The sequence below is a fragment of the Lepidochelys kempii genome, chromosome 1 (assembly GCF_965140285.1).
Source record: "Lepidochelys kempii isolate rLepKem1 chromosome 1, rLepKem1.hap1, whole genome shotgun sequence".
Lineage (NCBI taxonomy): Eukaryota > Metazoa > Chordata > Testudines > Cheloniidae > Lepidochelys > Lepidochelys kempii.
The window spans coordinates 116,069,637-116,141,725 of record NC_136380.1 but is presented as its reverse complement, the minus strand read 5'-3'; the positions used below and the strand labels follow the sequence as shown (position 1 = coordinate 116,141,725).

Here is a 72,089-nt window from a genome sequence, read left to right as displayed (position 1 = left end):
TAAAAATTCATGCACAGCTTCTACATATAACAGAGAAAGATTTTATTTGAAGCTTCTTGCATATAAAAGTTCATGGCAATATACAAAAACCTGTGGGAGAACACTTCAATCTCCCTGGACACACAATAGCAGATTTAAAGGTAGCCATCCTGCAGCAAAAAAACTTCAGGACCAGACTTCAAAGAGAAACTGCTGAGCTTCAGTTCATTTGCAAATTTGACACCATCAGTTCAGGATTAAACAAAGACTGTGAATGGCTAGCCAACTACAAAAGCAGTTTCTCCTCCCTTGGTGTTCACACTTCAGCTGCTAGAGGAGGGCCTCATCCTCCCTGATTGAACTAACCTCGTTATCCCTAGCCTGATTCTTGCTTGCATATTTATACCTGCCTCTGGGAATTTCCACTACATGCATCTGACGAAGTGGGTATTCACCCACGAAAGCTCATGCTCCAATACGTCTGTTAGTCTATCAGGTGCCACAGGACTCTTTGCCGCTTTTACAGATCCAGACTAACACGGCTACCCCTCTGATATGTAAAAGTTCATGTGCAGTTGCACTTACCTTCACCCCCTAGGTCCCCTACCTTCATTTAAAATCAAGCCCCCACTTAAGAATTAAAAAAACCTAGGAAATTGATCTACAAAAACTTGGTTGTAAAGGTGTTAGGCCTGCTAAACATACCTAACTCAAACCCACAATTTGCAAGGAAATAAAAAATTAAGGCAACTAACAGTATCTATCCTCTTCTACTTCACCCACAGCACACACTTTACCATTTCCACAGCTACCCTACACTACACACCACAACAAACCTTTGTGTGCCTCAGCTTCCCTGGCTGTAAAATGGAGATAACACTGATTCTGTGTATGATGGTGATAACAATTATTATTATTAAGCCTGTTTTATTTTAGTAACAATTAAAATCTATGACTATTTCTCTTGGTAGGATGGAGAAAGTTTAAGGAAATATAAATCAATTGTAATGGTCTTGAGACAAGAGTTTTTGATGTGGATAAATCAGTATGTTTTCTTCAAGGAAAAATAGTGAAATATAAGATTGCATCTCCACAGGTTCAGTCATCTAATATCATTCATGTTGATGCTGCATTTTCTACATGTGTAGAAAACTGAGGGGGATTTAAGATATTTAAAACTTCATTATCTACATCTCTCAATATTCCTTTGGGGCAAATTAAGTCATACATTGTTTCTTGAAATGTTTAAAGCCAAATTCTGAAACTGTCTTGCACTGAGTAGCATCTTACTTCACAAGTAGTTCCACTGAAGTCAATGGGACTGTGCACCAAGTAAGGTGTTATTTAATTTGAGAAATGGTATCAGAATATAGCCCTTAGTATACATCTAAAAGAAAGTTCAGAAATAGAAAAAAAATCTCCACATTTTGCAATATACATATATAACATAATTATTCTCTGCCTGTATTAGTTTCTCTCACAGGAGGTAACTGTGCTTCTGTTTCTGTTCACAGTTCAGATCTTCCTGTTCAAAAACACATTTTGTTGATTACAGTCAGTTTTGTTCTACTCTCCCATTGGACATTCAAGTTATCTAATTTGTCTTATCAACATCAGGTTCTCTTTTAAAGGGAGATAAAATGCATGTTTTTCTAGATATCACATAGACGAGTGGTTCTCAACCAGGGGTATGAGGCCCCCTGGGGGGCAACGAGCAGGTTTCAGGGGGTCTGCCAAAATAAACCAGAAAGCAGGGTGGGGGTTAGACGCACTGGGGCCCAGGGAAGAAAGTCGAAGCCTAAGCCCCACTGCCTAGGGCCAAAGCTGAAGCCTGAACCTGCAGCATGGGGATGAAGCCATCTTAGCTTTGTGGAGCCCCCTGTGGCATGGGGCCTTGGACAATTGCCCTGCTTGCTATCCCATAATGTGAGCCCTGGCTTTTAATCTACTGGATGTGCAGAAAAACATTTTTTGTGGCTCAGGTGGACCATGGAGTTTTTATAGCATGCTGGGTGGGGCCTCAGAAAGAAAAAGGCTGAGAACCCCTGACATAGACTACATTTAATTACAATACACTTATTCAATGCTCATTACAATCTCTCCTACCCATGCTGATGCTTAGTTTCATATAATAATAATTCGTATATTTTATGACTTTGATCAGTTGATATATTTTACTGAAGATTGCAAAGAAAAAATAGTGAAATTGGTGATGTTACTTCTAATATTTGAAAATGGACTGATTAATCTATCAGTTGTGTTGATTAGTTTTGTCTGGACCGGCGCAGTTCATGTGTTATGTTTCTGTTCCTAGACTAGATGATCAGGTTTCTAGCATGAACGCTCATATTTACAAATTAAAAATATGCTTGCTACAAGTATTTTCCAATGGCTCAAATTTTGAACATCAAATATTTGCAGCAAACTTCTCACAAAAAATCTAAAGATTAAGATATACTTGCAAAAAATGTTAAGGAACAAATACAAGGTACTACAGTGATGGATGTATACATATCTAGGGTTCCCAGGTGTCTGGTTTTCTACTGGAACGTCCACTCGAAAGGGGATCTGGCAGTGTCCAGTCTGCACATCCGACTGGATGCTAAACGTCTGGTTGGCCACACTAACTGGACTTCACCTCTGGGGGGCGAGAAGGGCAGCAGCTGGAGCCGCATGGAGGAGCTGTGCTCTGCTCAGCTCTTTACGCCTGACAGAGCAGTGGCTGGCTTTTGGACTAGGCTCCAAGACATAGGTGCTGCTGCCTGCAGGGTGGGGAATCCTGTCCGTCCCCCTTTTTGCCACGCCTTGCCCCGACGGCCCCCTTGCCGTGGGGACTGACTCCTGCTGTACCCCAATTGAGCAGGCAGGCAGGCTCTGTGTCAGCTCCTCCTAGCCTGGCTCTGCAGACCGTAGGTGAGTCCCAGGGGAGGGGGAAGTGAGTGGGAGTGGTGTGGAGAGTGAGCAACGGAGGGAGGGAGGAGAGGAGTGAGCAGGCGTGGGGCCTCAGGGGAAGAGACAGCGCAGAGGCTGAGCAAGAGTGTTCGGTTTCAGCAATTAAAAAGTTGGCAACCCTGTATCTAGAGAGCCAATAATTTCAAATAACAGATAAACTATAGAAAATGGTGATCTTTTTGTAGACAAATTTCAAACAGAAAAAGGCATAATTAATCTCCCTTCCATAACTCTAGTTTCCATAATGCCCACTATTTTCAGAGTCAGAACTTATAAAAATGTGTCCATGAGCAGTGTCCACACTTCAAAAACATTTGGCTAAATTAATCATCAGTTTAACTTCATTCACGTCAGTGTCTAGCCCCAATGGATGAAATGGCACTGGGACAAAGTGCTACTATAGACCAGTTTCTGATTTATGAGTAAAGTACACATCTGTATTTCTTAAACGTAAACACTATATCAGCTTGAGCAAGAGATATCATCAGGTAAAGATGAAGGAATAGCCCTGCCAAGATAGGAGGGAAAATGCCCATATCAAGACAAGAGTAATAGCCCTATCAAGAAATGTGGTGAGAATAGGATAGGTGGGGACGTGTAGGGAATATCCATACTGAGTACACAGCTCAGTCCTTACTCAAATGTCAAGCAAAAGCACTTCTAATGTGGGAGAAACACCTAAGGGCCCAGTCCTGCAAACACTTTTCAGTGGAACTACTCACAGGAATAAAGTTACATGCTTGACTGTGTGACATACCCAGGGTACAAATCTAGACTGATGAAGGGCTGTGTCATCCCAGCCCTCTTATGTGGGGTGCCCTTTGCACTGCTTTGCTGCTGTAGCCTGCAGTCTGGATGGCTCACAAGCAGCCTCCAGCATGTAAATCAATCCCAGCTATGTCTGTATATGAGCTGCAGCTTGCCACTAGCCTGAATTACACTACAGGGTGACTCCAGCACACTCCTAGTCCCAGACTTTTCCTCAGAAATATATGGCTTGTACTGCCCAGTCCTGTCCTGGACAATACAAGCTCATAGAAAGTCTGTCATTTTATTAATAGAAAACGATATGCACAAATCCTGTTATCCAAATGGAGTTTCCCAAACACTTCAACCCAAGCACGCTGGTTTAGATAAAACAATGAAACAAGTTTATTCACTCCAAAGAGAGGGATTTGAAGTGAATACAACTAATGAGGCATAAAAGTCAGAGGTGGTTACAAGAGAAATAAAGATAAAACACAGCTAATGCCTAATTTAACAAAGTGTGTTAAATTCAAAGCAAAGTTTCAAAGCAGCTTCTCCCCTTTGCAGGCCGTGGCGGCAGTTTTTTTCACCGCTTGGGGTGGCAAAAACCATAGAGCTGGCCCTGCAATCAATAGATGGACAGAGAGAGAGAGAGGATGAGGAAGGGTTCCATGGGGTGTTTGTCTCTGATTTTTATAGTGTCAGTCCCTCTCTTGGAAAACGTTTCCAGCTGAATTCAGGAGATAAAAAGTTTACATGGGAGGATATCTCCTGCTCGTTTTCCCACATGTTGGAACTCCCTGTGTGCTTGATAACTCTGCTTACTGCTTCAATGCAAATTAAGCGGGGCACACATTCTTTTGTTTGAGACAGAGCTGTTTGCCAACTTCTGTTTGGGCAGGGCTGTGGTTTGGAACATGTGTTAATAACACCATGTAGTGGAATCTTATAACTTCACATACAGTCTTGCCACACACATTTTATCAGGACAATATTGACCAGCATATTATGATTTTTCAAGTGATACCTCACAAGGCATACTTTGCACAAAAATTATTACAATAGTGTGCAAGAGGTGAACACAAGGTATACAGACCATCACCGAGTGTTTGCAGGATCAGGCTGTACATGAGGAACATTTCAAAATCAATAACTCAAATCACTCCCAGTACAAATCAGTACCTGGATATACAGTACACACACAAGGTTCCACAACATTTGTTAAAGTGCAGGGGAGAAGTTGTCTTCACATTCTTGAAACTCATTTATTTAGTTAGTTTTAATAAAACCACGGTGGAAGCTAAAACTTACTATTTTTCCTGCACCAAATTTGACTTCCTCCTTGAGTCTTGTCTTAAGTGGTATCTATCCCTCTTGCAGCATCAGCCACCTATGAGCGCAGCATTGTGCCTGAGGTCAGTCAGTGATCCTGCTTCTACTGAACCAATTTCTAGCTGTGGAACTTAATCCCCTCAGACACCTGCTTCAGGTCATCCCTCCCCACATTAAAAAAAAAAAGCTAAAAATACTACTTCTACAGGGTTTTTTCCTGTTGTAATGTTAGGGTCCCTATAAAGAACCCTACACATATTTTAACTGTCCTATCATATGTGGCTACTGGTAGCCACCTATTTTTATATGTTTTTAATTGTATTTTATTTTAAATGGTTGTGAAGCAACCTCAGCATCTTGGCAGGAAAGCACTTTTTAAATAAAAATAACCATCCTTAATAATTCTATTGTTTAGTTCGTATGTACGGAGTGATATTTGCCAGCAGCTGTGAGTGTGGAATCCTGCCCTTTGGGCAGTGATCCAGTAAAGGCTAAACATCTCAAGACCACATCTTCTTTTCTGTTCTCTGATTCTGACAGGGCAAAAGTCTAAGAAAAGTGAACATATGAAAGTCTTTCCACATAGGACCTGATCCAATGCCCATTGAAATCAAGGGGAGGTGTTCCATTAATTTCAATAGGAGTTTGATCAAGCCCACAGGGAAGTTGTTCTTGGACTATGTGAAGGGTAAGATGTCTCTGACCTATAGAGTGGGATGGAGGAGAGTTGAGCACTGGCTCATGGTTAGGGGATATGGGGATATGGAGTGTGGGTGGGAACAAAGGGATATGTGATTCATGTTCAAAACATAGAGGGTGGCAAAAAGTAAATGTTCTCTACCCAGTAAGCTGGGATGTGGAGAAAAATTACAGTTAGCTGGCTCTTATCTTGCTTTTTAGTATTTAGAATGTTTAAATCTATAAAATTGTATTAAACAATGTATTGTCCAGAATTTTCTTTTGTGAAACAAAAGTTTCTTCACATGTATTATTTTACACAGTTGAGAACCCATGGTCCCCTGTTGGAACCACTAGAGACACCTTTTTGACTCTGCTCTGTCGAATGGTTTGAGAAGAGTGGAAGCTGAGAAAGTGAGTTGACAACTTGGCCATCACATCTCGCTTACTGAGGCCTTGTGAAATGCTCTCCTAGGAAATGCTTTATAGTTCTGTATTTAAATAAACTAAAATGGTTTATTGTGATTTATTTTAACTGTATTTTAAATCTAAGTATAGATGACCTTTCCAAATGATAAATGATATGGGAAGCTTGGCCAAAGAGACAAACTGTCTGGCATTCCTTACAGAAAGATGGCGCCTAGCTATCTCTGCTGGGCTCTAGATAATGTACTTTCATCTCTCCACATTCAATTGTATGCTTAGTAGTACATTACAAATCACTCAAGCCTTGTGTCATCAGGTCAGTCAGTTGCCAGTGCTTGCAGAAATTACAAATTCTTTCTTTTTTTTTCTTTTTCCCCAAACTCTGTTCTGTTTTTTTTAAATTTTCTTTTGTGTGTGTGTGTTATTTTTTTACCCCATCAAGTTTGAAAAGCTTCTGTCGCAATGTAGGGAGATGCAGATGCCTGCTACGACTGTGTGTGCGCATTCACGCTTGGTGTGCATGTTCTGGTTGTCATGCATCACCAGCTTCCCACCTCTAGAGGGAGTGATGTTTCAGACAATTTCTATTGAGACATCTAATTTACATAGTTTATGTCAGGTGTTAGAATCAAATTCAGTCATTTACCCTCTGAACTGCTCTGGTTGGTGGTGAGAGGAATAAAATCTGTAGAAGCCACGCAGAGGTTTTCAGACTTTTTCTGCATATGCGGCCTGAGGAGAATGCACTCAACAGCAGACCTAAATGCTGCTGGAGAAAAGTGCTGCATACTGTCCACAAGGACCAGCTCCTGGAGGCAGGTGAGGCTGGGACCTGGCCACACACTCCACCTGGCTGACTGTGCCTTCCCAGGGATGTTAGTTGCCACCAGGTACATTAGACAACTCCTAGCTAATGTGGAGCACTAGATCAGCATTTGACCTAGCACCTGCACAGATGCATCAATGCAGAGGAAAGAGGGTTCCTGTGCTTACTTCACCCCTTTGCACATCCTCATAGAACAAACCACAGTTTAGCCCTAGGTTTTAAGTAGTAGAGCCATGGGAAGGGATCACTTCCATGTGTCATGTGGATCATTTCTTCAGATGTTGGCACTGGCAGCTGTCGGGTAGATTGCAAGTAGTGCTGTGTTGATATAATATTGTAGAAGGCAAACAGCATCACCTTCTATCAGACCAGCTGGGGAAAAAATCTCTCTTCATGTTAAGTACAGTTGTTGCTGGGTGCTTTAAAGCTTTTACATTCAAAGATTCAGTAGCTAAAATATAATAAGGAAGCAGATATAACAAAATAATTGTCTCCCTTATTTAACTGTGATATCAAAAAGGAAAATTAATACTCCCAAAATATTTTACCCAGATTCAATAAAATCACAGTATCTGGCTGCATTGCATAGGCTTCTGCAGTGGAAAATTGGACAGATTTTTTTTAATTTTGAGTTTAGTTCTTAATGGCAAAGTATTTGTTGCTGCCTTACTCACAAGCTTTTTTGGCACACATCTCATGTTAATATTTGTTGTTCACCTTCACTTGCCGTATCCCTGGAAGATGTGTTACACTTTAATATTTTTATAAAAAATGTTACTTTGGAATTGCTGAGAGCTCAAGCAATGCTGCTGCTGTTGTTTTATACTCCCAAATCTTTCAAGTCACACCTTCTTCTGCCTTATTGTTTTAGGAACTAATCCAAAGCCTATTAAAATCAAAGAGAAGACTCTTCTTGATTTCAGTGAACCTTGATCTGTGTCCCTATTTTGTCATAATTCTAATTTCAAGAACAAAAGGGGCCTAACTCTCCTTGCACAATTATTTAAACCTGGGCAGAGTGAAACAAAAAAGGATGCAAAATGTTACAATTCTCCACTCACATTCACAAGATAGAGCATTTTTCACCCATTTTACACAGACTATTATTATTGCTATTTGCAAACTATTGTAAACTACTTCTTACAGAATTATAAATTACTTCACAATGTGCAAGCCAGTGGGTAATTAGGGCCAAGTACTCATCTTAACTTCCTTTACTAACAGTCCTCATGAAAATACAACGGCCAGCAAAACAGTCAATATACCTCATCACTCGTATGTCTGTTGATCATATTTTAGCTTCACAATTTATTACGGATATCTAAGGAGAAATCTACATAGTTTACATTTACATTCACTGGGGAAAAAACTGCTTGAGTTGATTAGTGGCAGGTTACAGCAGAGTGAGCCCTAAAAGGATGTAAAATGTTACGAAGCAAAAATCCTCCACTTACTGAATAAATATGTGAATTTCTGAGTACCAGTAGCACTCCATTTCCTCTGAGCTGTCATTGTCCAGCAGCACCACTCCTTTCTCTCCCATCACTCCTGGCTTTTTTTCCCCCATGTGCATCAGCAACATGATTTATAGAGAATGGTCTTAGGGGCCCATGCATTTTATCAATCTAGGCCATGCATAGCCTTAATCTATTCTGAAGGGAATATAAAAAGTATTCAAAATTATGAATGGGTTTGCTATGCAGAGGGCAGGGCACACTGTGAACTGTCTTTTATGGTTAAGTGAATTTGTTGTTTACAGTGCTTACAATGACTACTCCATATCAATAAACAATTATCTGGAAGTGAACACAGTATGTGAAAAAGTACTGTTTCCTTCCTTTTTACACTGAATGTATGCATGTCTCCAATACTTTTAAATCAATAAGGAAAAGTTTATAAATCTGAATAGATTCAATAAAGGAATAGCGATAAACTGCTTTCTGTGTGATAAAGAGATAAACCTACTACTGGTCTGAGTATCAAAGTGAGAGGTTATTTTTCCCCCAGTAAGGTCTAAGGCCTTTTTGCAGTAAAAACAGCAGCCATGAGCTAAGTTGCAGAGAGTCACATCCTTGCTTCCATCTAAATTGCACCGAAATAGTGTAATATCTGGCTATTAAGAAGACACTCCTGTCCTAATAATACCCACCATCACCAGATAAAGAAACAGATCTCAAGATGTTTGAAGAAAACTTTGTATGATAACATTCTGTCTGGCAACAAACCACCTATCAACAGTTGTGATTGTAAAATCTATCCTTCTTTGTTGTTTTGCCTTTATGGTTCTTCTTCTCTATTGTTTATCTGTATGGCCTCTCTCTGATTCTTTAATTGTTTCTGTCTGTTGCATAACTAATTTTGCAAGATTTGAATCAATTACGGTGGTGGGGCATGATTGGTTAAAGAATTGTTGCATAATGTTCTAGGATTGGTTAAAGAATTGTTTCATAATGTGCTAAGATTGGTTAAAAATACTGTTTCGTAATACTTTAGTTTAAAATGATTGGTTAATGAAGGTATAGCTAAGTAGGACCCAAGTTTTAACTATATAAACTGGGGTCCAAAAGAAAGATCTTTGAAACCTAACTCCGGGACACAGCCCAAGATCAAAGCTGCCAGACCTCAACACCCTGCCAACCATAACGTGCAGAAGCCAGAGTCCCCAGATGATCTAATCTCGATGGGTCATCAAGAGAAGTTTATTTTCTTTATTGGGAGTGCTGAGCATTGTATGCTTAGCATGTGTTTTCTGTTGATTAATTGTTCATAAATATAGGTTAAGGATATTACTGTGTAAGGGTATGTCTGCACTACCAAATTAGGTCGAATGTATAGAAGTCGGTTTTTTAGAAATCGTTTTTATATATTCGAGTGTGTGTGTCCCCACAGAAAATGCTCTAAGTGCATTAAGTGCATTAACTGGGCGGAGTGCTTCCACAGTACCGAGGCAAGCATCAACTTCCGGAGTGTTGCACTGTGGGTAGCTATCCCACAGTTCCCGCAGTCTCCGGAAATGAGATTCAAAAGTTCACGGTTCTTTTCCTGTCTACCTGGCCAGTGCATCTGAGTTGAGAGTGCTGTCCAGAGCGGTCTCAATGGAGCACTCTGGGATAGCTCCCGGAGGCCAATACTGTCGAATTGTGTCCACAGTACCCCAAATTCGACCTGTCAAGGTTGATTTAAGCGCTAATCCACTTGTCGGGGTGGAGTAAGGAAATCAATTTTAAGAGCCCTTTAAGTCGAAAAAAAGGGCTTCATTGTGTGGACGGGTGCAGGTTTACATCGATTTAACGCTGCTAAATTCGACCTAAAGTCCTAGTGTAGACCAGGGCTTAGGCTCTTTCATTGGGAAAGGGTCCCGCAGACCCATAGAGCCCTGAGTCCACCAGGAATGGGTATTAGCCCTGAGCCCATGGAGGGGGTCGTGTTGGATCCCTCACTTCCTGAACCAAAGAGAGAGAGTAGGGGAGTGAGAGCCCTAAATTGTGCAGGTAACATCCGAAGTTATAGAACCAAATCTAAATGAGAAAAACCAACAACAAGAAGGAAATGGGAAATTCAGTGACCTTAATAATGCTCTTGATTTATTTGGCATCTTTCTTCCTAGGATCTCAAAGCACTCTATAATCATTAATTAATTTTATATGTCCTAAATAGTAAGGTAAGTATTATTACTTCCTTTTTACAGTGATGGTAATTAAGAGGCACAGATAGATTAACTGACATGCTCAACAGTACACAGCAAGCTAATTCCAGAGCCAAAAGCAGAATTTGGAGCTGCTAAGTCTTGGTCTTCTGCTCTCACCACTAAGCAGTGCTTCCTCTCTGACTTGGTTAACTAGGCAGGTTTGCATGACAGAATCAGTGCACATTAGGGCTTAGCTGGAGTTGGGACAGAGCAGTGATGCAGCCAAGTCTGACACAGCATTCCCCAAATGGCAATACTTCCAAATCCAAAACTTAAAATATCAGAAGACAAAACAAAATACCCCCATGCTTCAGCAGCACCTTTTTAAAATATGTAAATGATATTGTATTCAAACTTATTGTACAATTTAAACAAATGAATGTTTTACCCCAATGCTTTGAAGTGGACAAGTCAAAATTTCATAGAAATTAAAATCAGGATACCAAAACACTTCATTTAAAATATAATTTATGTGTGTACTCAAAGGAAACCTCCACTATGTCAGATGCACTTTGCTAGCAAAAAGGGATTCCATGTTTTAATTAGGAGCTGATGAAGAAAAGTGAATAGCAAACAAATGGAACAGGTTTTAAAATAAGAGAGAATCAAATACTTGTTGAGAGCTGTGTGTGCATGCACACATCTAACTACTCTGTCATCTGGGGCTTTCACTGTCTTCTTGATCAAGTTACTCCCCACTTTCTTTCTTACAGCCTTCTAGCTGCTGTTGGTCCAGATTCATGGTTGCTCCACACGTTGTGCCATCATTTACACCAGTGCAAGTGGATGTAAAACATTGCCATTCTGATTTGGTGTTCTTACCAACAGGTCATCTAGACCTGTTCCAAGCAAGGTCGCAGAACAGGATTTTAATTATTGTCTTATATAATCCATTTCAGAACAGGTCTAGTAATAATACCAGCCATCACTCGCACCTTAGGCTTGTCTCAGTGGGGATTTTTGCACTCGTGTGACTATACTAATGAACCTCCTCCAGTGCCGCACAGTTGGAAACCCCTACCACACATGCACTCCACTGGGTTAAAAACAGGGTAAGTTCCATTGGTGCAAATCCCTTTTACACCACTGCAGCATATCTACACAAGGAGTTGGCACCGGTGCTGCTATGACAGTCTAGCTACACCCTTGCGAAACTCTGGTGCAAACCTTTTGCCTATGCTAGAGCTCCAACTGTTGCTACCACTGGTAGATCTGCACCAGCGATAGCAATTGTCATAAATGTATGGGGGGAGAAGTTTAGGACAGACAACGGAAGAAGAGCCAAATTCCATAATCCCAAAGTGCTCACTTTCTAAAATAAGGCCCAGATACTGCATCTGGATCTGTGTGAAGCACAGCAAATGACTTCAAATAACAGCAGATTTTCCCTGTATATCTGCAAATTCTCATTTTTATGGACTTCATGGGTTCAGACAGGACTACCCATGTGTACAAAAGTGTGCAGTCCTGGGGACCTAGTCCTGAAAAAATAATTACTATCCCCAAGTGATTTACAGCATTAAAAAGTATTGGAAAATATAGACAGGGGGAAAGATATTTTGAAAAAAATGAGATTGAGATTATGGGCCTGATCTGAAGATTTGCATTGATTTCAATGGGCTTTGGGTCACAAACTTGATGAGGAGGAAAAGCTGTGTGAGAGAACACACAAAAGAGAGCACTCTTTCTAGTAAGATGTTTCTACAGACCTCTGGGCCTGTTTGATTCGCCTTTATAGTTTATGTGCTCATATCAAAACACCTTCACAATAAAATAAAATGATGCGATCAGTCTGCCTATGGTGTTTTTATGTAAATTTGTTTTATTTTTGTATTTGATAAGTACTGTTGGAGTAATGATTCTTGAAATCTCACTCACAACAGACTTGATTGACAACCCCCCAAGTGCTGAGCCTTTTATAGCAGACATAACTGACAACCCTAGCATGTGCAGCCTGCAAATAGTATTGTATGGTCCACATTTGAAGACAGTGAGACCCAATGGAGGAAGATAGTTGTTCTAATTATTTGTTACAAAGCAGATTAATATACTGTGTGTTGTATGAGCATTGTTGGGATGATATAACTTGTGGGCTATAATAAATACATTCCTTTTAATAATCATGAGAAAATAATCAGTACAAAACAGTTTGTATGACAAAAGGTACACATATGTTGGAAAATGTTTGGAAAATGCCTCAGTGAAACAGAGTTTGTTACTGCTAAATTCCCTACATTCCTCTCCATTTAACATGTATTCTTTTTCTCACATGCACACCTACCAACTTCTGAAAACACAAAGGTTTCTATCATGCCCTAAAGAAATGTCCTGTGTTAAGGTGCATGGAGATGCACTTCCTAGTGGGCACGGTGCTTTACAGAGTTTCAGGGAGCATAGGAGTAATAAGGCCTTGAAGAAGTTGTAGGGTCTATTCCTTTCTATGGAGGTAAGTCAGTGGGGCTATGACCTCCACCCCTTAGCTTCCCCTTTGGAGAATCAGCACTGGACAAGCACAGGTGCTAGCCAAATGTAGTCCTTGAACACTGTGAATGCAAGGGCTATCACAATGCCCCGTCCTTGGTCAGGTGTGCAATAAGAGGAACCATTGGGGCTCTCTTCCCCCTTTCCTCACTGCAATAAATGTGTAGAACCTATAAATTTGGCTTAATCTACTCATATCTCCATATCAACTTAACTCCTGGCGATCTGGGGAAGTCCCGGACGACTGGAAAAAGGCTAATGTAGTGCCCATCTTTAAAAAAGGGAAGAAGGAGGATCCTGGGAACTACAGGCCAGTCAGCCTCACCTCAGTCCCTGGAAAAATCATGGAGCAGGTCCTCAAGGAATCAATTCTGAAGCACTTAGAGGAGAGGAAAGTGATCAGGAACAGTCAGCATGGATTCACCAAGGGCAAGTCATGCCTGACTAATCTAACTGCCTTCTATGACGAGATAACTGGCTCTGTGGATGAGGGGAAAGCAGTGGACGTGTTGTTCCTTGACTTTAGCAAAGCTTTTGACACAGTCTCCCACAGTATTCTTGCCAGCAAGTTAAAGAAGTGTGGGCTGGATGAATGGACTATAAGGTGGATAGAAAATTGGCTAGATTTTCGGGCTCAACGGGTAGTGATCAATGGCTCTATGTCTAGTTGGCAGCCGGTATCAAGTGGAGTGCCCCAAGGGTTGGTCCTCGGACCGGTTTTGTTCAATATCTTCATTAATGATCTGGAGGATGGTGTGGATTGCACCCTCAGCAAGTTTGCAGATGACACTAAACTGGGAGGAGAGGTAGATATGCTAGAGGGTAGGGCTAGGATACGATACAGAGGGCCCTAGACAAATTAGAGGATTGGGCCAAAAGAAATCTGATGAGGTTCAACAAGGACAAGTGCAGAGTCCTGCACTTAGGACGGAAGAATCCCATGCACCGCTACAGACTAGGGACCGAATGGCTCGGCAGCAGTTCTGCAGAAAAGGACCTAGGGGTTACAGTGGACGAGAAGCTGGATATGAGTCAACAGTGTGCCCTTGTTGCCAAGAAGGCCAATGGCATTTTGGGATGTATATGTAGGGGCATTGCCAGGAGATCGAGGGACATGATCGTTCCCCTCTATTTGACATTGGTGAGGCCTCATCTGGAGTATTGTGTCCAGTTTTGGGCCCCACACTACAAGAAGTATGTGGAAAAATTGGAAAGAGTCCAGCAGCAGGCAACAAAAATGATTAGGGGACTGGAATACATGAGTTATGAGGAGAGGCTGAGGGAACTGGGATTGTTTAGTCTGCCAAAGAGAAGAATGAGGGGGGATTTGATAGCTGCTTTCAACTACCTGAAAGGGGGTTCCAAAGAGGATGGCTCTAGACTGTTCTCAGTGGTAGCAGATGACAGGACAAGGAGTAATGGTCTCAAGTTGCAGTGGGGGAGGTTTAGATTGGATATTAGGAAAAACTTTTTCACTAGGAGGATGGTGAAGCACTGGAATGCGTTACCTAGGGAGGTGGTGGAATCTCCTTCCTTAGATATTTTTAAGGTCAGGCTTGAAAAAGCCCTGGCTGGGATGATTTAGTTGGGGATTGGTCCTGCTTTGAGCAAAGGGTTGGACTAGATGACCTCCTGAGGTCCCTTCCAACCCTGAGATTCTATGATTCTATGATCACGAAAACAATACTGAATGTGCAACTTTTTCACACATCACCAGTTTGTCAGCTCTTACTATAATAATAAATGTGTCTTTCCAGAGGGCTTTCACTAACCCCTTCCCCTGCTTGGCTGCCTCCTTTCCCTTGTCCCTCACCAGTTCTTTCTTCCATCTTCTTAGCTGCTTGTATGTCCTGTGAAGGGGACCACATATGCAGCTATGACTGGGTAGGAGGAGACTGTAGCCAGCTACCATCTGATGGGCAGCAAATGGGTGCAAGAGAGGAAGGCTGAAGAGCACCGGAGTGACAGTTTTGATTCTCGTTGTCTTGGTCAGCTGTAAATGTCAGAACAAGATCAGAAATTCGGATATTTAAAGCTTAATCCATCAACTGCCTCCATCAGCACTGCTTCAGCTTTGGTGCCTTTCTTGATACAGGCATATTATTAGGTTGGAAGACCAGCAAACTCTGAAGTGTGTTTACCAAGGAATGCTGGTATATGACCAGCGGTCACTTGGTCACCAAAAGCTTTGGTGGAGTGATAAGATTTCTAGTACAGTAATGGAAATAAACTGAATATCCAGCCAGACCACCTTAAGGACCTTGCTAGAAATTGATCTGGGTGGTGCTCAATCTGCAAGGAGGCTACCTTAGGGTGGCCACTTGTCTGGTTTTAAACCAGACAGTCCTCTTTTTGGGTGGTTTGTCCCCCGCCCAGTACTGAGACCAAACTGGATGTCATTTTGTCCAGTATGGGATGGGGAACGCCATTTTGAAAAGTGCACTGCTCCAACCCCACTGGCATGATCTCACACATAGAGTTTGTGCAAGGTCACACCAGTGGGACCACGGCACCACACTCTTCAAACTGGCGCCTCCTTGTGGCAAGGCCATCTCAGCATGGGTGGGCCCACGCTGTTCCCAAAAGTACAAGAATGTCTGGTATCCCGGGAACATGTGAGTGGCCATCCTAGGCTACGTTCCTTTTGGATTTGTCATGATGATGATGGAATGGGAGCATAAACATGATGGGGAGTGGAGGTGCACTTTCAATAATCCATCTCAAGCAGAGAGTGCTCCTAAAAACAAGGCCTTGAGAGGTCTGTTTAAGAGCTGGTTGGAAAATGATAAAAGTTTTTGAAAAATGCTGAAAATGTCATTTCCCCCTCTTTTGTTTTGGCAAAATGTTATTGTCAAAATTCTCTGACCAGCTCTAGCTTTATATATATGTGTATGTATGTGATGAGCTCCTCTTAGCTCTGAAGACTTCCCACCTATATACAGAGGTGGTGACAATATTAATCATGAAACCCTGTTCAGCAGAAGACTATAACAACTCTAAATACAGAAGAACTTCTGCATGCCAAAAATGTTCATGTTTAAACTTTTGGTGCAAAACTGTATATTCTTGTGGTCGCTCCATCTCAAAAAAAGATATATTGGATTGGAAAAGGTTCAGAAAAGGACAACAAAAATGATTAGGTTTATGGAAGAGTTTCCATAAGAGGAAAGATTAAAAAGACTGGGAATTTTCAGCTTGGAAAAGAGACGACTAAGGGGGGATATGATAGAAGTCTATAAAATCATGACTAGTTTGGAGAAAGTAAATAAGGAAGTGTTATTTGTCCTTGTCCTTCTCATAACACAAGAACTAGGGGTCACCAAATGAAATTAATAGGTTTAAAACAAACAAAAGGAAGTATTTTTTCACACAACGTACAGTCATCCTGTGGAACTCCTTTCCAGAGGGTGTTGTGAAGGCCAAGGGCCAACACCTTCTGAACAAGGGTTCAAAAAAGAACTAGATAAGTTCATGGAGGATAGGTCCATCAATGGCTATTAGCCACGAATGGTTTCCCTAGCCTCTGTTTGCCAGAAAGATGGATCACTTGATGATTGCCTGTTCTGTTCATTCCCTCTGAAGCGCCTGGCATTGGCCACTGTCGGAGGACAGGATACTGAGCTAGATGGACCTTTAGTCTAACCCACTATGGCCGTTCTTATGGTCATGACAGCAGGTTATAATTGTTTGTGAAGCACTTACAGCATGCTCCATACCATGCAAGGCAAAGATGAAGAGAATCCTTGCCATAGGGCCTTTGCAGTGTGAGACCACAATCCTGAGCAGATTTATGCACAGGAGTAACTTTATGCCCAAATCCCCTTGCGTCAAGAGTAGTTATATGCTACCTGTTTGCAGGATTGGGGGCCTAATCACTGGAACTGGGAAAGCCTAGAGGAATGAGTAAGTAAGGTGAATGTTATTGTGTATGACTCATGGGACCCTCCACATGATGCCTGTTAAGGTAGGACATCAAGCACCAGATTTAGGGCTGGAGATAAAATAAAGGGCAAGCAACAATCCACCAGGTGGTAGCCTCTCTCCCACTCCGGCACCCCAGCCAGGCCTGTTACTTCAAGGAGAGCGAGATGAATGAACTGTGCAGCAGAAGCTCCGCAGGGAGCATTAACCTTGACCCTGCCCTTTTAAAGCCCAGCCCACATTACACGCGCGCGCACATTCCATTTCGAATGAACAAGGCGGCTTGGGAGCGGCACAGCGCCCGACAAGGGGAAACTCGAGCACAGGCGCGCGCCCCCTCGCCTGCTGCCCCGCCAGGGTCACGTGAGACTAACAAATCCCGCCTTTCGCCAACAATCCTCAGCGCGAGGGCGGCCGTTTCTTGGCCAAGCTCCTCCCCTTACAAGCGTCAAGTGGCCCAGTGCGCTTGCGCCAATCCTAGCTGTTTTCTCTCCGCTTCCCGCGGCTCCTCCCCACCCCCTCCAATCAGCCTGGCTCAGCGACGCTGACAGTCTCGGGCCGCAAACATGGCGGCTGCCGTTAGGCGCGTGCTGCGAGCGAGCCGCGGCTGGAGCGCGGCGCTGAGAGCCCCGGAGGCGCCGCGCGCACAGGTGAGAGCGCGGGAGGGGAGGGAGGAACCGAGCGGCCCCGCCCAGCGGGCCGTTGAAACGCGAGCGCAGGGGCCCGTGTTTGGCTCGCCTTCGCCAGACCCAGCCTTGCAGGGGGAGCCGGGCCGGGCCGCGCCGGCCTGCTCTGCGCGGGGGGCGGGTGCAGGAGCCGTCGGACCCCGCCGCTGCCCGGCCCCCCTCCGAGCGGCATCGCTGCTCCCGGGTGCCGGGGGGGGACGCTGGGCTCTGGCCGGAGGGCAGCCGGCCTGGCCGCTGTTTTGGGCCCTTGGGCGGGGATCGCGTGTGCCCGGCGGGCGGTCCCCGCATCAGGTTCGCTGGGGCGGGGGCTCTCCGGCTTCAGGCCGGCCCAGCTCCGGGCTACACGGAGCAGTTGGATCCGCCCGGCTGGGGCGTGTGTGAACAGTTCGCATCGCTGAGCGCCGTGGTTAGGTCACCCTAACCCCCTGGTGTAGCCCCGGCCCCTAGGGATTCCTCTGTCGACCTAGCAACTGCCGTGTGGACGGGTGAATTGAGTCTAGCCATGGCAGAACCGCTCCTGTCGCTGTAGGAGGTATCCGTCATAGGGAGCTGGACCATGCTGCCGCTGTAGTGTCCATAGGGGCCTTGGCTTGGGTCTGGACATTTAAACCCGTTGCTTTAAACCAATAGGGGTGTGCAGAACAGTTGTGCCGGTTTGAGTAATTCAGTATAAACTGGTCCATTGCTCAGCAGTGCAAAAAAAAAAAAAAAAATCCACCCTGAATGACAAAACTTTCAATGATGAAAAGCACGGTGTGAACAGTGCTTTGTGGGAGATGCTCTTCCGGCAACGAAGCTACCACGGCTCGGTGGTTATTTTGTTGTCAGAAGAGCTCATTCCTCGCGACAAAGAGCGGCTGCACTGCTTACCTTACAATGGTGTGGCTGTAGCTTCAAAGCCTCACCTTGTAAGGTGCACAGTGTAGACATAGTGCAGACAAAGCCTTAGGCTACCACTTTTATTGGTAAAAAACACACCCCACAACTGTGCTGGTGTGGACAGCACTATGTCAGCAGGAGAGTCTCTCCTGCCAACATGACTAATGCCTCTTATGGGGGATGGTTTAATTATGCTAGTAGGAGAGCTCTTTTCTGCTGGCAAAGAGCGGCTCCATGGAAGACCTTATTGTGGTACAGCTGCTGTAAGGTCCCTAGTGTAGACATAGCCTAAGACTGTTGATTTTAAGTCTGGAAAGACTAATGTGATGATCTGGTTTGGCTTCCTGCAAAGTGTGGGCGAAAGCGCTTCACCCAAGGTTTCATGCAGTGGAGACAGAGTTATTCTTCTCTATTATGTAAGCAACTGCTGACCAGGCCAAGAAGTTGGGGCAAACTAGAACATCTCTTTAAAGACTCCAGAATCTTTGATTGAAAGACTTCAGGGATGAGTTGAGAATCTTTTCATTGTTAAAAAGTTGACTTATTTCTAATTTGCATTTCCAGTTTGAAAAGCAAGTATAAATCAACCTTGAGATCTGTTTTAGGAGTAATGTTGAATACTGTATTATAAATATATTAAAACACATAATGTGTTCACTAATGATCTAGAAAGAGGGTGGAAGTGACAATTTTTAAATGACAAAATAATTTAGGATGGTGAAAACTGAGGAACTCCTGAGTGACCTAACAAAGCCAAGCAATTAGATGACAGATGGCGGATGATTCAGAGTAGGCAAATCCAAGATAATGTACATTGGAAAAGAGCAGTTGGGTCTATTTACACACATTGCTGGTTTCTAAATTAGCCGTATCCATTCAGGAAAAAGACTTGGTGTCCTTGTGGACACTTCAGTGTGCAGCAGTAGTTAGAAACATAAACAAAATATTAAGGTGTACAGTACAGAGAATGGAATAAAAATAATACTCAGAATATTGTAACATTATTATAATGATTGTAGACTCTTAGTTTGAAAATAGTGTCTGGTGCTGGTCAGCCCGTCTCAAAAATGTAGAGGGGCCAAGTGACAGGTACTGAGAATAATCAGAGGACTGGATAGATTTATGTATGAGGAGAGATTGAAAAGATTAGGACTGTTTAGTTAGAGTGGGGCTCGAAGAGGGTATCTGATATCAGCACAGAAATAATGGGTCAGATCCCTATGTAAGTTGACATAACACAACTGATTTTGGTGGAGCGAAGGGAGCTAAGGATGCAGCCCAGTCAGTAATATAAAAAATGTAAGTGGTGCTCCTATTTACTCTTTCTCTTAATACGAGAATGAGAAGACCACGTGTGAAAATGGGAAGCAGTGCATTTAAATTGATTAACACCACCACCACCACCACACGCAGTACATAATTATTTTAAAGTAACCTGACACAAGATGGTGAGTCCAAAAGCTTATCAGGATAAAAAAAAGACTGATATTTATGTGATCCCAATCTTCCATTACCTTTGATAAGTTAAAAAGGTATAAGGAATATAAGCCCTTCTGCCTTATTGCTGAAGCCAACCATTAACTAATTGTCCGTTACAGACATACATATATGTACATGGACTAACTGTATATAGGACATGGGGAGTAGGATTCACAACCACTAATTACAAAACCCAGGTGTCAATTGTTGTTGTCTAGGTAGCCCTCTAACTGGAACTTAGTTAACAGTTCTGTTTGGAGAAAAAAAACAATTCACTTCAGTGGTGTGTTGTTTCCAAAGGGCTGACAGTAATGAAAAGTAATATTTTTTTTCTTTTCTCACTGACTTAAGCAGATGTGACAAAATACACACAAGGAGCAGATAGACTGGGTACCATTTTTAGTCACCTTTCAGAGAAGCACTTCACTTAAGTAAATACTGCTTCCTGTGAAGTGGCTTGGAACAGCCAATGTGAAAATAAATATAAAATTATTTGTTGTTGATTCATTGTGAAGGATCCTAAAGTGCTTTACAAAATACATATCAGAAACAAAGCTTTGGTATTGATACCCCCACAGACACCCTGGTAAAATGGGCAGAATTGACTTCTGAAGTATGGTGGAGTAAGTCAACCCTGACCGTGTTCCAGGGAGTTCAGAGGGACTGATTCTCTACTCAGTATTAATCACTAGTTTTATGCCCATTTATCTTCACTGACTTGAGTAGAGTATGATAGGTGAAAATTGATGTAACAGTAAATAAACAGGCCATAGGTATTTCAAACCTGATACTTAGACCTCTATGCTATTACTTTTGAAAGGAAAATAATTTAAAAGCAATTAGTTTCTGAGTGTTAAGGAATTGTGGTAGGCTGGAGGAAAGGCTGTTTCTTTTCTGGTGGAATATTCTGTTGTTTCAGGAGTTTCTTAACGAGTTCTTTTTAAAAATGGTAATAATACTATCTGCAAGAACACTTTATGAAGTATATAATAAATACAAGCCTCTAATTTCCTTTATATTTTAGAGTAGTATTTTCTAGTTTGGCTTAAATACGAGAAGCATTCAACTTCACTTTGTAGTTCTTACCCATATGACCCTTGAAATTGTACTCTTATCCCAGAAGAGGTACTCTATACAATAGATATTAATTTGCATAAGAGGCTGTTTTCTAATTATGAACAGTTTTGTGTCCAGGGACTTTTGATTAGTGATGAACTTAAACAAGAAGAATATGAATAGCTTGAGGGGAAAAGGAAAAAAATGGGAAAATTACAATAAAAAATGACAGGCGTAATACAAAAGTATCCTGTTTAACGTATGGCAGAGAGAAAGGAATCTTGGGCCTAGTAATGAGGATTCTTATGTTCATTAAAAAGAATTACAAATAACTCGTTGTATGCATGGAAAGTAAGACTGAGTGAATAGCATTTTCTCCTGAAGTAAGTGTCTAGGAGACAATGTCTAGAGATACTTCAGCGTTTCTCTCTCCCAGACATTCACTAGAGCTTGAAACATACAGCAGAAACTGGGAATAAGCAGGATTTCCAGTACTAAAATTCAAAGCTTGTCTCAAACTCCTGTTTTATCATCTTATTGTTGGCAGAGATTTTATTAGAGACCATGTTCATATACCTCAGTTTAAAAAACAACCAAATACTTACTCATATCATCCTTTTCATCTCATGCAGTATATACAAAGATTAATTCACCTACTTCAGGGGTTCTCAAGCTTCATTGCACCACAACCCCCTTCTGACAACAAAAATTACTACATGATCCCAGGAGGTGGGACTAAAGTTTGAGCCCGCCCGATCCCTGCCACCCTGGGTCAGGGTGCCAAAGCCAAAGAGCTTCAGCCCCAGGCAGGGGGCCTGTAATCTCAGTCCCACTGCCCAAGGCTGAAGCCCTCAAGCTTCGGCCCCAAACAGTGGGGCTTTGGCTTTGGCCCCTGGCCCTAGCAAGTCTAAGCCAGCCCTGGCAACCCTATTAAAACAGCGTCGCAACCCACAGTTTGAGAACCACTGACCTATTTTATTGGACCTGGGCTGAATTGCAGTAGCTATTTTGAATCGCACAGTAACAGTACGCAAAGGTTTAGCTCAGGAAATAAAGAATACTATATCCAATTAAAATTGCAGGTAGATTTTGGGTAGGCAGACTGTAATTACCCTAGTTAGAATTTGGCTTGGGTTAACAGTGCTACAAAAAATGTAACAGAAGGACAGATTCTTCTATCTGGTGCAGCATTTTGTACCACACTGCTAGCACCATATGATCCTGTGAGCACTACTCCAATGCAAAGTGGTATTGAGCTGGTATAGATGCTCCTATTCCAATCCCACTTCCTGCTGTCAGCATGGCAGGGAAAAGTGGTATGGCCAGCAGAAAAGGAACATGACTAGTAGATCCCTGCTTCATGCCAATAACCATTTGTAGTTTCAGCCTGTTGCTGCCATTAGCAGCCAGTGAAAGCTAGAATAGGCTTTAGGTTCCAATTTTGCGAATGTATGTATGTAGTCTTATTACTTCAGTGGGACTACGGACATATGTTTGTGTTGGGTGTATAGTTTGTAGTTGCCAGTTATATCTGAAATGTTTAAGCTGTATCTAGTCATATATTTTCTAGTTCATTTATGTTTTTAACTCAAAATGCTGAATTTAAATATAGATTTTTTTTTTAAACCCTGACCTGGAGAGAACACTCCTAGAAGCAAGAGGACAAATCCGTTTAGTCTTTGGTTTCTCTTCTACAGCTGGCAATAAGGCTGCTAATTAGTTACCTTTAAATTTTTGTTAGTTTGCTTATTTTTTTAATGTGGTCACATAGACACCAGAAGGTACAGTGAGACCACAAGTTCACACAGTAGGCAATTGACCAGCCGTCAGATAATAACTGCTTCAGGTCACTGTTGAGCATGGCCTGTTGAATAGAGCTCTGATATTTTCTCCATTCCAAAATGTTCCTTTCTCTGCTCTTTTATTCTTGTGACTTCTTTCTTTCCCCATAGACAACTCCAGTCATCAATTCTCAGTTTGGTTTATGGAACATTTTGACTGCAGTGAGGCTTTGTTAATACTGACATAAGACACGTAAAGTAGTACATAAAAACTGGCATTAAGCCAAAATTGGGACATTACTGCTCTGTCAATGATGCTTCTGTTTCTCTGGCAGAGTGCTTGATTGAAATTACAGTTGTCTTACCCACTGATTATCTTGGTGAAAGAAAAACAAATCAGTCTAGCCATATCTTATAGTCTTCCACAAAAGCCAAAGACAAGTGTTCCTTGGATTATGAGTTCTGAGCTGGAACCATGTTAGCTAGTATTTGTTGATAGGAATTCCCCTAGAGGGTTGTAAGAGGCAAAGGGATGAATTGCTCAGTCAAAATATGGTCAGTGTTCAAACCTAAATATCCAAAAAATCCTAATAAGATTTCTTAGAAAGTGCAGATAATATCTTACAATGGGAAGCAATGTCCTCTACAGCAGTGCTTCTCAAGCTATCTGGTGTGGGGACTGGCTTTTTTTTTTTTTTCCCCCAATGTGCATACAGACTGGCAGCCGATGGCTCGCAGACCAGCACCGGTCCACAGACCATCACTTTGGGTAGCACTGCTCTACAGACTTTGAATATTCATTTTTATTTTATTTTAATCAAAACAGCAACCTTGTGTAAATTAATGAATTTAGTAGCTTTTTGCCTCTAGAATGATGGCTGACTATACCTAAAAATTCATTTTCGTGTTCTTAGCATAATTCTTGTCCTATATGGTGCATTAGGACGTACATTGTGTGCCTGAGTACTGATTCAGCTCCATGGATGTACTCTTTTGTGATAGCATTCTGTAGATGGTGAACTGTTAGACTGATCTGCTGTTAAACTCCATCTAGGTCTATGGACACTAGGTTTAAGGATAAGGATTGCAGTAACAGTCACCTCATGCCATGTTTTTTGTGTTCAGGGGGGAGATATGGGATGGGTATAATGAAGAGACTGAATGGTTCCAAAGTAACCGGTTTATATGGAGTGATACTGTACCAATTGCAGTAGCTATTTTGCATCACACAGCAACACTGCACAAAGGTTTAGCACAGAAGATAACAGGATATCCAGTTGAAACTGCAGCTAGATTTTTTGGTAGGTAGACTGCAGTTACCCTTTAGGATAGTGTAAAGGTTTTCTCTTCTAGATGTTATAAAGATTTTTGTCTGCAAGTGAGGGGAGAAACCGAAGACTTTAGTAACTTTCTAGTCTCCAGTATAAAGCCCATTGCATCAAACAGTTCTAATATGTGCTTGAAATATTGCTTCATCTGCCTTCATATCTGCATATCCCTGTTGTAAGGAAGGGACAAGACCAAGTATGTTTGACATTTGTAATATTAATATCAACATTTAACATTTGTATTACAGTAGCGCACAGAAGCTCCAGTTTGGGTTGGGATCCAGTTGTGCTGGGTGTTGTAGAGAAACACAATAAAGATGTGGTCTTGAAGAGTTCATAGTCTGTACAATTCTGTTATCAACACTAGGGCAAGAAAGAGTTCTGTAGGACACAGACTTTAACTCCACTCCAACATTGAAAAACACATGAGTGCACCCCTAAGCCTATGTGTGTAAAAATAGAGTAACTGGTGGGCTCCGGGGTGCCACTGTATGGTTCTCAGTGCAAGAAAGGGTCCTAGGCTATTTCACTGTCCCAAAAATGCATTGTGCCTAATTTCCTTTTCTTTGTTTCTTTGACAGGGCAACATGGAAACTTGATACCTTAGTAGTTTCATTACGCTGTTGTATTGCACTTGGGATAGCAGAATTAAGTTTGCAGTTCTATTCATGCTTCATTTAGAAGTTCTCTCTTTGTGAACATATATATAAATATATATATAAACCCTTTGAGATTATTTGTGTGCAGAGAGATAAAAGAATACAGTCACTGTTTACTTACAATGCCTAAGCGGTTTATTTGCCTAAAATTTGTTGTTTTGTTTTCATCAGAGATTTCGTCACATGTAAAATTACATTTCATTCTATTAGTAAAATCTGAGTGTATGTCACAGAAAACAAACTGTTTGAAATTGATTTAACATTTTTAAACATAGGTACATACATTTGATAAAAAGACAATCCATTGTTCACAATTTATTTTCTCATATAAAAAGATTAAACTGTTTGAACACATCTGTAAAAGGGTCTTTGGCAACTAGAAGAAATCAACTTTCTGAATAAGAGTGCCTTTTCTTAGTTTCTACACTACTGTGCACAAAGCATGTTTCCCTTTTTATGCCAATAATTTTGCTTAGAGTTTGCTGTACCAATTCTTTAATATTCTCTTCTTTTTTTTTGTTAGACATTAAGACTAATCTGTACCACTACAGCAGTGCAGAAGAGAAACATTGCAGCCTCAGGACCTGAAAAGTATACAGAGGCTTTTATTAAAAACCAGATTGAAGAGTTCAACCTAGGAAAAAGACATTTAGCCAACATGATGGGGGAAGATCCAGAAACTTTTACCCAAGAGGATGTTGATGTAAGTACAGTTGCTCTGTTGGAGAAGTCATTTACGATAGAGTTTCAGATATTGAAAGCACTTTACTTCAGCATGAGCCCCTCAGCTCTCCGTGAATATTAATCAAACTGTCAGAATAAGAAAGAATACTACTATACATTGTAAACATTGCAATTGTGGCTGTGAATAGAGATTCTGCCCCTGCTATGTGTGTGAGGTCAGACATGGCAGTATAGAACTGTATACCCATATTTTGCTAAAGCACAGTAGGTTCTCTTTAAAGCTACTAATGGATAATCCCCTTGATCTGAGGCCATAAGAACCACTATAAAGGTTTATATAGCACTTGAAAACATTTACTCCTCATTTGACCTGCTTTGTATATTTAGGTCAGGTTTTCCTGCATGATACCACAGCAGCTGATGATGCAAATTTAAATTTTACAGGATATTTCACAACCAACACTTGGTTCAATTTTACTTAGTAATTTACACACAAACACACACACACCCATTCTCCCATGAAGTCTCATGACTGAGCAGCGTGTCATGGAACCAAAGAAGAGAAAATTGAGCTCACTGCATTATGGCCACTGTGGGAACAGGGAAATACGATGGTTTTTGAGGAAATGCCTGCTGCTTTACATGTAACGACTTGCAGTTGGGAATCAGGTAGACTTAAGGTTAAGCAGCTTTTTCTGTCCTTCAGGTTGAGATGGTTAAAATATTTGGTTGGATATTTTCTTACCTCTTCTCTGCTAATATAAACTGTTTAGGCTGCTATGGGTGCTAAGTGTATTGTAAAAGATTGGGAACTGTTTTTGACTTCTTAATCATAAAAAAAAGTTTTCTGTGTAAACAAATGTCTGGATTTACAAGTAGTTGCAACCAACAAAGAATAGTCAAACCTTTTAATCTTCCAAGAAGTTAAAATCCAATACTAGACAAATTTTATGTTCAAAAAGATATTAATTAGAACATCTTGCCAAATAAATTCTAGTCTCATTTATTTTAAACTTGATTTTGCTCACTCATTGCATGCCTGGTAAAATAAGCTGCTGTTTATGCAATAGGTGATTTTCACACAAGACATACAATAGCTTTCACTTATTTTAATTTATATTTATAAAAAAATATGCACCCAGTGCTTGATTCTCTGTATGAATTTTCCTCAGTAAAAACAATTAATATAAAAATGAACTGCATGCTGCCAACAGTTGGTTCTCTTAACAAATGACAATCCTTTCTTTCTGACTTCTATTATAAAGATCACAAACTCATAAAGCAATGTTCCCAGCTAATCTCGTGGACAGCACACTCTTCACATCCAGTTCACCTCAGGCAAAGGCCTGAGCAAACAAAGGGAACTTACTCCTTGTCAGTAAGGTTAAAAGTCTTGAGCTCTGAGCAGTCATATGCCTACATCCCTTTTTATTTTTTTAAGGACAGTAGTACTCTGAATCCATTTTGAGGCTTAGATTTGAGACAGTGAGAATTTAACATTTGTATTTATTTTTATAGTTTACATTTTATTTGCATTTGAAGCAGTGGTAGGCATGTTTCGATATTGATGTCCTGATAGTACCACTGGAAATAGAAACACCATTGCAGACCCTTACACTTGTCACCTGTATGTAGTCTCATTGACTTCGGTAGGACTCTGTCGAGGTAAAGATGTGCACTGGTGAATCAGTATGCAGGACTGAGGCCTTAATGATTAACAAATTACTTACTTTACTTTGCTTGTTCTGGCTTTTATTAAATGATAAAATTTCCTTTCCCTAAATATTTTATCTCAATTTGGTAAATGTTCTCTTCACCCGTAACGGAGCTTGTCTTTGTTTATTTGCATGACGTGCTTGCACAAACTAGTAAAAAAAACTGTTGGTACAGCTCACAGAGTGTGGAGATTGTATTAACTTCTGTGTTGATTTCCTGCAAGGGTTGGTAGTAGGAGGCTGTGTGTTCACCCACAATTCAGCTCCCTCCCTGCAGTCCAGGTTTTCTTTCCACACATGGGCCTGTTTCTCGAGGACAAGCCTCTATAGGAGCTCAGGAAGTGGGCAGCAGGACTGTTTGGGGCATGGGTTCTCTTCCCATGCATGCATATATGCCATAAATACGCATGTAGAAGATGGAAGATCCTCTGCACACAGATCCCCAAGGGATATTCTGGCCATTTGTACAAAATGACTGAGCTCCCCACTAGAAAGAAAAGTGGGCTCATTCTGGAAATGAGCTTTTGTAACCCACACACCTTCTGGGTGTGGTGTTCTGTCCCATCTAGTTGCACTGCGACCACTTAGAGGGAGAGTTAAAATGAGTTTGCTCTACAGCCTTAGCTAAGAGCCAGTTGGCTTTTAGCTCGTGCAGTAGAGGCTTGTGCACTAAGCTCTAGAGGTCCCCGGTTCAATGCTGCCTGCTGACAACCGGGGTCTGTCGGCATTACACTTTTCCTTACTGAAGTGCACGTGACAAGTATGGGACCAGTTCACAAATTTTATTTCTGAAAAGGTGAAAAAACAAAAGCGCAGCATTTTATTTAGTATTACAGAGTATCTACCGTTCATGTTTAACTTGCTCACATACCATCAGGTGTTGAAAATACTTTGAATGCATAATGTCTGCTATGCATAATTAAATTTCTGTTATAAAAGCCGCTTAGCACTGGCAGCAGAATTATAAGGCTTTGCACTTCGAATAGTAATAATTCCTTTTGATGAGTGCTTACGTACCTCCATGTCTTCTACTGTTAATCAGTCTGTATAGTGCATTTCAAAAGTAGACATGAGATTGTCTTTCATTGGCATTGTATGTGTATTTTATTAAAAGTTAAACCTTGTGAATTTTAGAACAGGTGCTACAGGGAAATAAGTTTACCATGTTTTAATCCTCTTGCTGGATTTTTGGATGCAGAATTGCCTCTTACTCATGCTTTTATTTAGGAATGGAAAGTTAAGCTGTATATTACAACTAAATTACTGGGGGGGAAAAGTCCAGCAAATTGATATATAACTGCAGAAGTCTACCAATTGCTTTTTAATTGGTATTATAGACCTTGCTCTGGAACCAGGATATTTTATTCTCCTATGTGTGAATATGTGGTATGAAGTTTCTCTAATTGATTTGCTTTGCCCATTCCATTTGATGTATCATTTTTCACAATATTTCATAATTTGTGCTCATTTCTAATGAACAGAGTCGTTAGGACAAGCATGTCTAAGTACAACTGACAGCTAACATTAGGTGCCAGATGCAGTTTATAAAGCTATGTAGAACTGCAGAGAACAGTTTAAATAAATTAGCACCTGTACATTAGTCTCACTTGCTGGTAATTTATAAGCGAATCAGTAGAGATGACATTTAGGTAAGTCATTGATCAAGTTAACAGCTGCATACCCACTGCCCAGCTGGGATACCTGATTAATAGAGATTGCAGTCCTGACCCAGTGCTTTTTCTCTGGTCGAGTCTGTAATCCTTTTATTTTGTGATTTACCTTTAACTTACAGACATAGTAAACAGTCTGCCTTCATTTCAAACTTTCAGATCACTAATATTCTAGTTTAAAGCCAAAAATCTAAGCAAGATTAATACAAGAAAAGCACCTTAAACCCTGTGATCTATTTATATTCTAGTATTCTTATTTTTCCTTTTATGGACTTACTAAATGCTGTTCCAGATATCTGAGCACAATATAAAGCTGCTGTCTTTCAGTAGAGTTAGTTTAAAAAAAAAATGTAGAGCAGTTCTTGTATTTGATCTCTAGATAAATGTTAAGCATCTTTTGGTGAGTAGGGCATAGGTCTTAAATGATAATTGACATACAGACTGACTTATGTTTAAATGTAAAACAAATGTTTTAAGGAAACTAGTTTCACTTGCAAATGTCTTTGTACAAGGGTATTAGGAGAGTTGTTCCCCACAAAGAATTTTGTGGCCTAAAGCATCTTGATTAAATGAGAAACCCCTGGCTCACAATAATATGCTATTTGTGTGCCACATAAGTTCTCCTCTGGGTAAGCAGTAAGACCTTTTTAGTCCTATAATAGTGAAAAATGTATGTTGCAGTTGGATTGGTTTTTAAAAACAACCCAGCACATTTCACTTTTAAAGGATATTCAGATTTTACCTAAAGAAACTCTTAAAAACTGTGAGTGCTATTCTGTGTAAAATGCTAGTCCCAAGGGAGTCAGATTTTCCTTACTTAAGCAAAATCCCCACTTGGATAGAGAAGTCCACTTGGATTTGACCAAACGGCTGGGATATTTTTGTTTTTTTGAAGGGATTGGTAACTTTTTAAAATGGATTTTATTTAACACTTCAAACTTTCACTTCACATAAATCTCCACTAAAAAAACTTGTGTGGAAGTTCTTTTTTTAAAAGATATTGGAAACCACCAGCATTATTAACGTTCTTAGTCATTGCTGACTCAGTGAGAGCAACAATTCCATTAAACATTGTAGCTCAAAGAATGTAGTATTGAAAACTGTCTGAGCTGGAGTTGGTATTGGAGTCTAGTTCAAGAACTAGAGATTTCCCAGCATAACAGAGTTGGAAAGGGAAGTTGGAATCAGGCTGAGGAAGCTGGAGAGCAAAGGGAGCTGATTCAGTAACATCATCTAGGGAGCCAGGGGTCCTACTGAAGTGTTTCAAATGTTATGCCCTGAAGTATAGTCTCAGAGCTGAACTGGTTTAGTACTCAGTGCTTTAGGCTTTATGTATATAAAAGTAAAGTATAAGCATCATTATGTCCAGTTCTTCAATGTGCTTAGGGACCTTTTGTGCCAATGGTGCTGTAGCAAAGAAGCCATAGGGAAGATTTAAGACTCCCCTAGAAAATACCCCCATTGCTGGGGGCTTCTCCGCTAGCCCTGTGCCACCTCCATAAATGGTTTAAGCACAGGAAGCCTTCCAGTGTAGGCCATGGCTGTAATGGAGGCGAAGTGTGGGTGAATCGGAGCAGGAGGAAGCATGGCCAGGGTGGACTTGCACCGTAACAAATCTCCATAGGACCATTGAAGCAGGAGGACAGCGTAAGAGCTTCCTGGCCTGTGCTGGGAAGCTCCACTGGCTTTATAAAAGGTCCTGAAGACAGCAGACGCAAAATGCCTCCCCTCTCTCCCCTTGCTGACTTATGAGTCTGACCTAATATTTTTTTGCCAATCCAGTTTGAATTAAGGTAATGGATTTCTAAATGCCTGAAGATACAATTAAATGTGCATCAGATGGCAATAAACTGGGCCATCTGAGGTTAAAATTGAGGCCAGATTTTCTCTGGCCTTTGGGAAAATGAAGGGCCAAGAATCTTTGTGCAGCTCCATGTCTGAGTTATTCTGCATTTTTGCAGGTAATTGGTTTGAGGGGCCACCAAACATCTACTGGATATGATGAGAACAAGTTTCAGTCCCTTTTGAGCTAGGGTGGATTCAAACTGACAACCTACTTGTGAAAAGCCCACTAGCAATGTTCAAACATATCCAGTACCTCCCCAAGTGATAACTTTAAAAGTGGGTCCCATATATAAGTATGCTGAAGCAACAATAGGGTTACCAACTCAAGCACTCTTTTTAAGAAATGCTAGAATTAAATGCAACTCTTGAGTATATGCATTATGATTTATTCTTTAATTATGTGATCACATATTTTTTCCCACATGGGCCATCAGCAGTTTGAACCCAGGACACTCAGATCCACAAGAGAGACCTCTCTGCAACTTGAGCTAAAGGAGTAACTCATACCAAAAGAAGGCTGTTATCCTCTATATGGAGTTCTCTCTAGAGTCTCTTTGGCAGTGGGTTACAGAATTATTGTGAGACAGAAGTGGGATGTTGTGTTTCAGGATTCTTGGGGTGCAGTTATTTTGAAAAGTAATGTGGTTGAGGGGGATGAAACTTCATCTGTCATATTAGAGAGCTGTAGTCTATTCCCAGGGATAATTATAAGGCCTGTTCCCAAGGAAAATTTAATAGGGTTGTGAAATATATACCTGCTCTCTATAGAAGTTCGGTGGTGGGGGTGTATCAGATATCTCAACATATTTGTTACTAGACTCTGATGTTATCCTCAAGACATTGTTCTCAGCCTTATTCATACAGGGCTCCACTTCCCACTGGATTTCCCTTCTCATCCAGTCAGTCATCCCCTCTGATTTAGCATTAGGGGAAGGACAGAGTCGATATGACTCCCAAATACCTGTTCACAACCCTCAACTTGAGAATCCCAATCCTAAAGAAAACTGGTCTGGAAAAGTCTGTATGGAACCTTTCATGTGTCAGTGCTCTCTCTACCACAACTATTTCAGGTTTGGTAATGGAATATTTTAGAGGTCATTGGTTTGCTTTTATGTTTTCAAGGATATTCCGAATATAATTGTCTTCTAGATCTTGGTCTGATTCCTGAAGGGATTCTTGCACTGAAATCCAGTGTTGGAAGTTTGAAGGAAATCCATATTAAGTTAATGAAGCCTTCTCTTGAACTACACTAAAATGCTCTAGTTTCAGTTTTTAGAGAGAGTTGTTACTCGTGGTGGTCTAGAGGCTGGTCCACCTTCTGTTTCTGTTACTAATAACATATGAATTTGAGAGCAAGAGCTGATCAGAACATTTTCCCCAAAATATGCTGTTTCATCAAAACTGAAACATTTTGTGAAGATGTTTTTTGAAACTTACAGAGAGGGTGAGAGAGATTCTGTAGCTGGATGGTTAGGATGCTGGCATGGGATGTGGGAGACTCAGGTTTGGGTCTCTGTCTAATTTAGAGTGAACTGTGATGAAAAATTCTGCTCTCAATCAAGCATTATCCCAGGCCAATACCCTAACTACTACTACTAGGGGTAGAGATAGACACACATCTTCTCCCTGACTTAATTCCATTTTTAATGAAAACATGCAACATGGATTGGTTTTATTCACATTAGAAGGAAAACAAATTTCAAAACCTCTGAAGTTGCAGCAAGACAGAATGTCACGTTTACACTGAGTTTTTAGTGTCACACTAATAGATACTGGTTGAATCAAATCTTTGAGAGCTAAGATACAGGATACCTTTTAACTACACACACTTTCAGTCTCAGTAGCCCATAATATATTCCTTTAATATGTTATAGTATAAGGTGTTTGCTTAACCAGAGTTGGCTCACAGCAGATTTCTCTATTGTCACTGTAATTAATCCCCATTTGTTCATAAATAGGTGTTCACCTACTCTCTGTGTGCACAAAATGCCCATCGACTAACAAATGGGAATTCAGCAGTCACTAAGAGAAACAAAATTACCATTTCATAAAATCAAGTTAATCCTTTTGTTTGCTTCAGAATTCTCAAAATTTCTGTTTGGAATACCAGTAGGGGATTAATGAAAATAATAGGTTAGGTCTTTTTACACTCCATGCATATTAAGTAGGTTGAAGCACTGATAATTTTTTCCGTGGACATGGATTGGTTTATGAGCAAGTAATAGCCTAAAGGTAACCAAACCAAAAAAGAAGCATAGTTTTTGAGAGACGATTTTAACTAAAATTCTTGTAATTGCATTTTTCTTCTCTGTCCACTAAAAATGCTCTGTCCACTAAAAATGCAAGCAAGTCTACTGCAGTATTTTGTTCTGTTATTAGTGCTGTTGTACAAATATATTGTATCTCTTTCTAAAATCACTAGGCTCATGCTTTTGTTAATTTTGTGTCATGACTGAAATTGGCCATATTTAGAGCCACATTTACCAAAACATATATATTTTTTTTAATTTGGAAAAATACTAATACATTATTTTTGCTTCATTAATCAACATTTTTTCAACCATTGTGGAAAAAAAATGCCATAGTAATAAATTGCTAAATAGGAATTACATCCAGTTGGATTTACTATTACTGCAAGCTACTGTGTCTTACAGTAATTCCAGAAATGGTTTATAGTCTTTAATCTGTTTGCAAGAGTAAGTGATGTTACTTATTAACAGGGAACACACACCACATTAAAATATTGGTTGAGTGGATGAAGAATAAGTATCATGTACTGCATATAGCAATAATCTTGATGATAAACCACCATTTGAAAAAATGCACATTCTAATGGTTCCCTAACTCGTAAGTGTCTTATTGACAGACTTTTAAAGGGAGACTTCATTGTTTAAGGTTTAGTAATTGGAATAGAGATTTTCACCTACAGGTTGCTGGTTCAAATTGAGCTTAGGTTGTAGTGACCACCAGTTGTTCCCATGTGATAGTTGTTCAGAAGCCTTTGTATATAAATTTCCATGACAACAATCATCACTCTTGACAATCCTGAAAAAGTGCTGGATCTAGGTGGAATGGAGATTCTCAGTGGTCTGCAAACCCATAGTTATCTCCTGTGCAGATTGGCACTCTGTGGCAAAATAGTGTGGGGAAGCTTGTGCTGCCTCTGTCCATTTTGTCTGTATTCTATTCGTGGGGGAATTCTGCGCCACTGTGTGCGCGCATAATTAATGTGCCGCGCACAATTTTTTTTCTGCAGAAAATCACTTCTGCCAGAAAGTTGCTGCAGTTCCGCCTTTTGCCCACGAGGGGTTGCTGTGGCACTAGAACAGAGCAGCCACTCCCAGGTGGGAGCAGCCCCAGCTGCCAATAAGAAAGGGAAGAGGTTGTCTGCCTGGCAGTACTGTACCTGTGGGGCCTGGTCAGGAGACGGGATATGTGGGGACAGACAGCATGGGGCTGGCAGGTCACAGACTGGGGTTCCTAATGGCTATTGGGGAAGGGCAGACTGGGGCAGCAGCTGAATGGGAGTGGAGGCGCTGGGCCACATGGCAATGGGGGAATCGGGGTGGCTGAGTGGGGGCACAGAGACACATGGGGAGGGAGGTGCAGGGACCCATGGGGATGGGGGGAGGAGGTGGATGGGGGTGTGCAGGGACACATGGGGATGGGGGGAGTGGGTGTCTGAGGGTACAGGGATTAAGGGGGACAGGTGTACCTGACTAAATGGGAGAGGCTGGGGTCAGTCAGGGTCTGCATGGGGGAGGCGCCCTAACAATCCCTCTCTGGCCCCCTCAAAAAACCTATTCCATACTTTTCCCACCCACATCCAACAACCCTCCAGGTTCACTCCCAGGATCCTCCCCTTCCCTCCCCTCCTCCCTTTCCCTCAGCTCCTCCTTTACCCTGATTCCCCCAAGCCTTTGCCCTGCACTGAGGGGTGCAGGAAATATATTTCTGTATAGTAGTTTAAATGAATTACTCAAAGTTCTGTATTTACGTGCCTAGTAAGGAATCTATTCGATAGAAACATTTCCTGAATTTTTTTCATTGTCTGTATTGTTACAGACATACTTGCTGACAGGTATTTTGAAATACAATACAATCACACCAGTTTCAATAATTTTGGTAATGTATTATTTTGACAAATAAAATATGCAGAATTTTTTTAATTTTTTGGTGCAGAATTCCTCCAGGAGTAGTAATCTTTGAAAAAATAGAGAACTTATTCTCAAGAGCTATCAAGCTTGCACCTTTCACAAACACTAATATGTGCAGGAAGAAAATTTAAAAAATTATAAATGAAATGTGAAATCCATTCTAAGTTACAGCATTAGGTATTTTTGAGGAGATAAGTGAGAATTACTCTTTAAAAATCAGTGTTTAGATTAAATAAAATGGAGGTTGTATATTACTTGAACCTGGCAACTGAGTATTTCTTGTAATTGTCTGTTTGAATTTAAAGTTAATCTTTAAAGTAAACAAAACAGTTCACTCATTCTAAACCCACTAGATTACAGACTTCAGAATTAGATTCTTCTTCTTCTTTCATTCTCTCTAAAGAATCCTGAGATATTTACAGCTGCTTTTATTCTCAGAACAGCATATAGGCACATGCCATTTTTTGTTGATTTGTCTGTCTCTCTGTGCTGTCTAGGTTTTTATAGCATGCTCATAGTAAAAATATCTGTAAGGAATTTGATTATTTTGTTGTTGTTACAGAACAAATATGTATCTGATCTTTGTGTGTTTGTTTGCAGAAAGCTATTGCCTACCTCTTTCCCTCTGGCTTATTTGAGAAAAGGGCCAGGCCTATAATGAAGGTAAGAACAATGTTCAATGAATTTTCTGAGTACTTTTAGCATGGCATACTAACTTTTTTTTTTTTTTTGGTTTTCTATAGCATCCCACTGAAATTTTTCCAAAACAAAGAGGTAAGTGTACATAGCTATTTTTTCCAGGCTATATCAAAGTTTTCATTATGAGCCTCTATGTTGTTTTTCTTTCCTACAACCCATTTACATTTCCTTTATTAATATTTTTTTATAGCTGCTAATGAGGCACCTGAGTAATAAAAACGCAAACCTTTCAAATATAACATGAAATTTTACTGATCTGAGGTCCTGCACCAGTGACAAAAAGTACTGCTAGAGTGAGGGTATGTCTACATTGCAATTGGAAACTGATGGTTGGCCTGTGCCAGCTGACTTGGGCTCAGGCTGCAGCACTGTTGAATTGCAGTGTAGACGTTCCAACTTGGACTACAGCCTGAGCTCTGGAACCCTCTAGAGCCTGGGCTCCAGCTCAGGCCTGGATGTTTACACTGCAGTTAGCCCCATAGCACGAGCCCAAGTCTGTGGCCAAGGATTTTTAATTGCCGTGTAGACATACCCCAGGGGACCAGTGATCTTTTTAAAGAAAAGATGTCCTGCCATTGAGAAACATTTCTAATAACGTAGTCTGATCGAGAGCCACTGAAGTCCATGGGAGTCCTTCAGTTGGCTTTGGATCGACCTATAAAGCATTACTTTTTTATTAGTATTTGGTATAAAATATAATTAAAAAAACCAAAACTTTCAGGTAAACTCAATGCTTATGAAAAGTAGCAGATTGGCAGCCTTGGAAACTGAAGCGATCTCTTTATCCAAAGCACCAGACTGTGCACGCTTTCCACCATTATCTGCCCTTGATCTGGCAGGATCAACTCTGCAGTTTCTTTGCCTGTCCAATCTTTGGTCTTGTTCCCAGTAGCGGTTTTTGTTCGTTGGACATCTGTTCAGCGGAAACAATTTAGACTACCAAAATCATTTTATATGGAACACTAAACAAACATTGCAACAACTTTTGGTTGCTACTGTCCTAAGCTTGAAGTGAACTACAGTGGAGGCACATCATACGCGAATTTAACTTACGCAAATTCAACTATATGCGCTGGGCAAAAAAAAAAGAAAAAAACAATTTAAATACTGTAGTGCGGGCGATTCCGCCCACCATTCAACTCAATGAGCGTATGCCCTGGAGTGAGCGTGAGATGGGAGACGTGAATCTGCTGTTCCCTCAGTTGGTTTCAGTTCCCGCATGCCTCTCATGGTGTGGGCATCTCGCCATGCTGAATGTGATTCTAGTGTTTAAAGATACGTATTTTTTGTACAACATGGCCCCTAACCGCAAGCTAACTACTTCATCTGGTGCTCAACCGAAGAAACAGCTATCTGTTCCAACGCTGGAGGAAAAACTGGCTGTGTTGGACTTATTGAGAGATGGTCTATCCGTCTCCAACGTGGCGCGTAAATATGGCTGCAACAAATCTAGCATCTGCGTCATCAAGATTCGAGAGAGAAATTTGTCAAGCCATGGCATCAAGTGCTCCAATAACTGCTAAGGTGATGAGCCCAGGTGCGTGATAAGACTTTACTGAAGACTGAAAAAGCATTAAACTTATGGCAGGAGGACATGAACCGTAAATGTGTGCCTATTGATGGCAACACGTTGCAAGAAAAGGCTCTTAGCCTCTACGCCCAGTTCAAACGTCCTGCCGAAGAGGGACAGCCTTCGGATGAGAAGGAATTCAAAGCCAGCCAAGGTTGGCTTAACAGTTTTAGGACCGCTTCTACCTCAAACACGTGCAGACTACTGATGAAGCCGCATCTGCCAATGAAGAGGCAGCAAAAGCCTACCCCAAACAATTAAAATCACAAAAGAAAAGGGTTATCTTCCAGAACAAGTTTTTAATGCTGACGAGACTGGGCTCTTCTGGGGAAAAAAAAAAAAAATGCCCAACGGCACTCACACTTCGAAATCAGAAAGACAAGCCCCTGGCTTCAAAGCAGCTAAAGACTATGTGACTGTGTTTTGTGGCAATGCGGCTGGGCATTTAATAAAGCCGGGTTTGCTCTACAGGGATGCAAATCCCCGTGCCCTCAAAGGCAAGAACAAAAATCTCCTGCCTGTGTTCTGGCAATCAAATAAAAAGGCTTGGGTGATGGCAGCATTATTTCTGGATCGGTTCTACAAGTGTTTCATTCCGGAGGTCAAGCAGTACCTCAAAGAGAAAGGACTTCAATTTAAAGTGTTGCTGATCATAGACAATGCTCCTGGCCACCCTGAGGCACTCCGGTTTGCGCATAATGACGTTGAAATAATCTTTCTCCTCCCCAATACCACCGCCAACCTCTCAACCAAAGCGTGATTCGCTGTTTCAAGGCCACATACACGAGGCTTACGTTCTCATGGATACGTAGCGCTATGGATGCTGATCCCAATCTTAATGTGATGGCAATGTTGAAGGACTTCCAACACTCCGATTGCATCACTTATATTAAACTTGTAATGGATGCAGTAAAGCCTGAAACAGTCAATGCATGTTGGTGAAACCTATGGAAAGAATATGTGAATGATTTTAAGGGTATCCAGACCATTGACAAAGAAGTGAAACGAATTGTTCAGGTCGCCAGGCAAGTGGGTGGTGGTGGCTTCGTCGACATCCGTGATGAAGAAATTGAAGAATTAATTGAGGGCCATAGAGAAACATTGACTAATGAAAAGTTAAAGGAACTGATAAAATCGTCTACAGAAGACGAAGATGACAATGACGAACAGGAAGAGCCAGCAAGTTGGAATCTTCAAAAATTTGCTGAAGTGTTCCAAGCAACAAAACACTCGAATGATTTAATTTCTGAATATGATCCCTCTATGGAACGAAGCCTCAAAATCACACATAGTATTATGGACTGTTTGAGACCGTATCAAGAAATGTTTGAGCAGCTCAAGAGACAACAGCGACATTTGCCGATCACCATATTTTTCAAGAAAAAACAACCAGGAGCAGATGAGCCTACACAATCAACTTCTTTGAGCTGAACCAGAGCCAACCACTTCACTATTATCATTGTCGTCGTAGACTAGCAAGAATATCCAGGATGAATGATGAGTGGTTAGGTTTACTGTTTTCCTTTTTTATTCTTTTCATCCGATGAAGTGAGCTGTAGCTCACGAAAGCTCATGCTCAAATAAATTGGTTAGTCTCTAAGGTGCCACAAGTACTCCTTTTCTTTTTGCGAATACAGACTAACACGGCTGTTACTCTGAAATCTCTTTTATGTAATTAAAAATACTGTAAAATTATATTTTGCATATGTACTCTTTATTATATACTGTACATTTATACATATTACTGTACAGGGTTGTACAGTATGCACAAAACCATGTACAGTCTACTGTACTTTATGGGTGATGTAAGAGATTTTCAAGGGTAATTTTGACTATGCACGATTTTCACCTTATGCGCTGACTTCAGAACCTAACACCCATGTAAGATGCAACTCCACTGTAGTGTGGAAAGGTTCTGCATCCCCAGAACCACTGAGTCCCCCAAAGAACACAATTCTGATCCTCAGTAATATCTTATTTTCTCCCTTTTATGAATGCTCATATATTAGCAGCTGCTGTCCTGAAAACCTTTAAAGCTAAAAACCGACTTTTTATATCATCTGAAATTTTGGAACATCAGTTTTCAAATGGTATAAAACATTAATTTCTAACTTCAGTGCATTGTGAAATATAAGCTAAAATCATGTTGCAATTGAAGAGGCAGCAAGATGGTAATAATAAATGTGAATCAAAAGTCTGATGGCCATTTCCTATTGTCAGCACTAGGCTACTAGTACATATGCTTTCAGGACTTATGAACTCTCTCAGACACTGGTCTTATCCTAGTGATTGTGGGGTGTATTTGTATTTATAGCCAAAAACAGCCTTGTCAGTAATGATCACCATTTTTCAAGGAAGTCATTCAATTCTCTAAAAGTTACGTCTTTAAGAACTTTGAAGTGCAAAAATACGAATTTGTACTTCAAAATGGTCCTTGAGCAGTCATCACTGAGCAGCTATACCATTACCAGCTAATATAGTATCAGGCCACAACATGAACATCTACTTCTCACCCTATTTTTTTTCTTCAGTTTCATAGTTTTACAGACTGAAATACACAAACACTATCATAAATGTGGTCAATAACTGCATCTTTTATTAAAAGTTGAGTCTAACTCACATTGACTATGTTTTAAAAGAAATTGACCATGGTGAAAACAGAAGCCACTTGATGGGTTTAGTTGCAGTTGCTTATGTGATGTCTGAATTTGGCAGTTTTTACCAGTGTTCCTTCTGTCTTTGCCAGCTTAGTCTTTTCCTACCACTAGTGCCTCTGCCATTTTCCTCCCTTAACTCTTCTTTGTAATGCATATTGTGCTTATCAGGTCTGTCAGAATTTGTTTTCATCTGCCTCTGATCTTCTACAGACTGTTTCTTCTTCATTGGTGATGAGATGGTTGGGATTTATTAACTTTTTCAGTTCATAAAAAAGTAATGTCAGTTTCCTATTCCTGCTGCTTTTTCTATGTACATGGTGAGGGCAGAGGGGAAACAAAAACAAAAACGCTGTTTCCATTTATAAGATAGGATTTATTATTGCAGGCCAGCATTAAGTAAGCTTCTACTCACCTCAGTTTTATCTGCAGCTTCCCATCTTAGCCTCTTTTGAGTATAGACTGGGCATGCCAGATTACATGGAAGTTTTGTAATGTGTGCAAATGTCTACAAGAATTTGGCTTTGACTTTACTAAATTAATCTAACATGTTTCCTAAACCAGGTATAGCTTTGGTGTCCGGGTTTAATACCTCAAATAAATAAATAAATAAATCAACTCACTAAGTAATGTACTCCTATTGAAGAATATTTGACAAAAAATTACTGATAAATATTGTCAGTTCTTGAACTTGGTATCAGTGAAATCTTGGCTCCGTTGAAGTCAGTGAGTGTTTCCACTCCAGAAAGATTTTACCCTGTGTGTGTGTGTGTATGTGTATATATACACACACACACCTGTTAGATTTGAATTTATACTATTAAAACCAGCAGAATTTAATACAAATAATTTGCTAAATGCATTTTACTAAATATTTTTTCTAAAGCTGCTTATAGTTCTGAACCTGTACTTGCGCATTTTAGTTCTCTTCTGTAAAGTTAGCATAGTGTTGTGCTACTTAAGAAGACACTTGAATCAGAAGACTGATTTTCCACAGCTGCACAAAATTATGGATTTTAAGCATTGTTTTTTAGTTTTTATCTATTAAAATTTTTGCAGTTCTAGGTAATTATGGGTGGGTCGGACAATAAGTATTTAATGAAAGTAGACCTTGAGAGTCAAAAAGTTAAAGCTTTATAATAGTTAAAATACAAATTGTCAATATCACATTTCAAAATATACAAAGTAAATATCTTTAAATCAAACTCTAAGTTCTGAGGCTGCATTTTCCTTACTTTGCCAATTTGAAGAAAATATTTTTGTTCGTTTGTGAAATCAACATTTACCCATAAAAATCTAATCCTTCCAAGCCTAACTATAATATCTTCTGTACATCTTCTCTGCCCAGCAGTGGCACTGGTAATTGCTTCAGATTCAATTTGTAGATTCAGATGACGTGTCACTGTAGGAGGTAAAATGACAGAAAAGTTTAATTTTAAAATAAAGGAAATTTTTATTAGATGAAAGTATCCTTTAAATTATAAATCTGTTCATAATTTTTATATTGCTAAAGTATCACATAAATGTTTTGGCTCCTGTGATTAGACAGATGAAATTGTTTTAAACGTTTTGCCTAAAAATATCTGTGTTCTGCACACTGTTCGCTCTAGAATATAGTTGAGATATATTATCAGGGCAATGTCATAAAGTTTATTCAGCGGCTACCCATATAGTACTGCTGTTTCTAGAAGACTTTATTTTCTGGAGCTGTCAATCTGGCACTTTTCATAATCATGGTATAGCTTATAATTATCTTTTAGTGTGCATTTATGTCTAGTCTAAATTTGGCACCTCTTGCTGTATTGCTATTACATAGGTTCCTTGAGATTTTATTTAAGATCTACAGCAGGGCTTCCATTATGTAATGAGAGATTTAGAATGCTATATTAAAAATATCTGGTTATATTAGCAGATTGAGGTGGGATATAACAAGGTATGTTAAAATATTAGCTTTCCATACTGGTTGAATACCCATGAAATGTCTTTACTCTCTGATATTTTAAAAGGTAATTGGTATTATAAAAGAGGTTTATAACTTCAATTTCAATGCAGTTATCTAGTTGCTGTATATTATTGCTTTTTTGTCTAATTTTGCTTTTCATTAGCAATCCAATGGGGAGAAGATCACCGTCCATTTCACTTTCTCTTTTATACTGGCAAGCAGTCATTTTATTCATTAATGCATGTAAGTATGTTATAGTCTATGATAAATAATGTTAACTCTAAGCCAAGTAAAACATTACATCAGAACTACATTTCAGAAGCTTCTGAATTTACCTAGTGATTTCATAATGGACCATAACCCTACTAGAGGTGAAACATAATGTGTTTTGTTAAATCATAATACTTATTCTTTCATTTAGAGAGAAGTTGTTGCCTAATTTAAAAGCGAATGGTTTGTTTGCCTTTTTTTTTGTTTTGTTTGGAATTAGGTCTGAATATTCTGAACATTTTTCATTTTAAACTGTAGTTTAATTTAGTATCAGTAACGCTTAGCGGTGGTGACTGTCCATCCAACAGAGATGACCAGATTTAGGATTATTCATTGTCCTTTTTAAAATACATCTTTTTCGTCTTAAAGAGAAGAATTGCAGAAATGTGCTGACATTTAATGTGAAGGAAATTTGTATTAAGTAGCTCAATAGATTTATATTTTTTAAAATGTTTGAAGATTAAGTTTACATGAAAAAACAATGTGCACTTAGGTTAGTATGGTTGTAATACCATGAGATCTCTGTCCATTTACCTTTACGATAAAAGCTACATCTGATAGAACACTACTAGTCCCAACTTCTTTATTGTGTGTTCTGAAGAGCCCTTTTATAAATATGCCCATTGGTAGCACATAAATTCTTTGACTCCCTAGAAGAGCTTTGTAGAGAGATTGTAGTACTTTAATGCATGGTTCTGTGAGACCAGAAAAGACCCACTTTTGTAGTCAGATACTTTCAATTTGATGCTCCTGTCAGATTCTGTTTTCCTCATTATGCACTCTTGAAAAAGTTATAACAACATTATTGGACTTTTCCCAAAAATCAAATTCTGTACATAGCTTTTCTTTATTTTTGAGAATTATCTGGTGTTTATTTGTGCTCTACAAACCCAAAGGACAAAATCCCCACCTGTCAGGTACATTTATTTCTTGGAAAAAACCCTTTTTTCGTTTTTTGTTGACCTTGGGCAAATGAGCTTCTTGCCCTGGCAGAAATGAAATGAATGATAAATGTAGAGTGTGTCTTTGCTGAGTAATGGAGCTGCAGCATAGGCTTTCTACAGAGGTTTTCTCCTGCACAGCCTGAGGCAGCCTGAGGACCCCTGCTGTTCATTTAAATAGGTATGTCAAATCTGCCTCGAAACGCCGCTGGTTTGATCTGTGGTAATATTTGTGAAGGTTCCATATGGACTTGAGCCCCCTGCAGTGCTAAGAAATAATGTACAACGCTTCATGGTGCAGACGCAAATTTTCTCTGAAAAGGGATGCAATGCTGCGTTTTAGCTGTCGGAGAGGATGATGGAGCTGACGCGCTAGGCCTGTCAACTTGTTACACGGATGGGTTGCACGCAGCGAGGCTGTGGAAAATCTGTGCCTTTTAACTTTTCTACTTAATCACGGTTGTAGCATTGCCTTTAGACTGTATGCTACATTAATTCTCTTCCTGCCTTCTGCCTTTCATCCCAAGTTTCACGGAAAAAAGTAAAGCATGCAGGTCTTGTAGAGGAGCCTTATCAAACAGCTGTCATCTGACAAGCCATTTGCATTTGTTTTGGCTGAAACAGAGCAACCCAAGGGCAAGATGTTTTGTTGCATTCCATCATAATGAAGAAATTACAAATTTTACAAGGAGCACAATTTTATTTTTAGCTCTTCCTAGCCTTTTAAAAAAAGTATGTAAGATTGCCTAAGAAATAGTCTTCCAAAGGATAGTGTGTATCCTGTTACAATACCACTTGATTAAATCTTAGTCAAATGAAATCTGCTTGACAAACAAATTTCATTACTGTAGGATATTTCAAAGTACTTGAGTGTTCTTGGGACATTTCTAAATCTGTCCATTAAATAGAATTATATAAAGCAGAATTAATTAAACAGGATTTAACATCCTTTTAGTTAAGCAGCTGCAAAAAAAGGTGAAATCTGTATACAATGCTTAACATTGTTTTAATCTCTCATCAGGCTAAATATGTTCTATAAGAATTATAGATTTCTTTTAAACTACCAAAACTGTAATTCATACAGCTGGGAGAAAGAAAAGATTGTATGTTAATGCAGTATTTGCATGAATGACAATACTTTGTATGGATTTTTTAAAAAAATAATTGCTACATAAAGAGTGATAAATAGGATAAAGAAATGATTATTTGGCCTAAATGTTTCAGTCACAACTGCATTTACTGACAGGGATCTCAGATTTTATTAATTGCAGTTGAGACAGCCGGTCACAGCAGTGCCATTTGTTTAGATAATGCTAATAAAAAATGTTAGACATCTGTTAAAAGTAGTGAATACATACATTCACCCTACATCTTATAAGATCCAGCTTATATGTGAATGTATGACTTGAATATTAAGTAAGACTTCTATAAAACTTGAATATCCTTTGTATTCACATTGCTCTCTTTGTTCTGCTTGTTGAATATAGTTTAGTCTTGGGGACGGGGCAGTTTATTCACCTCTTGATGTGCAAGGGATTTGTTGCATGTAACTCTAACGTACGTTGAGAGAATTTAACCCCTTCACATGTGTTGTGGCTATTCATCTCATTCAAAATGTTGCACTTTGAATACGAAATGGAAAATTGTATTGTTAGCAAGTGATATAGTCAGGTTTTGTAATGTGATGTACAAGACAAAGTGGCCTATTTTATACTTTTTTTGTTGGACAAATTTTGTAGCTTATGTAGTAGTCCTGATTATTATTCTCTTCCAGAATTCTCAGTGAATGGAAACATCATTGTGGCCTTATGCTACCTTTATCAAAATTGTATTCAAAGAAAATCATTTACATCCCAGGGCATTCTAAGTATATTGAGTGTTTTGATTAAAAAACTAAAAATAATAAATTTAAAGTAAAAAAATACTCACTTTCAAGGTAGCCAAGTGACCTAAAGAATTTTAATGCATGATGTTCTGGGTCCTCCAGTCCTTTAAAACATGTCCTCCCCGCCCCCCCGCCCCCCAAAAAAGCTAGATTTTTTTTTTCGTAAGCTGCTCTATACTTTGAGGATACTTTTCAAAGATCCAGTTCACTCATTCTTGTCAATTTATTTAGTAATAAGAATAAATCCTTCTTAAGAGTGCATCCTAGTGCAGATTAAGGATTTGATCCTTCCATTAGATATGGGAGCATTTATGGCTGCCTAGTGTCTTGTAAAATCAGGTATTTTGTTTGCATAATATCTGAGTTTACAAGACAACAGATGTGTACAGTCATGAGTTCGAATATTGCATCTTGAAGTGATTAATAAAATCTTCTGAAAAGAGAGTCTCTCTACAGTAGTTTCCTATAATTTGGGGAGAATTAGGATTGTTAGATGTAATTGTTTGGCATTATATATGATTATTTTGCAAAATAGCATTTAACATCATGATTGCATCTTACCCTCTTAAGTCCTGAATCTTGCAAAGTCTTATGCATGTGCTTACCTTTATGCATGAGTAGTCCCATGAAGTAGTAGAACTACTCCTGTCCATACAGTTTTGTCACCTAAATTTCATCCCATGAGAGAAATGAAAGTTGGAAGCAAAACCGAAACGTATTGGCACCTGTATTTCATGAGAAGACCTCTCCTACCGTAAGATGTACACTGATTGTAGAAGTACTTTTTTTATGGCATTCCACTTTTTCCCTAGTCTAGATTTTTTTCATGTAGACAGTAAGTAACTCTGATAAAAGCATTCCAGAAAATAGGAACTCTTACATTGAGGGGAACTGGCATTTCCAAAAATTCTTAGGAAAACCCTACTTTTTTTATGCAGATTTGAAGTTTCCTTTAGAGACAACTTTTTTTTTTTTTTTTAAAAAAGATTTAGTTGTGACCATAAGCTTCCAAGTCTACAAACAGGCAGAGTGAAACACAAGAAGTATGAACTGTACCCATTCATCCTAGTAGAGCTTCTGAGCCTAATGACTATTCAAGGTCTCCCTCTACACTTGTTGCATATTACCCAAAGCAATTTTAATTACAATTTAAAATCACTTCAGACTAAGGCCAGTTTACAGTAAACTTACAACTGTATTTCCTCCCTTTCTTTCCTTACAGCAGCTCTCATCCCAATTGTCTTTGTAGTTAGCACAGGATTCTAGTACTAGCTGCTAACCTTCCCAATAAATTATGTGCACATTAGGGTGAAGTGAGTAAGGCATTCCAAATCCTGGTGGTGCTCTAATAGTCAGACTGTTGGATAGGGAGGTAGATAGGTGATCCAGCTGCCTCAGTGCATCTGCTTTCTCACCAGATAGGAAGATGGTACTGTATGCCTATACAGGAGAAGAGAAGAAGCTGTTGGGTCAGGAGTCAAGCAAACAGCCTTCCCGCATGTTTACAAGGGCTGCCAATCCAGCCCCTTTCCTAATTGCCACGCTCTATCTAGGTCAAACCTTTCAATGGCCAAAAATCTCTTGTGCATTCCCAACTTTATTCATTCCACTTCCAGAAGTCTTAAGCCACTCATAGAAACCACTTCTTCATGTCCTCTGTGCTATTGAGTCAAGCCTCATAAGGTATGTCTACACTGCAAAGAAAACCCCATGGCATTGAGTCTCACAGCCCAGGTCAATTGACTTGGGTTCTTGGGTCCTAGACTGTGAGGCTATAGCAGTGTAGATGTTCCCACTTCGGCTGCAGCCTGGGCTCTGGAACCTGGCGGAGGGGAGGGGGTCATGGAGTCTGGGCTCCAGCCCAAGCAGGAATGTCTACATTGCTATTTTTAACCCTGCAGCCTGAGCCCCGTGAGTCAATTGACCCAAGCTCTGAGACTTGGTTCCATGGGTTTTTCTTTGCAGTGTAGATATATCCTCAGTCACCTGACCGGCTATCAAGAAAACATTTAGCCCCAGAGAAGAACCTAAGCTTTCTTGCTTCTATCTGACACTTCTACCCCATAGATGCAAAAATTTTCTATCTATTCTCAGGTAAACCTCACACCATCCAACCCTACTCTGAATGTTTTTCTTGAGGTGACTGCCTTTTAACCCTGATCCTAACTGAACTGCAAGAGTTGCTTCAGAGTGACGTGAGATGCTTGCTCTCTGAGTAGCACTTTCCATACCTCACTAGCCTACAAAGTGAGAGACCAGACCAGGTAATCACACTGAGGTATCTCACAAGGTATTGGGATGTAGGAGCAGTTTATTTTAGTCTTACAGATATTTTGAATAATGTTTCTTGTGTCTTAAGATACCAGATCTTAAAATATAGAAGTGGACACACACAAATGCCACAGATTGGGAGGTTTCAGAGTAACAGCCGTGTTAGTCTGTCTTTGCAAAAAGAAAAGGAGTACTTGTGGCACCTTAGAGACTAACCAATTTATTTGAGCATGAGCTTTCGTGAGCTACAGCTGTAGTCTCTAAGGTGCCACAAGTACTCCTTTTCTTTTTACAGATTGGGAGAAAATTCTACACAGATTTGATCATATTTACTTGATTTCTATTATGCCTACCCAAAATTAAAAAGTTACTGGAAGGCTTACTGCTACAGTTCAGTCTGATCTGAGCTGTTTGTAAACCAATTTGGGTTTTCTTGTTTTTTTGTTTTTTTTACTTCAGAGGTTCTATACACTTGAGCTGCTGTTCCAAAAATATTTATTTTGCTCATTACATTATTATAAATCTCAGCACCAGCCTGCATCACAGATTCCTTTTAAACTGATTCCACAATCATTTATTTAAGTGCTGTGAGTGCAACTACTTTAGAAAATCAATAAACCTATGGTTAACTTATTCTGATACTTTTAAATATCTGTATATTTTTATTGCAACCCTACTGGGAATGTATATTTATAGATAAAGAAACTTAAAATCATGATTGGTGGGTGCTTACTACTGTAAGGAAGTTCTTTAAGTGTTAAATGATATTTAAGTGTTGCATCAGCATCTTTGTTCACTTATTTCAAATTATGATATTGCGTATTTTAACAATTAGCACTTTATACAGTGGTTATTACTAAGCTCAGAGGCTTTCCTATGTTTCATCTGTTTCACTGTTTTAAACTTTGTACTTTTTGTAAAGTAGTATATAAAATGTAAAAATTTAATCCTTGCCACTCCACAGTAATTGCAGCACTATAGTATTTCCTGTTCTAAATATGGGAAGATACTGTTGATGCTGCAGATAGCTGGGGCTGTGAATGTTGAGGTTATTAGCACCCATTGTATTTCATAAAATAATTGAAGCCAGTACACAGTGCTCATCAATAAGCCTTTTGTTGTCAGCACTTGCTAATTTAAGTGGGGTCTTTGGAATTTGCAGTGTTTAGTTGTAGTACCACCACTTCTGTTTTTCTTATAAATATTACTTGTTGCCCAAAGTCTTCACTTATTCTACTTAGGATTAAGTTGTGCTGTAACACAAAGCATTTGATGGGTTTTTTTTAGCATGAACACTAAACTTGTGGGTAATTTAGCTTCATCAGAAAGCTAGATTCTTGAAGAAAACAATTAAGATTGAGAGTACATACCAATAACCTCAGGTTTAAAAAGAATTACAAGAACGTTATAATAATAAAAAAACAAGCACTGAAACTCAGGAAATTCAGAATTAAAGTTAACCCTAACATTTGAAAGTATGGAAATGCACAGTTATGGCAACCTTTACTCTGCTCCTATCGGTATGCACTGAGAGAAAGGAGAAGGGACTCTGACTCAAACTATCTATTGCTGCAGGTGAACAAGTGTTAACAGTGGTGGGAATTTTTTACAAAATGTTCCTAATGTAGACAGGGCTTACGTAGAAGTTTTACTAAATGGGTAAGAAATCAATTAAGGAAAGTTAAAAACTTATCTAAATGTGTATCCTCAATCCCTCATTTTATCTGTGCAAGGAATCTCTAGATGAGCGTAAAGTATTCCAACAAACAAAAGGGCTCAACTCTATGTAAATAGTAACTGAAACTGAACCGTTTTTGCATATATTGATACCTAACCTAAACTTCTAACAGATTCATTATTACACATCATATTTGAAAATACATCAGTGACAAAAATATACTTGCTATACTGTATGTGTGACTTGCTGAGTTTTTGACGGACTAGTATTTTTAAAAAGCAGACTTGTTCATGCACTTCCCCAAGAACAAGGAAGCCGTGATCTCAGGTGGGGCCTTTAAGTGCTACTGTAATACAAATATAATAAATATCACCAAGATTAACAGAGTTGCATGGCAGTAAACTTTTTTAGAATACACTATATAAATACTTTTTTCTAAAAAGGCAGTTCAAAGTTCAAGGCAGTAATGGTGTTCTTTATATAGATATAAATATATTGCCCACGTCCTTTTTAGTTTTGAGAATGACTTAAGCACCAATCCTTCGAACAGTTACACACATGTTTAACTTTACTGCCATGAGCAGTAGTGAGTGCAGGATCAGGGTCTTGTATACATTTTGAACCTGCAGTGTACTTGTAACTGTTGTTAAATACTGTAGCAATTTTTACAATCATCCCTATATGTTTTTGTACTCTTCAGGATGTTTGGATAATACACTACATAGATAAGTAATGGTTGAATATTTTGTTATTTAAAACCATGTAAACAATAAAATATCTGTACGCTTTAATGCATATTTCTATATATTTTAGGATATATATGGGAAACTGCTAGACATTCAGAAATATCAAGACCACTTGAGAGGCCAAGGCTTGCTTGCTGAGAACAGAAAACAAATGTGAGTTTCCGGCTTGCACTAATATTGGTATCCATTTTCTTAAATTGCTTTAATATATTATTTTAGCATTTCTTACAATCTTGGTTTCAAACATTTTTTATTTGATTTTTGGAGAGACCATTTTAAAATAATTCCTGTGAAGTAACACAGTATTGCCAACCTCAGGAGATCAAAAATCATTAGTCAGACCCCAAAAGAACATGAGATGATAAAAAAAAAAATGTTTTTTAGGGGTGGGGGTTGGTTTTTGTTTTGTTTTTGTTTGTTTTTTTTACTTTACAACATCTGTATACCCATCTACTTCTCTGCCAATGTGTGTGTTATAATTTCTAGTTGGAACGTCAGCCTTAAGTCACAAAAAATGCACACCTCTCCCTGACTGCTCAGATGGAAACTCCACTTAGCTTCTCCTCATTCCTAAAATAGTGTCTCTTCTTCTTAGTTTCCCACATTCCACAGCATATTCCCTCCAGTACAAGGGCTATTAAAATGGAGCTCACAAAGCAATGAACATCCAAGAAACACAAAGCATTCTGATTGTAGATCAAGTGTTTCTATTATTGTTCAGTAAAGATTTATATGAGCTACAAAGACAGGAGATGCTGCTGAGGTAGGGGGCCCATCCAATTGTGAAGGCAGAGCTCAGTGGCAAGGCCAGATGTGTGTCCTCAGCCCCACAAGCTCTTGCACTAGGTTCTGCCTCTGAGTTTAGCCCTGGAGATAGCAGGAATGGAGGAGCGTCTCATATTATGAGAGCTTGTCCTGCAGGTGCCAAAATCCCATGACTCATGATTAATTCATAAGAGTTGGCAATACAGTTAACATTTCAGTCATAAGACCAATCATTTTTGATCATAATTCCTAATTATGGATAAGTAATTCAACACTCAAGGAATCTAATAGGTTCCTTATTGTGTTTATATTAACCATTCCATTTTTTAAAAAAAGGAGTACTTGTGGCACCTTAGAGACTAACCAATTTATTTGAGCATGAGCTTTCGTGAGCTACAGCTCACTTCATCGGATGCATCGGATGCATTCCATTTTTAACATCCTCCTCTTTTTCTTCTCAGTGCCAACATATCTGTGTAGTTTTACTTTCCCTTACCCCTTTTCTTTCTATTCCAAAAGGGAAAAGAATAGAAACAATTTCCCTCTCCTCTCTCTTAGCTTCTGACCTTTGGTTAGCACATAACTGAGACTAGAAGCAGATCGAGAAGAATATTTAAATATTCTTGTTGGGTGAAGGTGTTCTGAGTTTTTTTTCCACAAAAGGTTTTCAAAGTAGATGGTTCTGTGTTCAGTGCCATTGTCCTTGAGGATTTTACTGATTGGGTTATGGGTTACTCATTTCTATTGAAGGTCAATGGAAAATTCCTGGAAGACCATAATGGTCATTTGTCTGTTAACAAGCCTTTTTAATGGCTGCAGTCAGGATTGCTTGTCAGTCTTTGAAATTAATCAATATTATAAGTTTGCTTCCTTTGAGGAATCCAGAAACTAGGATGCAGTAGCGCAGTTGTGTGTTGAGAATTTTTTGTAGTAATTCCTCCATACACTGAGTGGGCAGTCAGGATTCAGAGAAGGTTTGTCGGGTTGGAGAGGTTCCACTGAAACCAAGAAATCTGTGTCATATTCTCACGGTCCACTCCTTTTTCTCCCAGTTAAATGGTTGCTTTTTCAGGGCTGCAGTTCTTTCATGATGCGCCTCCTATGTGTCTTCAAGCTAGCATTATATAGTGTTCCAATTCTCCATAATGATGATCTGCAATTTTTTCTATTTTAGATGTTAATTTTGTGTGTGGATTTTTTTATGGGTAAATTGCAGTGAAGAGTGCATAGCTTCCTATATCTTTTTTTCTTCAGCACTGTGGTTTGGGATCATAACTACTTCAGTGTACCTTGCTGTGCTCTTCTATTTTGGCAGCTGGGACAGTTGTGTTAGCATGAGACTTTTGTCTTTAGCAGTGGTACACCAGTTTCTTATCTTGGTTTTGTAGTTGACTGAAGTCCATGTTCCTTTACGATTAAAGTTTCCTATGGTGTGTAGAGTTTATTCATCATACCTTTCTAGGAGAGGCCCTTTAGGATATATCTGCACAGCCTTTTGGAGCCTGCAGGAGTGAGCCTTCCTGCCCAGGTGGACAGAATCAGGCTGGCATTCTAAAAATAGCCATGTAGACAAGGCTTTGAAGTTGTGGCTTGGAATATGAAGCTCCAACCCAAGCTGCAACTTCAAAGCGCTGTCCACATGGCTATTTTTAGAGCACTAGCGTGAATCCCTGCTATCCCATGTGTGTCCATCCGGGCCAGAAGGCTCATTCCCGCTAGCTACAAAATGCTGTGTAGTTATACCTTTAATTTCTGAGCAGGCAAGGGGAGAATGGGGTTGGAGTTCATAGTGGATGCTGCTGAAAAATAATCTGATTTAATGTGATTCCTTCCAAAATTTAATCAATTGATTTACTCATGTGAATAATGGTGGTCCAAATTTCTTTCATGTTCTAAAAGCCAAGTGGTTGGAAGGATTTTTTTTCAAGTTTTCCAAAAACAGGTGCCTGTCTTCCACTGGGACAAGAATAGATAGTTTAACTCTAAAATGAAGAAATACTTTTTTCAGAGAATTGAGCATCTGAAAACAGGCTGTTATACAGACATTTTGCAATCTTAACTACAATGTTAGGCCCTGATCCTGCAGAGACTTAAGCACACACATAACTTTACACATGTGAGTAATCCCATTGACTTCATTGAGGCTACTCATGTATAAAGATAAGCATGTACTGAAATCTTTGCAGGATCCTGACTTCAGCTGCCAGTGAAAACAGTAACGTTGTCAGGCAGTGGGGGATGAGGTCATTTTAGGCCCTGATTCAGGAAAGCACTTAAACACGTGCTAAAGTTAAGTATATGCTTAAGTATAGCCCTGAATAATGTTGCTTCCTGGAATTGGGGCCTTTAATTTTGCCACGAAAAATATTAATTGACATTTATTGTTTCTAACAAATCTACAAAAGCAAAAAAATAAGAGTTAAGGCCTTGTCCTTAGGTCACCTTGTAATCTCACCCCCATTACTATATGAAGTATGCTGTTTCATCAACCGTTTGGGTACTTTTTATATAATACTACATGAAAAGGGCATGTTTGGGACAGTGCTTTGAATTTTCTTTCTTTTATTGGTTTAACTTAATTCAGACCTTAAAGATGTTTCACTACACTGGACTGTTTTCTTTACAATTTCCACCATTGCTACCACTAGCGCATGTCCTCCGTTGGTAACGACAGTGGGAGTGCTGATGCAGAGTCCAGCACTGTCATGTTGTCTAACCTAGTCCAGATGACATGGTTAAAATGCCAGTAGCTACTAGTTCCCTTCCTATATGAGCACCCCCACCACTGCTGCCAGCCGCAGAGCTGCACCAGTAAGAGCAAGGATTAACAGGGGAAGATCTAGTATAGACAAGGCCTTGTTGTTGTCTTGAATCTAGTTTTATGTGCATTTTGTTTTGCTGAAACCGTGTGGGCCAGGTTTTTTAGGACTGAGTTATAAATCTGTGGAAAATTAGCTTATCGTGGAACTGCTGATTGGCTTTTAACTTCAGTAGCAATAATGAGTGACACTTAAGTAAAATTCATAATTAACTCTTGATGCAGTGAATTTAATAAGTGTAGTTACCATTCCTTTCATAAGAAAGAGCTTTTATAACTAACTTAAACATTATAGATCACATTCACGTAGTGAATATCATACTGTTTTGCAGTAGAAAATACATTTCCAAACCAAGCCTGACTGTATGTGTGGTCCTTTGTGATATAACTCTAATTGCATGGTTAATTAAAAAGAGAATATATGTGATATTTTAAACAGAAACCTGATTGGCAGCAGATGGCTGATTAAGGAGGAATTGGAAGAAATGTTAGTGGAAAAACTGTCAGATCACGATGTGAGTAATTAATCTTTTTAATTTAAGGGACCTGTATCTTAAGAATACAGACTCCGGCTGCATTTAGTATCCTGAAAAAGTATGTCTTGGAGGCAGGTGCTCTTTAAGTATCGTCCATTCCCCCCCCCCCCCCCCCCCAACTCCTCTCCTCCCTACCCCCCAGTAAATATTTGCCCTATTGGCATGGTTATCTCTGTCCTTATGCATGCTACAAAAAGTTCCCACCATTGTTAACATGATCCATTTCTATCAGTGGTAACATCTTGGGAGCCCTTGTGTAGATGTGCCATATAACCCTGCTCAGAGAAGGTCTCATTAACACAGTGCTTAAAACCCCAGTGGCGTTGAGTAGGGCTCATCTATAGGGCTCCTAATGTTACTATTACTGATGAAGTTGAACTGATGGTAGTGATGTGATGCCTACTGTAGACAAGACAGACCATTACCTGCAATATTCTTGCATCATATGAAATTGATTCTGAAGAACTCTGAATCTGGCACCTTACTGCTTGCATCTCCAAGAACAAGTCCGTTAACCCACTATTTCCATCTGGTTTCCATAGGTGAGAAATAATGCTGATGTTTCAACTACACCGAGGTTTTCAAAATAAGAACAGAGGTCCAAAAATCCAGATCCAGTCTGCCTGTATGACCTTCTAAGTTATGTCTTACCTATGGAACGTTAATTTCCCAGTGGAATTTGAAGTTTGAATTGGGCTGTACCAGACAGGGCTGACAACCTTTTGTCTAAGCATTCTAGATATTTTATCTTCTACATCCTTCATTGCTGTGTATTGCACCATCCCTTAGAGATTCAGACTACAGATCATCTCACTAGCAATGGAAGCAGTCCTCAGTTTGAGTATCTCTTGTAATACTATGATGGTTGGTATGGATTTTCCTGTTTATTTTCCCAAAGCCCCAGGAATTGTTCTGCATTCACAAGCATACCCAGACATTTTAGTGTTCCTCACAGCTTGCCTTTCTACCGTACCTCACACTTCTATGAAATATCAGTGGGCTAGAAAATACCATGCTAGGGATTGGCCTGTGAATAAATACAAAAAAGCACAAAGGCTCAGCCTCTGGAAACAAATTGAAATGTTTGCATGTATTGAGTCCTTTAGATATTAGCTGTACTCTTTTGCCTGCTCCATTTATCTTTTCTTGTTGTTGCAGCAAAGCTTTCTGTGGTGCTTGCATTAAGGGTACTAAACAAAATGGAAGCAATTGATTTTTTTTCTTCTACATACGCCAAGAACTCTCCGAGGTTTTCCTCATTTACAGCTTCCACAATTTGATTTTTTTCCCCCCACTTTTAAAGGCATTTGGCACATACGTGTTATGCTAATGTCATTTTTTTTTTCCAAAAAGCGTTGCCACGGAAATCTGCATTAGAGCATTGGACTTAAATAAAACATTGCATTTCTATGAGTGATCTCAAAATATCCAGTGATACTGCTAATTTATTTGTAAGAAAGTAGCCCACTGCAGAAGATGCTGGGAATAGAGCATAGGTAAAAAGAATTCTCAAAAATAATTTTAAAAATACCCTATGAGTAGGAAAAAAGTGTAAAAAATTTTCTTATACACAATGGCATCCTGATATTTCTTTGTTACTGCTGGTCCAAAACTCTTTCAAGTAATGCCTTGTAGCAGGTGATCCCAGCTTTCAGCACAAAGGGGTTAATGCTGAGGTGTTTACTTTCTAATCACATGCTCAAGAACTAGGAAAAAAGCACACAGGAGCAAAGGATAATTTATTTCAAGAGGTTGCCCTTTAAGTCAAGTATCTCTTGAATTTTTAAATATCTTGATTGTTCAGTTTTAAAGGAAATCATAAACATTAAAGTAACTCAGCTTGAACAGCCGAAGAGATATGTTTCCCATATGTATTATGAAATATAATCATCGAGGTACAGTTTAGTAAAATACAATTATTTCCATTTTCTCTCTCTCTCTCTCTAATATATATAGACATATTGGAAATGAATGTGAAAGCTTTTTCTCCTCTATTCTAATAAAAAAAAAATTCAGATCCAAGGCCCAGTAGAAGTTTTCTTTTAAAATTGAGATGAACTTCATTCTAATATAATAATCCTGTATTACAAAGAGGTTGGGTGTACTCTGAATTCAAGATTAATTGTTGCCTGAAGAAAGGATTAGATGTCTTTAGTCACAGAGAAAATGATGCATTTGCATGCTGTTTTTGAAGCAGCATGTGGATGCAAAAGTGTCATCTTGTCAAAAATCATCAATAAAAGCAAAGAAGGAAAGATCAAGTATATAAAAATAGAATGTTTTAGCAAATGCAATTTCACTTGCATCTCTTAATGAATTTTTATTGTCTACAGTATTCGATGTGTATTCAGCTGCTAGAAAGATTAGTGACGTTGCCATGTTGTGGCATCGAAGAAGAGTATGTGCTAAAGTTTCGCAAAGAACTAGCTATACAATTAAAAAAGGTGGTGATTGAGCCCCTGCAATATGATGATCAAGGAGTGGCGTTCAGCACTGGGGAAGGTAATAATTTCAAGTTTGTCTGTCTGGTTGAAGTGGTGAAAGTCTCCAGATGAGACTCCAAAATTTCTTCTGTAACCCCAACACTCAGCAAAGTCTTGTATTGGTTGGTGCATTTCTTTATTTCATACACTTGTATTGATATTTTACAATTCTTTCATGGATGTCTTGGTATCGAAATGGAAGTGTATGGCACAAATGCCATTATCTAATGATCCATGATCTACAAAAGAGCCTTCAAAATAATAGTAAATCACTAGTTGTTGAAATTAGTAGATATGGGTACTCGACATTGCTTAAGAAAAGGCATTATAGCCAGTTTTCATAAGTTCAATAACTATCTTATTTTCCCTTTAAATACACAAAAGCACAGATCTATTTCACAGTCTAACAGGTTTCAAAAATCATTTATCAAACAACCTTTTTAACATTACCAGAGCTCAGTGTTGTAAACCAGACTATTTCTTCTGGGCTGAGATTTTGTATGTCATATTTTAGGTCAGAGCTCATGTTTTCACAGATATATAAAACTGTAGATAGTTTACGATGAAATCTTACTAAAGGTGGACAAAAATTGTAGCAGCACTGTTCGTACCAGTATAATTAATTTGTATGTACAGATTCATATGAACGTTCTTTGTTAAACTGTTGTACATTTTTTGTAACAAAGTATCTTAATTTTTTTCACAAAATATGTTTAATATTAGCTCCTGCAATGATGCTTCATGTGAGATGGTAGATACGGAACATGCACAAGTGTGACAAACTGCTTTAGTACCTCCATGTATCATTACTGCATTCAATCATCTTTCACAGTTACTTTTTAGTTCAGAATATTGCTTCTCATCTTCTAAAGTAAAACTGTTCAAAGTCGTACTGTGTGGGCTGTACTGATGGTTTTGTCCTTTTTTCTCTTATTTCCATGAACATTAGCAAAATGATCAAATCTATTTAGTGCAGTAGCATGCTGAATGTTGCTTATATTTTACACACACACCCTTTTTTACCTCCAAAAAGAAAATCATTGCTGCTGTATGAAAATAAAAGATCTGCTTAGCTTTTTTTGCATTTGATATGCTGAAAAATAATGAACCCACAATAACAAAAGGTTGCTTTGTTTATTTTAAGGCAAAAGAAAGACTTCGCGAGCATCTGCAGTAGTTTATGATAATGGAAGTGGAAAAATTACAGTGAACGGAGTAGATTATTTATGTTATTTTCCAGTGATGCAAGACAGGTGAGAGCACCATGTATCTGTTTTAACATTAACAACGTAAACGGAAACCATCATGCTTCGGTAGAGCATTTCAAGTATTCAAAGCATCAAAAAGGGCTAAGATTATTATTATTATTATTTATTAATAATTATTAATTATTTATTGTAACTTGATTTTTTTCTTGATGTTTCTGCATGGATCTTTAGTTCTATGAAGCTGACATATTCTCTTGTTCCTTTATAAGTATCTAGTTTAAGAAGACTTCACCTTGTTTCCATTTTTCTTCATGATCATAAGAACTCAAGGTGTATGGGCTGAGAGCTGTCTGTCATCTGCCTTTTTTCAAGGAGAGTTGCAAAGAATAAGAACATAGATCATTTTGGTTCTTTAGTTATGGGATCTGCTCAGATCAGAGAAACTCTTGGGTTTAGTGGAGTACACTCCTGAAATACATCTGTTTCCTGAGAGTCCCAGGGGCAGTAGTCATGCAGTCATACTCCAGCATATATCAGTAGCGTACAAACAAACAATGTAATTCAAGACACTTCACCTAAAATTTCAGACTGCACACACAATTTCAGTTCATCTTACACTGACAAGATTTCTGAGCATAAGTTATAAAAAGTTTCCTTAGAACAAGCCAATGTGGGTTTATTTTATTCATCCTGTTGACTATACAATTCAAACACCTTGTATATTACAATAATCTAAATGCAGAATAGTCCTTTCACATCTGGGTTTAACGTATTGACAAAGCAGTACAGGGAAGCTCGCATTTCTTTAGATTACGTATGTCAGGTCATCGTTTAACTCTCTCATAAACTAGCAATGTATATAATCTGCAATTTATAAAAATTAAATACTGTGTGTATCTTATCTTTTTTTCCAGAGAACAGTTAATGTTCCCATTCCAGTTCCTTGATAGACTTGGAAAACATGATATGGTCTGTACCGTTTCTGGTGGAGGGAGGTCCTCACAGGCTGGAGCAATCCGTTTAGCCTCTGCGAGAGCCTTGTGTAGTTTCATCACTGAAAATGAAGTGGAATTTATGAGGCAAGGTATGAGCATAAGTAGGAAAGAATGCATAATTCCAACAGTAATATGTGTTTACACACTTTTCCAGTAACTGACTAAGATTAATAAGATTGTTAAGGGCCTGACTCTCCGAAAACACAGAAGTGAGTAGTTCCATTGAAATCAGTGGGACTACTCATGTGCATAAGTGTTTTCAGGACCCACACTTTAGTCATGAATAGTTTTAATAGTCAGTCTTCCTGACATCTTTCAAATGTCCCAACTGTATTTCCTCTTTGAATAGCCTCTGCACCTGTTCATGACATGTTAGGGTCACAATCCCAGCCTGAGAACCCCTGCTTAGGCTGCATCCCGTCAGTGCAGAAACACAACATGTAGTAATATATCAAGTCGGAGAAAAACCTTGAGTTCAAATTTTGTGGGAGGAAAAGATTCCAAGATTGCTAATCAGTTGAATAGAAACAAATCTCTCATATTCTAAAGGTTCTTGTTCCTGCATTCAATCACCAAAATGTTGGGGCTACCAGTAGATTAATTTCAGCTTGATCTGAAGGGATGGCAAGGAGCATAAGTATAAGTAGGTTACTTTAAATAGGCCAGATTAGAGGTTCCTCCTCTTTCCCTTATTCAGAAGGCACCAGTAAAACAACCACCACCCTAGGTAGCTGCAGTAACTGATATTTTCCTATATGTAGAAGATACCACACTATTGCAACAATGCAGAATTAGAAACATTGAGTTTTTAAATAGACTGGAGGGAAATATGTTGAAAACTCCTACTCATAATGAAGGCAGCATAATTCTAAGCAAGCTTTTGTCTCTGCTTAACGTACTTTTGAATTATTTATTCATAGATTCCTAAACCCAGAAAGGACCCTTTGGATTACCTAGTTTGACCCTCTGTATTACACGGGCCACACAACTTCCTCAAAATAATTCCTAGAACATATCTTTTAGAAAAACATCCAATCTTGATTTTAAAAATGTCAGTGATGGAGAATCAACCGCAACCGTGATAAATTGTTCCCATGGTTAATTACCCCCATCATTAAAAATTTATGCTTTTATTTCCAGTCTGAATGTGTCTAGCTTCAGCTTCCAGCCATTGGATTGTGCTACACTTTTCTTTGCCAGATTGAAGAGCCCAGTGTTAAATATTTGTTCCCCATGTAGGTACTTACAGACTGTAATCAAGTCACCCCTTAATCTTCTCTTTGTTAAGCTAAATAGATTGTGCTATTTGAGTCTACCATGAGAAGGCATGTTTTCTAATCCTTAAATCTTTCTCACGGCTCTTCTATGAACCCTCTCTAATTAATCAACATCCTTTTTGAATTGTGGGTATCAGAACTGGACACTATTCCAGCAGTGGTTTCACCAGTGCCAAATACAGAGGTAAAATAAATAACCTCTCTACTCCTGCTCAAGAAACCCCTGTTTATATATCCCAGGATTGCATTAACTCTCTTTTTTGGCCAGAACATTACATTGGAAGGTCATGTTCAGCTGATTATCCCCCATGGCCCCCAAATATTTTTGAGTCACCACTAGTACCAACTTTTCAATGTGCCGGGGGGCGCTTGATCCCCCACCTCTGCCCCAGACCCCAACCCCACCCACCTCTTCCCGCCCCATTCTGCCCCCTTCCTTGAGCGTACCGCATCCTCACTCATCCCCCTTCTCCCTCCCCCACCCCCAAACCTCCCATGTGCCGCGAAACAGCTGATTGCAGCAGGTGGGAGACGCAAGGAGGGAGGGGTTGATGCTGATCAGCAGGGCCCACTAGCGGGCAGGAGGCGCTGGTGGGAGGTTCTGATAGGGCGACTGCTGGGCACCCACCATTTTTTTCCCCATGGTTGCTCCAGCCCCAGAGCACCGACAGAGTTGGCATTTGTGAGAGTCACTGCTTCCTAGGTTAGTCCCCCATTCTATAACTACAGCCTACATTCTTTGTTCCTCGACGTATACGCATACGTTTAGCCATATTAAAATGCATATTGCTTGCTTACACCCAGGTTTCCAAGCAATCCCAATCTCTCTGTATCAGTGAATTGTCCTCTTCATTATTTACCACTCCACAATTTTTGTCGTGTGCAAACTTTTTATCAGAGATGATTTTGTTTTCTTCCAGGTTATTGATAAAAACATTAAAATGTGTAGGGCCAAGAACCAATCCCTACAGGACCCCACTGGAAATATACCGACATGATGACCATTCCCACTTACAATTACATTTTGAGACCTATTAGTTAATCAGTTTTTAATTCTTTTAATGTGTGCCATGTTAATTTTACATCGTTCTAGTTTTTTTAATCAGAATGTCATGTGATACCAAGTCAAACGCCTTACAGAAGTCTAAGTATTTTACATCAACACTATTGCCTTTATCAGCCAAACTTGTAATCTCATCAAAAAAGATGTCAAGTTAGTGTGACAGGATCTGTTTTCATAAACCCATGTTGATTTGCATTAATTACATTACCCTCCTTTAATTCTTTATTAAACCAGTACTGTATCACCCACTCTATTATCTTGCCCGGAATCTATGTCAAACTTACAGGCCTACAATTATCCAGGTCATTCCATTTACCCTTTTTAAAAATTGGCACATTAGCTTTCTTCCAGTATTCTGGAACTTCCCCATTTCTCCAACACTTATTGAAAATTAACATTAATGGGGTACAGTGAACTCTTCATCCAGTTCTTTTAAAACTCTTGGTTACGTGTTATCTGGACCTGCTAATGTAAACATGTCTAACTTTAGTAGCTTCTATTTAAAATCCTCCAGAGATGCTAGTGGAATGGAAGGAGTATTATCATATGATGAGACTACATAATTTGTTTTTCTCCAAATACGGAATAGAAATATTTATTGAACACTTCTGCCTTTTCTGTATTATTATTGAAAATTCTCCCAATACCATCTAGTAGTGGACCAATACCGTTGTCAGGATTCTTTTTGTTCCTAAAATATTTAAAAGCTCATTCTTATTGTCCTTAACTCTGCTAGCCATAGATTTCTCCTTGTGTCCCTTTGCTTCCCTTTCCCGTTTTTTACAGTTCCTAACTTCTGATTTATATTCATTACTATCAGCTTTCTTCCATTTGTTATATATTATTTTTATAGGTGTCTAAAAGTGAATTCAAATATTTGAACAAATAACATGTCCTTTACATCACTGGGGTGATTTTTTAAGATTTGTAATGTATTGTAATGTACAAAATTCAAATACTGTAACAGTGTTAAAATTCTGTGGGGTTTGACTAAATTCCCTTTTGTTGGTTTCAAGTTGTACCTTTGTCCTCCTTTTGGGCCTAGATGTTGCAGTTCATGTGGTATGCAAAGTCACAAGTTGTTCTGAAGCCCACTTTTTCTCTCTCTCTCTCAAAAAAACACTCACACAAAATATATTAGTGAATGCTGTACTTCATAAAATGACTCTCTTCATATTGTCCTGTAGCTGGACTACTGACAGCTGATCCACGTATCAGGGAACGAAAGAAGCCTGGTCAGGAAGGAGCCCGCAGGAAGTTCACCTGGAAAAAACGCTAAGTCTAACTGGAGCAGATGTTATAAGTTATGCGTTACAACAGTTTCAAAACATCACCAACTGTATGATTTCTTTACAATCACTGTTGTGTAAATATATCTGGTAATTTTTTTTGTTTCTAATCATTGTGGTTTTCCTCTTTTTAAAAAATTAATTTCTTTTAAGTTGTAGTCACTTGTTAAAAAATTTTAAAAGTTGCAAACTGTGAAGTTTTTTATCTGAACTGAGAGTCTAAAATGAAACTTTGAGGCCAAAATAATTACACCTCCCAGCTGCTTGTAGACATACCCTTAATGATGGGCATACCAGATGCTTACTTTGCCTGGATGAGGAGCACATAACAGAGGGAACAGGAGTACTTGTGGCATCTTTGAGACTAACAAATTTATTTGAGCATAAGCTTTCGTGGGCTACAGCTGTTCTTTTTGTGGATACAGACTAACGTGGCTGTTACTCTGAAACATAACAGAGAGAGATGCCATATGTAGATCCTTTTCTAAGAGAATCCAGAGAGCTACTGATTCTTCTCTGAAAATGTTCCTGATGGAGAGATCAATGCATCCCTCTTTACACCCCAGAATGCCTGGGGTAGAAACTTCTAAGCTCTCATCAAAAAGCATCTCTGCTAGTTCTTGTACTTGGGAAGTAAAAAGAGTTGCTCCTAAAAATCTATCCTCCTTGTCCAATAAAATCTCAAGGGATGGGAAGGAAAGAGCACCGAGCACACAAAAAGAAGAAATCTAAGTTTTTCACCAGGTCCTTCCTCTAGGAGCCACAAATCCTCTCAGTCCTCATCTGAAAGAGGTAGTACAAGGTTCCAAAAGGGTCCTATTGGCATACAGACAGGTAGCAGTCACCATGCCTCTAAACGGACTTCTTGGTACTGCGAAAGTTGCCCAGCACAAAGATCCCCACTACAGTCAACTCTGGTACCAATGCTATCCTACTGTCTGACTTCAGCACCAACTGATTTGGTACCAAAATCCTATATAGAGTCCAAAGACCTACTGATATCTACCAGATTCCTCACTATTTGCAGTAATAAAGGTAGATCCTTCAGTATCGATGGCTGACCCTACACTGATATTGAGCACCTCAGCGGTACTGACCAGAGGCAGCATATGGGCAGGCTGAGGCAGCATTAATCATTCTAGTCCTCAGGTTCAGAGGGCAGTAGTAAGGTTTCACTAGTTTGTTCCCTGGGGTCTAAGTATTCAGGCCAGTAGACACTTGAGATGGAGTTGAGGGCTGAGTTTCACTACCCTGGCCATGAAAGCTCAAAGAGGGAGTGAAATCCCTATCTTTCCCCTTGGCCAACCTGTCTCATATACTTATGAACACCTGGATCTTTACTGGGCTGCATCAAGTTTCAAGACCAATGTCTACATTCCAATCTAGCACTAGATCCCCTTCACCACCACCTCACAGGGGAGCTTTACAGCCAGCCCAATCTGCTCTTTCTGTCAGCTGAATAGACTGGTAATGGCTCTTATGAGGAGTCACAGATAGAGGACCACCTCATCCTGGCTCCCATATCATCTACTGATTGGGCTGTGACACCAGAGATTCCAGTGGAGGTGGTCCAGGAAAAATACAAAAGCTTCTAGACATCCTGCACATCTTTGTTCCTGGATCTCTTGCAATGCCCATCACCAAGGGACATTTAGAGCCAGCTAAATTGCTCTGGCAGATGCCTGCTGCTTTGACACCAACATCAAAAGGGGCAGATCAACACTATTAAGTGCCTTCCTGGGGCTTCGGGCAACTTTATATGCACCTCACTAGTTGTCACCAATTGGGAGGTCTTAGCAAAGTCAACAAAAATCAACACAGACAAGGAGCCCAAGAAATTAAATATAAGAAACTAGGTATCTCTGAAACTTTCCACCTTCCACCAGTGAGAAACAACTGCAGATTTCTTCAGCAGGGGTTTTACATACCAGGGATTTTACATACCAACATGTGTGGTCAATCAGGAAGGATATACTCTTCCAGATCTTCCACCAGTGGGGGTACACAGGAATAGATTTATTTGCAACCAACCTGAACAACAGAAATGTTGTTCCAGTTTGGTCTGCAGCCTGGTTTCCATTACAGATACCTTCTTTCTCCCCAGTCCACTCTACCTCCAATATGCATTCCCACCAGCTCAGCTCATCCCAAGAGTCCTGAAAAGGGATAAGGCAGACAATTCCAATGGCACCAGGTTGGCCAAAACAGTACTGGTTCACAGACCCTACGGCAGCTGTCCATATGGTCACTAATATCTTTGCCTCTAGTCAAGGTTCTGCTCAGAACCAGGATAAGTCTGTATCCCAACCTCCAATCTTTCCACCTCGCTGAACGGATGATCTCTGTTGAATACTCATGAAAGGTCATACTTCCAAAATGTCTAAGCCATCTTAGTGAGCAGCAGAAAACAATACACTAGAGCTGCATATGTAGCAAAGTGGAAGAGGTTCTTCAATGTGGGCACCATCTCAAACACTTAACACAAGATATACAGTGATACAATTAAACAAAGGGAGGCAGCTTTTATGTCCTCAACTCAGCACACAAAAAGAGTAGGGACACATGCTACTTATTGGTATTGCTGGCAAAAGTCCACCTCGAGTGTATCAGGTGCCCACACATCTGCAGTGCACAACACCTATTGAAGAACAATTGTTACTGTACAAGTAAGTAACTTTTTTGTGTTTTTTATTTTCCCCCCATTTCTATGGTGTTTGGAGCACCACCACTACAAACTTCTGGGCCCTGGAAATCATAGGGATGGAATATTACCTCCAATTCCAAACCTTCCCCAACCATCACCCACCTTTCCTGTCTCTTTTCAGAGATCCCTCTCACAAGAACATGCGACATCAGGAAGAGCAGCCACTTCTAAATCTCAGCTCAGTACCTCAAGAGCATAGGGGAAAGGAATTTTACTCTCATTACTTAATTCCCAAAAAGTAAGGGGGCTGGCACTGCCCTATTCAGGACCTTAGACAGTTGAACACCTTCATTCACAAGCTCATTTGCATGATGGTGACTTCAGCCTTGATAACTTCAACCCTAGATCCACATGACTGGTACATAGTTCATGATCTTGTTTCCATGTAGTAATTCACTTTTCCCAAAGAAGGTATCTGAGATTTCAGGTGGGCAGTTTTGGCTAACATGCGGCCTATTGACAGCACCAATAGTATTCACAAAATACCTAGCAGTAGAGGTGACTTAGGAAATTAGTCCAGGCTTATCTGTACTTAAACTGTCACATTTGCAAGTCACATCAATAGGTAACTAACTCCATACACTAGATTTCTGCAACCTTTCACATTTCTAGGTATAAGAGTAAACAAAGAAGACAATATTAATTGCAACTCAAAGGGTTGAGTACATAGGGGTGGATTTGGAGCACCAGTGGCCCAGCTGTCACAAGAGGGATTCCAAAACATACTAGACTTGTCCGCCCACCTACAAGTTCATCATCATGGGCAAGGACTTGTCTCAAACTTTAGGACAAATGGCCTCTTGTACATATATAACTCAGCATGCAAGACTTCACCTTTGTTGCACACAAGAGTGGTCTGTATATCTATTCGGGACCAGACCAGTTAGGAACAGCTGCTGGCCTGCTCCCTGACTAACTATGCTGCTAGGCAACCAATGAGCCCAGCTGCACTGCCTTAGAACTCTGAGTGGCCACAGCCCCTGACTGTCTGCTGGTTTAGCAATCCTGCTGATAAGCCTGGCTGATAAGTTCAGCAGCTGTTTGGCATATACCATGCCTGCAGCTGCACTTGCCCTTATTCCAGTCCCTGTTCCCCTGTGACTTCTGGCTTTGACCCCCAAGTCTGCCTCCGGCTTATAACTCTAGTTGACCCTCTGATTCTGGCATTTAGCTTCTGTTTCTCTGGTATTGATCCTTGGCTCCACCTCTGGCTTACAACTCTGATTTATGCTCCCTCCCCTGGCTCTGGCATTTAGCTTCTGTCTCTCCGGAACTGACCCTCAGCTTGTTTCCTGGACTCTGCCCACGCAGGATGCACCAGTAGACCAAACTCTCACCTTCACCACGGCCTGGTCAGCAACAATGTCAGCCAAGCAGGAATCACCTGGCTCTGATGATGCACATTTCCCCTGTGCAAGTCCTGTCATCATAAGTAAGCTGGTGGAAAGGCCCCCCTAAAGTTGGCAAGGGACTATGCTGCTCTCTATCATTGCCATGAAAAGCATTGATGACAGGTGTCCCCATGCTGGGTTGGACAACCTTCATGCTCAGGAACTCCTTAGGAGGCCTACCTTCATGTAAATGACTTGGAGCTGACTACCATTCACCTGATGTGCAGTTTTCCTCCCCGTTCTGAAAGGGCTGACAGATCAACTCATGATAGGCAACACTACAGCTATGTTTTATGTAAACAAGGGGAAGGAAGATCCACTTCTCTATGTCAGGAAGCTGTGCACCTATAGAACTTTTGTACCTGCCATTGAATTACTCCAAGAGGAGTACACCTATCAGGGTTACAAAATATGCTGACAGATCACCTCAGCAGACAATTTACAAGTGACCACAAGTGGTTAGGAAATGACACTATTATCCATAACATATGTTCGTTAGTGGGATTGTCCAAACATAGATCTCTTTGCCACCAGAGAAAACAAGAAAGGTCAAAAGTTTTACTCCAGAGGACAGAGTCTGGGATCCCTATCTGATTCCCTGCCCTAATGGATGCTTACCCGCAGTTCCATTGATCTCAAGAATACTCAGGAAGCTCCAGCATGGCCAAGGCAGTTTGGGCGCTCAGAGCTGAAGAAGGTCTCCGTTCAACATCCAATTCAAATGTGTTTCTGGTCAGGATGTCCTATCTCCTGGCACTTCCATGGTGTGGATCCTGGTCATACTTAAGTGCTTTGTTGCACTTAGCAGCAGAGAGGAAATGTTCAGCAGAAGCAAAAAAACATTATTTGCAATAGAAAGGACTCTACCAGGTTTATTTACTGTGCCAAGTGGAAGAGATTTACTGGGCACAACAAAACCGGTTATCTTTTGTTTCTAACTCAGATACCAGGCATACTGGAGTACATTCTGTCATTAAAGAACTCTGGACTTTCACTGCAAGTCCACCTGGCAGTCAGCTCAGATTTCCACTCTTCAAGTCAAGAATAGTCCCTATTTTCATGTCCTGTGATAGCTAGGTTTTTGAAAAGCCTAATACAGCTGTATCACCCAGTCCAAGATCTTCCTCTTCCTTGGGATCTAAATATTGCACTGATGGGGATTAGGGGCCACTAGCTACATCTTCTGTTTCATCTTCCCATCAGAACAGCCTTTATGATAGCAGTAACATCATCTAGGATGATGGAAGAGCTGTAAGCTCTCATGGCAGGATCCCCATGTACAGTTTTTCATAAAGACAGGGTAAGGTATCCTTGAAACCTCACTCAAATTTTTAACAGAAGGTAATCTGTCTTCCATCTAAACCAAGTTCTACGTCTACCTGTGTTTTTTTTCCCCCAAAGCCATACTCTAGCAAAGGTGAGATACTCTGTGTGGGCCCCTTGTGGGTTTGTCCTTGACCTAGTTTGCATGTCTCATTTATAAAGTTGCAAATTCTTTGTCAGCACTTTTCCTTTGCAAGTGTGTTCATTTGTAAGTGTAGACTATGTCTACACAATGGCTTATGTCGGCAGAATTTACATCACTCAGGGGTGTGAATAAATGACCCAGCTGCGCAACATAAGTTACACAGACATAAGCGCCGGAGTGGACAATGCTAGGTCAGTGGGGGTGCTTCTCCTGCTGACATAGCTTCTGCCACTTGCGGAGGTGGTTTTATTTTGCTCTCCCATTGGCATAGAGTGTCTTCACCAGACGTTTTGCAGCAGCATAGCTGCAGCTTTGTACATGTAGACATGCCCTGAGAGTCTCCTCGTGTTTTGTGATGATTTGTAAACTATTTTAATTAGTTCTCAGTGCTATGAAAGATCACTTGAATCATTTATTCGGTCCAACACCAATAGAATATAACAGTGAATAGAATAGAAGGACTAAACAACTGCATGTACAGTACCTTTATCTCAACACCTGGTGATTCCTTTATTTCATTTGTGAGTTCAGGATCACTTGTATGTGTGAAGCTGCCTGTGTAACTAGGTATTAGTTAACCATGCCTTTGAGTCAAGTAGTCATTCAAGCAAATCATCCCTATTCAACAAATCACTTAAGTATGTGTTTAACAATAATACATGCTTAAGTCTCATTGACTTTAAAAGAGGGTGCCAGCTGAAGATGTTATAGGATGGGGTGTGTTGGGGGGGAGAACAAAGATAATCCAATTCAAATAGATATAGCAAAAATTAATTAATTTAACCATATTAATAAGAACGGCCATACTGGGTCAGACCAAGGGTCCATCTAGCCCAGTATCCTGTGTACCGACAGTGACCAATGCCAGATGCCCCAGAGGGAATGAACAGAACAGGTAATCATCAAGTGATCAATTCCCTGTCACCCATTCCCAGCTTCTGGCAAACAGAGGCTAGGGACACCATCCCTGCCCATCCTGGCTAATAGCCATTGATGGACCTATTCTCCACGAATTTACCTAGTTCTTTTTTGAACCCTGTTATAGTCTTGGCCTTCACAACATCTTCTGGCAAGGAGTTTCACAGGTTGACTGTGCATTGTGTAAAAAAATACTTCCTTTGTTTGTTTTAAACCTGCTGCCTATTAATTTAATTTGGTGGCCCCTAGTTCTTGTGTTATGAAAAGGAGTAAATAACACTTCCTTATTTACTTTCTCCATACCAGACATGATTTTATAAACCTCAATCATATCCCCCCTTAGTCATCTCTTTTCCAAACTGAAAAGTCCCAATTTTATTAATTTCTCCTCATACAGCAGCCATTCCATGCCCCTAATCATTTTTGTTGCCCTTTTCTGAACCTTTTCCAATTCCAATATATCTTTTTTGAGATAAGTCGACCACATCTACACACAGTATTCAAGATGTGGGTGTACCATGGATTTATATAGAGGTAATATGATATTTTCTGTCTTATTTTCTATCCCTTTCTTAATGATTCCCAACATTCTGTTTGCTTTTTTGACTGCCGCTGCACATTGAGTGGATGTTTTTAGAGAAATATCCACAATGACTCCAAGGTCTCTTTCTTGAGTGGTGACAGCTAATTTAGACCCCATCATTTTATATGTAAAGTTGGGATTATGTTTTCCAGTGTGCATTACTTTACATTTATCAACATTGAATTTCTTCTGCCATTTTGTTGCCCAGTCACCCAGTTTTGAGAGATCCTTTTATAGCTCTTTGCAGTCTGCCTGGGACTTAACTATCTTGAGTAGTTTTGTATCATCTGCAAAATTTTCCAACCTCACTGTTTACCCCTTTTTCCAGATCGTTTGTGAATATGTTGAATAGGACTGGTACCAAAACAGACCCCTGGGGGACACCATTATTTCCCACTCTCTATTCTTAAAACTAACCATTTATTTCTACCATTTGTTTCCTATCTTTTAACCAGTTACCAATACATTAGCCTTTCTGAGTGTATAGATCTAAGATTAACCAGTTGGGCTCAATAATAAATGGGACATATTTAGTCAAAATCAGAGACGAGTGAATGGACAAAATATCTGTATTGAATTGCACAAATTCTTTTTTTCTTAAATTTTGTGATCTGAAAAATAGGAAAGAAAGCCTCAGGGTTCAAAAACCAGCAAAAAACAAACAAACCAGGAATTGGTCAGTCTGATTTAATTATATTATCCTTATAGATCTGGGAATATCCCTAAGAGTTGATATATCCGTTGAATTCAGTTGCTTCATAGAAACTTGTTAGAGCTCTAAACTATATCTGCTATTGCAGTGGAAAAAGTTTGAAAAACAAAAATATTAGTTAGTATAAATATACAATAAAGAGAATAATAGTTTGTGTTTTTATTTGTACTAGGTCACTCTAAACAACTCGCTTATATCTCCCATTTGTGCCAAAACTTTGGAGTTTTGTGATCAAACTCATTCAATTAAGAAAGAATGTTACATCGCTATGTTGAGTCTAGTTCCTGGAATTGAAATGAGGCTTCTTGGTCTAATATCTGGATCAAAATAAATCAACCACAATTCAGACAGAATTTTCTATGGTCCTGAACCTCAGAAATGCTAAGCACTCAATTGCTATTGACTTGAGTGAAAATTGTAGGTGTAGGTCTGTTGTAAGCCTGAATCCGAGGCCCTCACTGACCCTGAGCAAGCCACTTGACCTCTATATGCTAGTCAACTCTACTCAAAAAACAAAACACAAAAAATGAAGGGGAAATCCTAAGATCTTACTGCAAACCAAGGGATTGATCCTGCTTCCACCACTAGCAATAGCTAAGCACTTGTCTTCAGTGAAAGTAGGATCTACTGCCAGATGACACACATGGAGGTTAGTTTTCTGAATAAATTTCCAGGAAAGCAGTGTCTGTTCGGACAAAGCCTGTGTGTACTCATAACCCCTAACCTGAGGACATAAAGGGCAGAGCAATGTCAGATGCCTCTCAGTTCCCCAGGGTCTCTTACCACCCATAGTAGTGAGACTGCACTCAGCAGTGTCCACCTACTACCGTGTCATTCCCTTCATTGAATCGGTTTGTAAATATTTGTAAATACTAGAAATAAGTTTAGTTTAAAAAAATCATTTCTTTTGTGTACTATTTGGCACCGAGGTGCTTTTCCACCTAGTCGCCAAACCTAAACCCTCCAACTTCAAGCTATGCCCATCATATGATAGACTTATTTCAACCAACAGTCATCTTTTCTCGGTGAGAGCCATGTCACATACTGTTGCTTTGTATACCAGCCCTTCTCCACCACAACTTGCCGACCCGGAGATACTTTGCTAAAGCTCTACTGACTGGAGCAGTCCATGAGGGAAGTGTCAGATTCCAAAAGATATTTCTGACTCCAAAAAGGGACTCTCTTCCCAGTGATACCATTCCTTCAGTGCTCCTGCAGAAAGGGCCTCTTCTGTTGCTGGTACTGAGAAGGGGCCAGCAACTTCTTTAGGCAGCTGTCCTTATGCCTCCAAACTGAATTTGGCCTTGACTGGGAGTTCACTGCCAAGGAATGGTGCTGCCTCCACACACTGAGGCAGGGAAAATCTAAGCTGTGCTCTAAGGGTGATTCATGGCACGAGTCTCCTTCCCCAGAACTAGAAAGGACAAAAGTTCTAAAGAGAGCCACAGGTCTTCCAATTCTTTTAAACCACAGGTCCTGAAGCCTGATCACTGTGGGCAGGCTAGTGGGACTGATTCTTTGGCTCGCCTGCTCTGTGTGGAACTAAGTCCCCACTGGCACCAAAGGACCACATCTCATGAGGGACAGCTGAGGGGAGAAATGGGAAGCTTACATTTTCTGTGGTTCTTAGATGAAGTACCTCAGGAGTTCAGAGGGAAGGTTTCTATTGTCACTACTCCCTTATTCCCAAAAGAAAAGGGGAAATGTATCCTATCCTTGACCTTAGGGAACTAAACAAATTTATACACTGACTCAAATGGAGGCAGGGGATACTAGACACTAGCCTCCATCATCTGCTCACAGAAGATCAAGGATTAGTCCATGGCTCTTGACCTTCAGGAAGCTTACTTTCACTTTTAGCAATTCGTTCAGCCACAGAAAATATTTCCAGTTTATAGTGGGACACTACCAAATACAGGGTGCTGCCTTTCTGCCCCTCTGAAGCCTCAAATATATTCACAAAATGCTTGACAATAGTGGCGGCACATCACACTTGGATGAATGGCTTTTGAGAGGGAAATCCACACAGGAAGTTTCCAGTGTGCTATCTACAGTCCTCAAATTATTTCATGCCTTAATGCTGAGAGTCAGTCATCCCCTTACTTCAACCCAGTCTGGAGGATTTATAGGGGCTCTTCTAATTTCAAATCAGCAAAGGCATACCTTCCTCTAGACAGGTTTCAGACAATCCATAGTCAAGGAGAACCCAGCAACGATAGCACGAAAATACCTCAAACTATTACATCACATGGTA

At 39.8% G+C, this 72,089-nt stretch overlaps 1 protein-coding gene across 1 annotated transcript; it reads left to right on the top strand.

Annotated features, from left to right (window-relative positions):
- Positions 1–17,523: 17,523 nt before the first annotated feature.
- MRPS9 (mitochondrial ribosomal protein S9) lies at positions 17,524–62,169 on the top strand. Its single transcript, XM_073351437.1, has 11 exons — positions 17,524–17,680; positions 25,422–25,601; positions 35,570–35,632; positions 35,713–35,743; positions 41,998–42,077; positions 49,693–49,778; positions 53,648–53,723; positions 56,078–56,246; positions 57,372–57,480; positions 58,350–58,519; positions 61,958–62,169. The coding sequence occupies exons 1-11, from the start codon at positions 17,597–17,599 to the stop codon at positions 62,047–62,049; spliced, it is 1,140 nt and encodes a 379-aa protein (XP_073207538.1). The 5' UTR covers positions 17,524–17,596; the 3' UTR covers positions 62,050–62,169.
- Positions 62,170–72,089: the final 9,920 nt, after the last annotated feature.

Bases quoted from the DNA above. Each gene is read 5' to 3' on its own strand.
- MRPS9 (XM_073351437.1), top strand. From the start codon at position 17,597: ATGGCGGCTGCCGTTAGGCGCGTGCTGCGAGCGAGCCGCGGCTGGAGC. The intron at 25,602-35,569 runs GTAAGTACAGTT...GTTTGTTTGCAG, and splicing joins TTACCCAAGAGGATGTTGAT to AAAGCTATTGCCTACCTCTT. The intron at 53,724-56,077 runs GTGAGTAATTAA...TATTGTCTACAG, and splicing joins AAAAACTGTCAGATCACGAT to TATTCGATGTGTATTCAGCT.